Here is a 64368-nt window from a genome sequence, read left to right as displayed (position 1 = left end):
AAATTTGGGAAATATCTTTCACAACTAGAATCGAAATAACGCTACGAAAAACTGGAAAATTCTAAGAACAGAAAGCTGCTGAGGAATGTAGGAACTGGCGCTGAGAAAATAGTGCCCGTCGTAGTGCGATGGCATTGTCGTTGTGCGACAGAAATGTCGCGTGGCGATAGGGTCATCGTCTCGCGACGATCCCTGTTTTCTCGCGTCATGTTCTTGCAATACCGAGCCAGAAATCTACCTTTTTACTTTGACCAGTTCTGGTACTGTTTGCTCGATTGTACATCCTGATTGAGTTTTTCCTACTTTTCTGAACCCATATGTGTTCTACATATGGCCATAACCCTCTGGGAATTCACGCTCCATCTACCCAATCGAACGCTCATTGCAACGACGGGTACATCAGAGTTTGTGAATTCACCAAACCATGGAAACAAGTTTAACTTGTGGGGTCCCATCCATATGCGCCAACCCTTCCAAAGGTAAGGCTTCCGCGCGATGCATCCGGAATCATAACCGTGGACCCTCTTTGACTAACCATAATCCTTGAATTTTAGAGAACTAGAGCTATGGTTAGGTTGCAAACTCATTGCATCATATGATGCTTATTTGACTACTTGTGCATTATTTGCTTATGCATACTTACATGTGATTAAACTAACCGTTTGATTTGACTTGTAATTATTAATATGCTTAAAAAAACTAACCAATGACTAAAAGACTTTGCTTAATTAATTGATTAATCAATTTGAACCAATAAATATGTCTAAAATCGAGTCATAGTTCCTTTGAGTCAACCCAGATTTTTATTCCCGTATACTGCACAAGTGTCAATTTATTTTGGTTATAGCCAAAAGGAAGAATTACTAATCGTAAAACCTATGGATCTGTAGCCCCGAGTTTTACCTTTCATTTGGAGTTAGTTTCGTCCAATTAGGAGTCACATATCAAAAGTTATGACTAAAATACTACAGCCTATCCAGTTTAGTGCACATACGTGAAGTGTTAACTTAGTCTTTGTTTGAGTCTAGTTACATAGTCTAGTCCCATGGTCATGACACGAGTCTTGAACATATCACTTACACTCACAAATATTCACACACTTTGTACATACTCTTTTCACACCATGACCATGTATTAGGTTCATGATGAGTTGCTCTTTCCGTCATTTGAGTTAGGGGTCCACTCTATTCCTAGATTCTTCCACATCTCTCCATCTACATCATTTTCCACTCTCTACATGCTTTATACATACATGTAATTCCCCCAATTCTTCCATGATCTCTTCCCATCTATGAATGTTGAATTAAGTTTGAGTCAAATAATTAATAATAAACATCCATGACATTCCTTTCCACAGCACTTGGTCAAGGAGGGAAGGGCGTTTAATCAAGGACATTACTTTCATTCAAGTACTACTCTTTGATAAACCGATTCGACAAAAGATAAAAGCTAAGAAGAAAATGGCAGCTCAGGAAGAAGTCAATGAGCTTAGGCAAAACCATGCTAGTTTAAGTGAGATGATGAAGACTATTGCTCTTCAAGTCAATGACCCTGCGAAACAACAACGAATGGAGTGAATGGAGGAAAGCTTGAGCAAGCTCTCCAATGACTACAAGTTCCAGAGGATTAGCTCACAAAAGGTCTCGGTGGACAAGGAACTTCTTCCGCAGAAGTTCAATGCCAATGACATCCCTACATTCAAGCCAACTGACAATCCATACTTACACTTAAGAGCTTTTGAAACAATAATGAATATTAAAGGGATTGATAGGAAGGTTTTCCATTCACTGTTTTCATTATCTTTAGAAACTGTTTGTCAACAATGGTTCTCTTCCCTTGAAAAAGAGAAGACCTCTTCTTGGAATGCCATAATAAACTCTTTCATAGATAGATACAAGTGCAACGTTCAGGTTGAAACTGATCATAGAGAACTTGAAATGTTGAAGCAAAAGGAGAACGAAGGATTTGCTTATTTCTTCAACAAGTGGAGGGAGACTTCCGCTAAGATGGTTGAAGTCCCTACTGAAAAATAGTCTGTAAGGATGTTCATCAAGAACTTCCAAGAAAAGTATTTGAAGCATTTGAAATACCAACACAACTTGAATACTTTCAAGGATGTCTATGACATAGGTATTGAAATCGAGGACGACCTTACAAAACAAAAAGCTACTAAAAATAGTAACAACAGTGGCTGGAAAGGAAAGAAGAACGACAATCCTTCTTCTTTCGAAAACACCTACTCTAGTTACAATGTTAGTACCTTTGACCTCAATGAAGTCTTAGCCATGGATAATCAAGGACCAAAAAAGGAACTAAGGAAAAAGTTCACTCTTATTGGGATGAGCTATGATACTGCCTTCGACCGACTCCGTTCCAAAGGACTCATTACTCCCATTAGACCTATTCAAGATCCCGCACCTGAAAAGAGGTTACCTAGTTGGAACCTAAATGCACACTGCAAGTACCATCAAGGTAGGGGTCATCCTACTAAGAGCTGTTGGAAGCTAAAAGAAGCCATCCAATATCTGATTGATAATAACAAGCTTCACATACCTCCAGCTGGTAAGAAGACCGAGTGATGATAAATCACAAGACACAAGGTGGGCTTCAACGACAAAATTTCGTGACCTCTTTTTCTATTTTTTCCTCCTTTCCCCAATAAGTCTAGCATATGCACCTTTATATTTTCCTTAGATTTATTTTATAGGATTTTTTCTTTTTTTCCTTTTAATAAAATGAGCATTTCTTTTCTTGCATATGATCATTGCATTGCATTCATAAAAAAAAATAAAAAATAAATAAATAAAAAATCCATGCCGAACTAAGCACAAGGTATACTACTTATTTGAGGCACCCCTTGTAGCCATATCATATCATCTTCACCCTTCACATATAAATCCTTTCTTGATAAAACACTTTGAGCCTCGTCTCACGATAAACCTTTCTTTCTTCAACCCACATCTACCTAACCTTGGGATGGGATGGTGTGTAATTTATGCAATTTTAAAAGCTTGAGTGATTTCAAAAGATTAAAATAAAAAAAAAGCAATAAAAGTGTGCAAAAGGTAAAGTGTTCCAATGTCTTTGATACGAACACATCCTTGATAAGAACACGTCTTAGATTGCGTCTCTTATCGAGTGCTCAGTACCGTGCCTGAGAAACATGAATACCAAGTGAGTGATAGACCGCATGATCGGGATTACCCACACTTCTCAAAATAAAAAAAAATGATGAAGCAAAAAAAAAAAAGAAAGAAAAAATTATAAACAAAAGAGAGTTCAAAAGTGAGAAACCTCAAGCATACAAATACAAAGGTTCAAATGCAAGGTTGCACACCTTGGGGCTTATCTAGGGTTTTGAGCCTTTATCCCCTTCTTCTTCTTCAACCTTTAGCCCAACCACATTACAACCCTTCAAAGACCTCTTTGAGGTATACACACACTTGTGTGAGATTTGACTAGAGCTACGTTCGGCCTGATTCCTAACGGATACGTAGGCAACCTCACATTGGGGTGCGACCATAATAAAAATGCATTCACATTCATCATGATCATATCAAGAGATCTCCAATGCTCATCCCTATCCATTTAGAGCTAGACTTGGGGGCTTTATCCTTACATCATTAGCCTAACCAGCCTAAGAGTCGCCATTATTTGACTCTTTTCAATATATTTCCACACCCTTAGCCCTTGCGGCCAAACTTTAGTGTCACTTTCACATACATCACAGATACATGACCAAAAAATCTTTCCCATAGGAACCATTTGTCATGAAATCTTAACACAACATTGAAGCATGCCTTGTCATATCAAGATCACTCACTATCACAAAACATTATTGCATCACAAAGTATAAAGTGCTTCGCCTCCGTGCCTAAGTTACCTAAATACTTTCATCATTGAGTCAACAACCAGGATAACCTAGGATGCTACAATCCTTGCACTATGAGACATAATATCAGCACATACACTTGATTAAGCTCATTCAACATGAACTGCAAACAATCAAACACTTTACTTCTTCCTTTTCACGTCTTTCTTTTTCGGGAGAAAGTCGGTACCCTCCACAAAAATGACAATTTTTTTTTGCTTTTTTGCATTTTGAGTCAAGCACATCACAATACAATGCACACACGAGTCATGAGTCATGTCGTGTCATCACATCAAGCTAAGTTTACAAACACGAGTCATGTACACTTGGAGTCATGTCAGATTATCACATCAAGTCGATTTGAGTACGTCGAGTTACACATCGAGTCGAGCAAAAAACACTAAGTATTACACAATGAGATGAATAACGCCAAGCCTTGGGTCAACCCTTAGATAATTATAAACATGAACAAAGTCCTATAGCCTAAAATATAGCTACAAGTACACTAAGAGGCAATTTGATTAAGCGTAAATGAACAAGCAGAAAAAAGCTCTGACTTGGATTCAAGCACAACGCAACACGATGCACCCTGACGCAACGCAATACACTCTGATGCGGCGCGACAGACCTGTCATTGCGCGATAGACCTGTCGCTGCGCGATGGCTTTGATTCGCCCACGTCAGCCTTCGATGGTTTCACAATTTTGATTGGTTGGTCCGCGACTAACCCATTTAAGTCTCTTGATGAACATTCGATCCTTTGATCGGTAATCGGGGGTCCGATTACAGATTTGATTGATGATCGGCTTGATGACGATCATATTTTGATGAACACCTTTGAAAAATAGTCAGCCTGATTTGAAAATTGATTAAGAACATTTGAGTAGTGATGAATCATAATCACAAAGAATTCCTAGGATGGAAGATTTCTACCGAAATGGACTTGAAGATCGAAGAATCTTAAGATAAGGTTCTTCCCAAAGCTAGAAAGGTCAATTACTCCTAAGAATAAGGATAAGAAAATTTGAAGACTCAAGATGAAGAAGTCTTTGACAAGGGGGCTCTAAGATTAAAGAGTCTCTCGCTTGGATTTGAGAAAGACGTTTCAAGATGATGCGGTCTTCTATAGCTTTTGCTATGATTGAGGAGGTTATCATTTGATTTGAGAAGATGGCACGAGATGGGCGATCTTCGATGACTTTCGCTAAGATTGTGGAGGTTTTCATTTGATTTGAGAAGATGGCACGAGATGGGCGATCTTCGATGGCTTTTGCTAAGATTGTGGAGGTTGTCAATTGTTTTGAGAAGATAGCACGAGATGGGCGATCTTCGATAACTTTCGCTAAGGTTGTGGAAGTTGTCACCTAGATTTGAGAAAAACGGTTCGTGATGAGGCGGTCTTCGACGACATTCGCTATGATTGTGAAGGTTGTCACCATGATTCAAGAAAGTAGCTCGTGATGTAGCAGCAATAATAGACGATGTTCCCTAGGATGTGGAAGATTGTCATAAAAAAACCGAGGATCGTTACAAGAAGAATGGTCTTCGACGACGTTCCCTAGGATTTGGAGAGTTGTCACAAAAAACTGAAGATGGCTACAAGCAGAGTTATCTTCGACGATGTTCTCTAGGATGCGGAAGATTGTCAGAAAACAGGAGATGACTACAAGCAGAGTTATCTTCGATAGTATTCCCTAGGATGTGGAAGATGGTCACAAAACGGCAGAAGATTGCTACAAGCGGAGCAATCGTCGATAGTGTTCCCTAAGATGTGAAGGACTGTCACAGCGGAAATTGAAGGCAGCTACAAGCGGAGCATTCTTCAGGCGATGTCCCCTAGCTTGTGGAGGTCGTCAAACAAAACGGTTACCCAGAGACGTGTACTCGACGGTGCAAGATATGCGTTTCTTAACTCTTTTATCTGTTTAACTAACGCTAGCTTGCAGGTATCGGCGTTACAAGAATGATTTAGGATCACAGAACGTTCTGAATCATTCTCCGTCCCTATTGCTACTTTGACTTTCGTTTTTGAAACATTCGTTTCTCCAAACTCAGTCAAAGTGGGGGCTTCTGTAGACACCTAATTGTGTCTCCCCAAAACAAAACCCAGTGACAGTATCAAAAGACAGCTCAAACAGAGCCAGTTAAGCGGCCGTATACCTAGTGTTGGTTTGGCGATTCACCTAACCCAAAGGCAATCATTACTATGATTTGATTAACTTACTAGTCGTCATACCCTTCTAGGTATAAAAACTACTAAGTTAATTAAGTCACCTAGAATATGGATTAGGCGAACGCCGAATAAAGGGACATACCCCCAATGTTCGTACGAAAGCAATAAAAAGCATAATAAAGTGTGCACAATTTGCTAAGTATGGAAATTCATAAAAACCGCTCAAAAGGCGGTAAAATTAAAATAAATAAAAACCGCTCAGAAGACGACAAAATATCTTACAAAACCGCTCAAAACAGGCGGCAAATTAAGAATTGTTTAACAAAAAGGAAAAAAAAATCTAAGTAACTGAAAGCTTTAAAATTTTGCTGCTGGAGGACCTGAGCTTTTTACTCAGCCGGCTTGTCACCTTTGACAGGCTCCTCTAACGCCGACTCCTTCTCGGCCACAGCATCAGCGGGCTTCTCCTCGGCTGCCTCCCCTTAATTGATGGGTTTGGCTGAAGCGTCCATTAGCTCCCCTTTGGCTGCCTTCCCCTCCTCAGTTGGCTCAGCCTCGTCCTCCTCCTCCTCCTCCTCATCATCATCATCGTCTTCCTCGTCTTCAGAGTCGGACGAGGTAACTTCAAGTTCTAGGGGAGATTGGCCGGCCTTCTGAGCTTCCTCCTTGAGGCAGACATACTCCAAGCGCTTGGTAAAGCGCTCCTGATGGTAGGCAGCCGTGCCTTCCTTGCTCATCAACTGGAAGGCCTCGAAGAAATGACTCTAGAGTTTCTCCGCGGCCTTGTGCTTACTTCGGACGATTTCCGTTGCACTAAGCGGCCGAGGACCCTTCGTCTTCTCAGTCAAGTCAGGCACGAACTTCTTTAGCTCATCTACCCGGAGCTTGAGGGAGGCCGCCTCGTCTTGGGAGGACTCGAGGGTCGACTGGGACGAGAATAAATCGGCCTTCAATTTCTCGGAGGCTTCGAAGCCCTCCTTCCACTGAGACGCATTAAGAACCGCCTCATCCCGCGCTTGTTGGAGCGCCTGCCTCGCCAGCTCTTCCCTCTCAAAGGCCTTCCCTATTTTGACGATATCCTCCGTTTGGCGAGCTGCCTTGTCGGACAAAGCGTTGAGGGTCGTCTCGTAGTGAAGCTTCAGGAGGGCGACGTTGCCAGTGTTCGCATCCTCAGCCTTCCTGATTTGGGCCCAGGCTTTCTTGAACTTTTCATTCTCTTTGTCCTTCCACTCCCGAAAGGCGCAGATACGAAGGAAAATCTACATGCGGACGAGTGAAAGTCGGCAAGTATGAAAAGTGATCTCATTCTAAGTAAAAATAAGAAGCGGACACGAGAATGAAAGATTAGGTTACCTCAACAGTGCAGTTGACCATGGGGCCAAGGAAGCCCTCGTTTATTCTGCGGAATTTTTCTAGCTGCTCTTGAAGGACGACCCGTAGCATAGCCTCCCTCATAGCTTTCCGGTCTGCGCCCGTAAACGACTGGCCGAGTGGTTTCATGTTCATCTCCTCGGCAATATCTGCACACGGCCAAGAAAAAGGTCAGAATAAGTAAAATGAGTTCAAATAGACAAGTTAATAACCATGACAAGAATCTTACCGTCCGAGAAAGATGGTGGGGTGGGAAGGTTGAAAGCAGGAGGAGGAATGGGTTCGGCCCCCTCTCCGTCCTGGCGACCGAGATGATCCTCGGCCGGCTGAGAGGCAGCCGACTTCCAATCAAACTTTTTAACTAACTCGACATGCGGAGTCGAGATGGGGCCGGTCGGTTTTGCCGCGGTCGACTTACTCCCGTCGTCCGTTCAGACGTACTTTTCGTAGATCGACTCAGTGGTCTAATCTACGAGCTTGGAGCCCCCACTAGGTGACAGCTGGGGTGGCTCTCCTTCGGACTGCTTTGGAGAAGTCCGCGACTTCATCTTCGCCGCCTGAACGAGAGGCGTCCCTTTAGAGGCAATGCTTTTTCGGGACTTGGACGCCTTCCCTTCCTTCGAAGCAAAGGTCGGCTGCTTCATCTTCGACCTAGGGGTAAGAGTGACCAACTGAAAGAAAACAATATGAAATTAGGAGAAGTCAAGATGAAGCGTCCGAGCAAGGATGTAAAGGAAGCCCTTTCCTGATTCCCAAGACGGACGAAGAGCCAAAATGGGAATGTCTGTGTTAAGTCCTGAAGGACTTCTCTTCCAACATACCAGCTCGGCATGCAAAAAAAAAAATTATGAAAAACAAGCAGACAGCCAGTACCTCCTTGGTCTGCTTGTACAACTGTTGACGGACCTTGTATCGAGCCAAGTCCAGCTCGGACATGTTTACCTCCTCCTTTTGCTCTAGGTCCAGCATAGCTAGAGCTTCGTCTATGCCAAAATAAGGAAAAAAATAATTAGAAAAATTTTTGATATGATTTACTCATAAGTGGTTAAGGTACGAATTTCCACCTTAGGGGATGTTGCGGTACAGGCCGCATGCCGACATAAAAAACCGGGTCCCTGAGCCAGCTGGACAAGGGAATCCGGTTTTTAGGCACGGCCACCGACTTGCCGCCCGTAGTTACCCTCTTGACTCTAAAGTAGTCAAGTTGGTACGCATAGTCTAGATGGACGGGTGGCTTGTACGGATGGTTCATCCCACGGCCAAGCTGAATGGGGGAAGGGTTGAACCTATTCATCCACAAGTTGAACTCCGTGTCCTTTATCTTAATGCGATAGAATCGGTTCTTCTAGTCGCACCACTTGGACACCCAGCCCATCACCACCAGATAATCCTTAGTGGTGCACAAAATAAACCAGCCGTCCGTCCCCTTGTCCAGGCGGACCATGGAGTGCATCTCGCAAAATAATGGGATGTCCGGCTTAAAGCCTTGCCTAATGCACGTCACCAAGTATCCAAAGATGTTCAACCAGCTGTTCGGCATCAGTTGGAAGAGGGCAATGTTGTACTCGTCCAGGAGCTCTTGGACGAACGGATGAAGGGGGAAGCAGAGTCCCACTTCGAGAGCAGCGCGGTATACACTGAATAAGCGTCTGCGTGGCCGCTCATCCTCCCAGGCGGCCACTGAATGGGAGCGCTTAGGAGCCTTGAGCTTGTATCCTTCTCCCGACATGAGGAAGCTCTTGAACTCCTCCAGCCTATCATTGAGAAATCCTAGGGCCGTGTCGTACGGATCTTTAAAATTGTCCGCATTGGCCTCTTCACCGGCTTCCTCGGCCCCTGGGTTCTCCGCCTCCCCTTCATCAGGGTGGGGGGCGGCCCCAAATTCTGAGGACAACAAGGTGTCTAGTTCAGCAGCTTCGGCCGAGCTCCTAGTTTTAGAATCCCGACCGCCTTCGGAGATAGAAACTCCCTCCTGAACTAAGGGCCCTTTGCCCTTATCCTTCCTCCTGGTGTCCGCTTGATTTCCAGGAGGAGTAGCGCTGCGAGATGGTAGGTCGGCCGTTTCAGCGATTACTATGCCTGTCGACCTAGTAGTTTGTAGAAGGGGTTGCTCAGGAATTCGATCGGACGCCCCAACGTCTGCCTGAGAAGAGGAAGGAGGTTCTTTCAAAGACTGCAACTCAGCCGGATCTATGACCGAGTTGGCAAATTGGGGAAAGCAAAGGCCAGGAGCCTGTTCGGACGCTTCCTTGCCTAAAGAGACGCCCTGCCTTTGGCGTTTTTCGAATGAGGTGGTCACTTCGACCACCGAGCATTCGCTGCCACTAATTATGGCAGTGTTCGTGTTGGTGTTTGTGTTGGTGGCCGTCTCCCCATCCGTGTTATTCGAATTTTGGGGGACTCTTGAGTTTACCAGACTGTCGTCTGGATTTCTAGTGGCGTATTTGTCGTACGTCTGCATTGTCTGGGCCATTTGCGACTGCAGGGACAGAGAAGAGTAGGTGGATGAGAGTCGGTACACACTAGTAATGGACCCACTCCATGAAGGAGACAGCTCATCTCCGTCCACTCTAAACTCCTCAGTCTTAGGCGAACGACGGCCTCATGAGGAGAAACGGACAAAGCCGAGTGTTGAGCCAGGTTTAAACAAAAAGAATACTAAGGCAAGTAAAAAATAGAAGTAAGGAGAGCAGGCGGCTTACCTTTGTACGTGTAAAAAACTTTGGAAATCCTTGAAAGTCCTGAAGGTTGACCGGAAAACTCAAAATATGTGACCAGAAAATTCAATCACACGGCGGAGCTCTTGAAGATTAAGGGAAAAAATCACTTTCGCTCTCTAAAAAAAACTCTGAATTCTCTCTAGAATTCTCAAAGTTCCAAAGTAAGAAAATGAAGTCAAATATCTCATATTTATAGGCAAATTTATGGGGGCAAAATGGTAAATCCACCTTTCCTGCTTAAAAATTCGAACGGATACTTTTTGAAAAAGTTAACCTAAAATTCGAATGGCCAAATCCCTCTTCCGTCACTTTAAACAGAAGAGAATATGGACGGTCTGATGGCACGTCAATATAGACGGTCAGGTCAGCCGAATCAAAACTGTTGTCCCAAAATCCCAGGTAACAGGTGTCCTTTCTGAAAAAGATAGTCGGCCTGTTGCATCTGACTAACCTCAGGACAAGAAGTGCCTAAATAGAGGAATTACAGGCGGACAGGACCTAACGTTTGGCCCAAGGGAGGAATCCCCCAATAAGATGGACGGTACTGTCCGCATACCAAAGCAATGCTTAAAATTCAACAAATACTCGGACACTTTTGGACGAGTAGAAAATCAGAGGAGGCGGCCCATAGAGCACGAGCCACCCCCTCTGAGGGACAAATGTTTGGGGCAAAAATTACCCCAAAGCGTGGACTAATCTCTAGTGACACGTGGCCCAATCACAGGGTGACACGTGTCACTATAGGAAGATACCACGTATGCAAGCCCTTTTAAGAGAACCTGAATCAGAGAGAAAAGGGTCTCCTTACATCAGGAGGCCCAAATCCCGAGAAAGTCGTAAAATGGCGCTTCCCAAGGACACGTGTCCCGATCTGATTGCGCCGCCAATCAGAAAACGTCATTCTAGGATGCAAGACCCTAAAAAGCTCAGATCCCCACCCCTATGAATACCCCAATCATTATGATGGGAGGGGTGGATTAAGACATATCATTTAATAGAGCATAACACAGCTCCAACTTCTCTTACTTTCTCTCTCTAGCTTTTCCGATTTCGGGTTACTAACTTAACCGTCGGAGGCGAATATTCCGTTGCCAAAATATTCGTGTTTTGCAGGTGTCCGAGTCTACTTGTCAGAAGAACGCGACCAAAGTCCAAGGAGAAATCACAAAATCACCCGAAACAACTAGAGGTATCAATTCGGATGATTGAATTGGGTATGATGAGGTTGGGTCGAGTTGGATTAATTTTTAAAGTTAGTCATGCTAAATTATTATGTATACGCAAGTCCAACGCAGTAGTCAGCGCCCTATAAATATATTAAAGCATGATATTAATTACTATTGATAGAAAGCTTAGCTTTTTATCCATTATAATTTTGAAATATAAATGTAGTTCATTGAAAAGTAGTTAATTCGGTTTAAAATTAAAATAAGTAAAAAATGAAGTAATACATGAAAATAGAATTTATTTTATTGGACTAAAATTATTTTTATTGATTCTAAATTATATTTTTTCTTTAGTGTTATTGATTTTTACTAAACTAATATTATTTTTACTAAAATAAAATTGATTTTACTAAATTGAAATTCATTAACTGAATATTGAGACGGAAGTAATTAAGTAGAGGGTGTTGGCGTTGACCAACCCCTCGAACAACAATGAAACTTTTATGTCGGAACTGTCGGGGAGCTGGAAACCCCCGTACAGTTCGTGCACTCCGATTTTGGAGTCGCACTTTATGCCCCGACATTGTCTTCTTATCGGAGACAATGATTGATAGTAAGCGTTTGGAGAACTTGAAGAGGCAATTTGGTTTTCCTATGGCTATGGGTGTTGACAGCAAGGGCAAGTTAGGAGGCTTGTGTATCTTCTGGAGAGAAGGAGTGGACTTTAATGTGATTTCATTTTCGGACCATCATATTTGTGGGGACGTCACTGAGATTGGAGGTCAAAAATAGAGATTTATTGGAATTTATGGGTGGGTGGATAAGTCTCTTAAAGGTAATACTTGGGCCCTTATTCGCAATATTTTCCTCAATTCACCTCATCCTATTGTTTTTGGTGGAGACTTTAATGAAATTACTAGTGGGAACGAGAAATCAGGTGGGGTGATAAGGGAACAAAGAGTTATGGATGCTGTCCGTGGTGTGCTTGATGAGTGTGGTCTTCGGGATTTGGGGCATGACGGTTCTTGGGTGACGTGGGAGAGATTAGACCGTTATGTTGCTTGTGCTAGCTGGTCAGCGTGGTTCAAGGACGCAAATGTGTAACACCTGACAAAGTATAAATCGGATCACCTCGCCATTCTCTTGAATACCGAAGCTTAGATCAAAGCAAAGAAGACAAAGAAAAACCGCAGGTTCTTTTTTGAGACTTGTTGGCTGCTCAAAGAGGGGGTAGAAGAAGTTCTTCGGGACTCTTGGCATGATTCTAGCCACCTAAGTATGCTGCATAAAATTAATATGGTGGCAAAAAACCTCATCAAATGGAGCAAGTCTGCGTTTGACAACCTGGGTAAGCAAATAGCTGATGTTGAATGGGCTCTCAAGTGTTCACAAAACAACCAGGGAACTCACCCAAATTTCTCAGAATGTAAACGACTTGAGGCTATTCATGAGAAAAATAAGGCGTATTGGTATCTACGCTCACGGGTCTCAGAAATTAAAGATGGTGATCGAACACAAAGTACTTTCATCATAAAGCGTCACACCGGAAGAAAAAGAATTACATCAAGGGATTGATCGATGGTGAGGGCAATTGGAGGATCCGAGAGAAGGAGATTGAGAGCATAATTATGAAATTTTAAGGCTCTCTTTTTGCAGCAGGTGAACTTGATGATCAATTGGTGTAGGAGGTTCTATCTAGTGTACCGGATCTGATTTTGGAAGGTATGAATATCTCTCTTTGCCTTTCTTACTCAAAAGATGGAATTTTTGCTGCTCTATCTCAAATGATCCCTATAAGGCCCCTGGACCGGATGGATTACATGCTATTTTTTATCAGAAATACTGGCATATTGTTGGAGATGATGTGACAAATTTTTTGAACAATATTATTTCTGGTAGAATTCCCGTTAGTGATATTAACAGGACCAATGTGGCTCTTATCCCGAAAGTGCAAGACCCTACTTGCATATCCTAGTTCCGTCCCATTGCCTTGTGTAATGTGCTTTATAAGCTTGCTTCCAAGTCTGTTGCAAATCGGCTCAAACCCCTCTTACAGGAAATTGTTACTTAAAATCAAAGTGCGTTTGTTCCGAAACGTTTAATTACAAATAATGATTTGATTGCTCTTGAGCTCTTCCACACCATGAAAACGAGGGCTAAGGGTCGCAGGGGTTCTATTGCGATGAAGCTTGATATGAGTAAAGCCTATAATCGGGTAAAATGGGAATTTCTCCGACGACTGCTTACTAAATTAGGCTATACAGAGCTTGGGTGGACACAATCATGATTTTTGTATCTACGGTCCAGTATTCTTTTATAATAAATGGCGAACCCTCGGGTGTCCTTGTTCCATCGAGGGTTCTTCGTCAAGGTGACCCTATTTCTCCGTATCTCTTCATTCTAGTTGCGGATATTTTGTCTAGAATTCTTAAGCTTGCTGCGGAAAAAAACCAAATCCATGGTGTTTGTGCTAGTAGGAAAGGCCCCGAGATCTCTCATTTGTTTTTTTTATAGATGATAGTCTTCTTTTCACAAGAGCCGCCCGATAGGAATGTTTAATCATTGTTGATATTCTCAACAAATATGAAGCAACTTTCGAGCAAAAAATCAATTTAGATAAGTCGGAGGTTTCCTTTAGTAAGGGGGTTGATCTTGCTACCAGAGTTACTCTTAGCTCGATTCTTGGCATGGAGATGGTTGATAATCATGTGAAGTATTTGGGGTTACCAATAGAGGTGGGGAGGGCAAAGAAAGCCGTATTCGCTTTTGTAAAAGACCGTATTTGGAAGAAATTTCAAGGGTGGAAGGAGAAGTTACTCTATAGAGCGGGAAAAGAGGTCCTTTTGAAAGCCGTCATTCAAGCCATCCCAACATATCTAATGGGAGTTTATAAATTCCCGTCATCTCTGATTCATGAAATACACTCTCTTATGGCTCGTTTTTAGCGGGGTTCAAATGTAAAAGAGAGGAAAATTCATTGGAAGAGTTGGGCGTTTTTATGTCAACCCAAGTGGCTAGGAGGCATGGGCTTTGGGGACATGGGAGTATTTAATGATGCCTTGTTGGGTAAACAGCTTTGGAGATTAGCAACTCAGGAGGATTCTCTTCTCTGTCGAGTTTTTAAAGCTAAATACTACCCAAACTGCACAGTCTTTGAAGCGGCTCTGGGTACTTGTTCAAGCTATTCTTGGCGTAGTTTGTGGAGTTCAAAAGCTCTTGTCCTTGAGGGTATGCTTTGGAAAGTTGGCAATGTCAGGAAAATGAGGACCCGTGGCTGCCTGATAACGAGGGAAGATTTGCTGCTAGTGAGAACAGGGCAGGGGTATGCACATATGTGGCTGACTTGTTTAACATGGACGAGAAAAATTGGGACCTGGGTATGGTGGAAAACGTCTTCAATGATCGTGACCAGCAACTCATTCATGCTATCCCCATCAGAGAAAGACTCCCCGAGGACTCTTTAATGTGGGCATGGTCGAAAGACGGGAATTACGAAGTCAAATCAGCCTACATTCTGGGTATGTCTTTTATGCTTGAGAATTTTGAGAATTATTGGTCTGAAATCTGGAAATTGAAGGTTACTCCAAAGGTCCGTCACTTCATATGGAAGTGTTGTTCTAATTCGCTTCCAACTCGTGGAGTTCTTGAGCATAGACATCTCCTTGAGAATCCTTCTTGTCTGTGGTGTGGCTATGAGAAAGAGTCTATTATTCATGCCACAATCTCCTGTCCTAGTGTTACTGTACTTTTGCATCAAAGTGGCTGCTCTGAAGCTCTTGAACTCGTGTCTGCTGAGAATTTTGGTGAAATTATGCTCTTATGGGCAGATAAATTGAGTGAAGAGATTTATAAAAGGAGCTTATTCCTCACTTGGTTTATTTGGTGAGGCAGAATAAGTGGGTTTTTTAGAACACCTGCGAGCCGGATAGCATTATTCTGGAAAGACATAGCAGGTTGGTGGTGGATTTCAGCAAATACACGGAGAAAATATACAGGAAAAGAATGCAATCTCATGTCCAAGATAGAGTGGTATGGTCTCCTCCCCCACCTTATGTGATCAAAATCAATGTAGATGCTTCTACAAAGAATGAGGGTTGGATTGGTTTAGGGGCTATTGCCCGTGACTGCTCTGGCCGAGTTCTTTTTGTTGGTGTAAGACGAGTAAGAGCGAGATGGGACCCGCTTGTTGCTGAGGGGAAGGCTGCGCTATTTGGCTTGAGGAAGGCGAAGGAGTATGGCTTTAAGGACATAACCATTGAGTCTGACTCTGAGATTCTGATTGCAAAGCTGAAGAAGAATTCTTTTACCCTCTCTACCATTGACAGCATTGCAGAGGACATTGTTTTTTGTAGTTCAATTTTTTCTTTCATGTTTTGGTCTCATGTCAAGCGTGATGGGAATTTTGTAGCCCACCCCTTAGCTAGGTTAGTGTCGTTTTGGTTGTGAACAAGTCTGGGAAAACCACGCTCCTAGTGAGGTTTCGTCGTATGTACTTGTAGATTTACTTTCTATGATAAAATATGCACTAACCGGTTTTCAAAAAGGTTTAAAAAATTTAGACAACAAACTCATTCAACACACCAAAAATGTATGCTGGTAAAGAAAGAGGAGTACACAATTACTATGAATGATCGTGTTGGGTATGAAAATTAAGAAACAAATTGATAGTCACTCGTTAGATAAACTATATTAAGAATGAAACAAATGAATGAGTTAATTTTTACAAAAACTTATACTCACTCGTTAAAAAAACCTTCAAAGTTGCATACTTCGTACTACGGAGTAGTATTATGTAAAGATAAGTAGATTTAGCTTAATATAGACAAATAATATGGCATACAGTATCATACTTCAATTCGTATAAGGTAGAGATTGATTTGCTTTACGTTATTTGCCTTTATTTTGCTAATTACAATTAAGGATAAATAGTGGAAGTAGAAAAAGTATATTGGTTTACCGTACCCAACAATAAAGGCATGCAACACGCCATCACTTAGAGCAACTCCAATGATTGTAGTCAGGAACTTGTTTTGTAATATTAAATAATTCCTAGCTATTAGCTTAACCATTGAAGCTAAAAAATGCAATTTGCTTGGAAAAAAAACTTGCTAAAACAAAACAAATTAAAATAAATAAAATAAAATTTATCAACGTAAATTAAAGAGATATGGTCCATTAAAATAGTAAGCTATTAGCTAGCCATTGGAGCTAAAATGACAATTAGCTTAAAAGTTTAGGTGGCATATCAAGCTAATTTGACAATTAGTTTGTCATTGGAGTTACTCTTATGGTGGGCAACTTGTTAATTATGATTTGTATGTGGACGAATTGATTAGCATAATCAATATTTTAATTTTATAACTAATGAGTGAAAGATTTCCCTAAAAATTGCTTAAACGTAAATTAATTCCCTATTTTCGTCGGTTTAAAAATTTATTCCCACCATATTGTCCACGTATGATGGTTAGAGCTTCATTAATTTTTTATTTAGTTCTGGTTCAGCATAGAACTGCTAATGGTGATAGCGGTTTTATACATTAAAATCGCTATCACCGTTAGTGGTTCTTATATAACCTCCCTTCATTAAGCATTCTTGTAAATTTTACATTTATGTATAAGAACCGCTAACAGTTTTAGCAGTTTTAATGTATAGAACCGCTATCACTATTAGCGAAAAAACTAACGAAGCTTCCCATCAATCCTACGTGGACCATATGGTGGGAATAAATTTTAAACCGACACAAATAGGAAAATAATTTATATTTAAGCGGTTTTTGGGGAAATCGTTCCTAATGAGTATCTCGGGCAATGCATTGAGATTTTACTTTTTTTATTTCTAGTCTAATAATCAAATATTGACATCACTATGTGTTTAGAAATTACTTGATATTTCTAAACACATAGAAATTACTTGATATTTGTGCTTAAAAAAAAAATACTTAATATTTGAATTTTGAAGCAAAAACACTTACAAGTTTTGGAATTAAAAATATTACTCCATAGTTTATATTAATATTATTTCTGCAATGAATTGAGGTAGTCCCTCCGTCCCTTAATTAGATGTCTACTTCTCTATTATGTGAGAAATAAATGATAGAAATAGGCATCTAATAAAGGGATGGAGGGAGTATAATATTATTTGTACAAAACAATTTGTATTACAATAAGACATCGAAGATATACATGACTAACACTTATACATTTGTAAGACTTTATTAGCTACAAAGTATTATATTGAAACATTAATGGTGGTTAATTTTATTTTATTTATTTTTTTTTCATTTGAATTGCTACTAGTTCAATTCGTAGAAACAACCATGTTTACTTTTATATTGAAGGATTGGCATGTAACATGAGTATAAAACATTTGTTTAAAAGGAGGGTATCATGTGGCACATAAACTCTCTTAGATATATATTAGATATATAGGAACGCCTAATAGTATAGATTGTTAATAACGTTAATGCATATGGCTAAGCACATGGATTAGGCTAAGTCAATCAAGTCCATCAATGCTTAGACTAATCTAAATTTTGTTAATGCACATGGGTTTCTACGTATGTGAGTGGAAAAGCGAAATGCATTACACTTGACTATAAATTTGTTTTACTAGGGATAGTTTCTCTATGCACGCACTAATTCCTAATAAGTACAAAAAAAATAAAGTAATAATATATGGGCGTTTCCCGTCAAAAAAATAAAGGAAACTCCGATCCATTTTATACAATCATACTGTCCTTCCATAAAAAAAGCTTGTAAGATTCAATATTTCAATGAGCAACCAAGGTAACATGAATGAAACACAAAGTATTTATGATCGAACTAATGATCTCAAGGCGTTTGATGAAGAAAAAACCGGGGTAAAGGGGGTGGTAGATGGAGGAATAGAAAAAGTTCCTAGCATGTTTGTTAGACCACTTGAGGATCGCTCTAAGGATTTGGGTATAAACGCTGAAAATATAGGTATACCTGTTATAGATCTTGCTCAAGTTGGTGAAAGTGCTTATCAAACTGCAATGATTGTAAAGGAAATCATTTCAGCATCTCATAAATGGGGATTTTTTCAAGTGGTAAATCATGGAATTCCTTTGAAATTGTTGGAAAAGATGATCGAAGGAGTTCGAATGTTTCATGAGCAAGATGCGGAGGCTAAGAAGCAAATCTATAGCCGTGATTTTTTCACAAAGAATGTTACTTTTCTTTCTAACCATGACTTGTATCAATCAAAAGCTGCTAATTGGAGGGATACTTTCTATTTCAATGCTCTAACGGGTGAAGTTGATCCTCAAGAGCTACCTCAAATATGCAAGTGAGTTACTTAGTCTTTTGAATTCTTATTAATATATATATATATATATATATATATATATATATATATATATATATATATATATATATATATATATATATATATATATATATATATATATATATATATATATAGTATCTACTCTATCTAGTACTAATTCATGTTGCTATTTGTATTTAAAGTTTAACTTAATATACTACCTCCGTTTTTTTTAGTTGACACGTTTTGACTTTAGCATTATTCACACACTTTCCTTTGATCGTGTTTTGTGATTTATACGTAATGAAAAGTATAATTATGTGGAGTTGTGTTAGATTCGTCACGATATATATTTTCAAAATATTAATTTTTAATAATTTTTGCTTTTTAATAATTACTAGGGTTGCCTACGCGCGCGATGCGCGCAAAGGGCTAGCTCTTGCAGAGAAGTTGTATTGGCGTATATTTACACCCCCTGATAGTTTTAATACGTACTATTTGATTTATGTGTCTATGTGGTGGCTATGTAGAAATATAAGAAAGCTACCAAAATCTTTTATCACAATTATTTTTTAAAACCCTCAAAAGTTTGATAGTGTTATTTCAAAAATTATTATTAAAAAATATTTAATTGATTTGCATCCGACCCCTTCATAATTTAAGCGGCAATAGTCAGTTTAGAACTCTTAATTGATTTGCATGTTTCAATAATACCTAGTGTATTTTTCTTCAAATGAATTTTTTGTGAGCTTTGGTCATACGAAGTTTTTAATTGTGAAACTAGTGTGTACCCCGGGCGATGCGCCGGATTTTATTTGAATATTAACAATATTATTTGACCTATAATATATAAACTATATAAATAAGTGAACAATAATAGCTACGTAACTAAATTAGTTCTCTCAAATTGGTGTTTAATACAAAGTATTTAGTATATTTTAATTGAATATGAAACATAATTAAAATATAGCAAAGATGGTTAGAACATTGGATTATTTCTTATTGGTCTTGTGTTCAAACCTTGTAATAAACATTTTTATTGCATTAAAACATGTTTATAGTACGATGGATGATGTGGCATATAATACTTGTGAAAGGTGATGTGGCATATATCTAATACATGTGAAAGGTGTCACGTGACACATATTTTGTTCTAGGAACGTTTTTTAATATATAAGATTTGAGATTTGAGTTTTGGGGATTTGAAGGGATGTGGTGAATTGACTCTACAATTATATATAAGATAACTAATGTGTGGCTCAGGCAATGCCCCGCGTTGCTAGTTTGTACTTGTTTAATTTGCTAATCAAATTCGACTGTTTAGATAGTAAGACTTGTTGGTTTCGAGTTTAAGTCTTGCTATAAACATTTTTTATTTGTCAAACTCAATCATTACATAATGGAAACAAATAGTATAATAAGACACAAATTAACTTATGTAAAATAACTATAATTTTGTTGGATAAAAAAACACATTTAATAAGTGGCTAAGATGGTAAGACTCTTAACTTAAGACTTGTTGGTCTTGAGTTCAAGTCTTGTTATAAGCATTTTTTAGATGCAAACCTAATACATGTGAAAGTGACATGTCATGTTTATAATGACATGTGGCGCATATTGCTGACATGTCGAACTTGAAAAAGGTGACACGTGGAACATATTCTATTTTAGGAACGCTTTTTAATATAGAAGTATAGATGTTTGTTGTAGCTAAAAACTTAATAATGTAGTTCTTCACTTAGGTATACTTTTCCTCTTAAATTCTCTTCACAATTAATTAATACCAATTTTTTTCGTATAATTGATTTCCCTTGATTTTAGGATTTTTAAGGTTCTTTATACCTCTTGATAACATCTGCTCAAATATCACTTTTTAATATGAATCCCAATGTTGTTTATGTGCCATCAAACAATGTAAATTTCAAAACTAATAACCTTAACAATAGTTGCAATTAAATGACGACAAGGTTGTAAATAAGAAGAGTAACCACGAAGGGGTGAAAATAGACAGTCTCTTGGTAATAAATTGTTTCTTCGTACATACAGTTTTTTTTTTCTTTTTAAAAAAAATAGTAATAACATATGAAGTATAAAGCATTAAAAAAAATTTATTAAAAAAAAAAAAAGCATTACAAGTTTTTGTTAAAAAAAAAAACTTTAAATTAATTGATGATAGCTTTAATTAAAAATAAAAAAAATAATAAAAAAATACATTAAATATATTAATGAAAGTAAACATATTAATGAGGGTAAAAAAGTAAATACACATTTTTATACATATTTTTTAGGATATAGTTGGTAGAACACTATTCCTAAAAGTTATCTTCTACTTTTTATAATGTAGGGATAGATATTAACGGCTGAATATGTAAATTGACAAACATGACTAAAGAAACGTGTCAACTTACTAAAAAGATTCAGAGGAAGTATAATAAAGAAATTATTTTTGCAGGGATGTGACACTAGAGTATGTCGACCATATGGTTAAGTTAGTCAACAACATACTTATGTTGTTATCAATGGGTCGTGGACTCAGACCAAAACATCTTGAAGAACTCGATATTAGCAAAGGGTGGTCCTTAGCTTGCCACTACTACCCGACTTGTCCAGAGCCACAACTGACCCTAGGAACTGGTGGACATGCTGATATTACATTCATCACGGTACTTTTACAAGATCAAGTTGGGGGTCTCCAAGTTCTTCATGAAAACCAATGGGTTAATGTTGAACCTATCACTGGTGCCTTGATTGTTAACATTGGAGATGCACTTCAGGTATCATTCCTATTTTTCAATTTTAATTATAAGCTCTAAGTTTGGAATACATGGGTGAATAATTTTTAGCTTGTTCGACATCATTATAATATAGTACATGAATCTAAACTAGTTCTAATACTTGATTATTATATCAATTTGTTTTCAGATTGTATCGAATGGCCTATTGAAAAGCGTCTACCATAGATCAACCGTGAACAATGTTGTACCTAGGATTTCCGTTCCATTTTTTGTTCAGGGTCTTTTCTCATCTAAGAAGCTATATGGTCCAATCAAAGAGTTAACATCAGAAGAAAATCCGCCTCTTTATCGTGAATTCTCAAGTGAAGAGAACCTCACTCGCCTTTTCTCCAACTCCCTAGATGATATTGGAATTCATCATTTCAAGCTACATTCATAGTCTTGAAGATGAAAGTTAAACTTGATTAAAGATGGTATTACAAGTTACAACCACAACTTACAACAATATTCTTTGGAGTATCATCATAATTGGTACTAGTCAAACCGGTAAAGATGATCTATATGGAGCATTCAAGATCCGGATTGTAAGCAGTATTTTATGTTGTGATTTCTATGGGCTATTATAATAAATTTTTACGGAGTAGTTTTTACAGCTTTCCATTGTATGAAAATTCAAAATGTTATTTATGTATCATTTTTTTTTCTTCCTCTTTACTTTTCAAATATATTGAACTAAGAAAAGTCGTTATTAGAATATTATTTTTTACATAATCTATGTTACATAATACGAAGTACTAATTAACATGAGTTTCATGAATGATAAATGTCCTGACCTTGTTTAAGTTTTGAATCTCACCAAGTTGGGGGATGGAGGGGGAGGGTTCAATCATTGAGACTTGCACACCTGAGATGAGATAGGTGGTCAGGTTGGATATAATGCAATTTTATGTATAATTAAACTACGAATAGCAATTAATTGATAGGTCAACTTTTCACCCAATTCAATATAATGTGTTAGGTCAACTCTTCACCCAATTCAATAATAATCTAAGAAGGCCAATCATGTGACCAAAATTATATCAAAGTTCATCCTTACAAAAACACAAATATAAATATGTAGGAAATCATGTAAGTTAACTCTATACTCTCTCTTTCATTCTCTTTCTTAATTGTTTTTTTTTTTTTTTTTTTTTTTTTTCTAAAGAAAGAAATACGAGTTAAAACTTTGTAACATATCAAAATAAAAATCATCAAAAGCTAATATACCTAACTATTTTTTTAGCCATTACCATTTTATTTTATTTTATTTTTGAGTCTATTTTTTCCTTTTACCTTAATAAAGATAAAGTCATGAAGCCCTTTCAATTCATAGACATTTGAAGTGGCCTACAAGTAGATTTAGCACTAGATATATGGGTGGAAATAACTATTAAACACTTTAATTACCTCTTTAAATAAAAAGGAAAAAAAGAGTAAAAATACTTTAATTATTTTACATTTGCACGCTTGAAGTAACATTAGTTCAATCATAGAGTTCACATCGGAAGAGTCTAATCTAATCTAATATATATAAAGGGGAGTTTTTTCCCGAATTTTTAGAGAGCCACGTAGGATTTAATTTTCTTAGCGCGCCAGATTATAAATTTTAGTTTTAGCCAACTAAATAAGAGATTATTGATTTCTTTTAGAATTAAATAATTCAAATGTCACGTAAGCAAAATTGACGAATGAGATTTTTAAGTTTAAATTAATTATATATAAAATATTATCTTTTGATATTAGGAATTTTATTTAAATATGTAACAAATTTTAGCACATAAATACAAAAAAAAAAAAATTAAAATTTAAACAAAGCGTACGTCGCACGGGCTTCATCTAGTATATACCAATTTACAAGGAATTCACAATTCTTCACATTAACTTGACAGATTTATGCGTAACAGGGCATTTTGGAGATCCACTAAGGCCTGACGTTAGGAATAGCCCACAAAATTACAGTATGTTAGTCCATAATGTCATATTTGAGTATTGGACAAGGCCCATCCATTTTTAATCTTCCGTGGTGTATTTTCTACGGAGTAATTCAATAATTACATAAATACTGCCAATAGATAGCGTGTATTCCGTAATAACTTATGTGGTTAAACTCTCCTGGTCCCAGAAGATTCTGAGATCGGTTTTCATCACTCGTCCTTGTGACTCTTTAACCTTCGATAGTATAATTATGTCATTCCACACTTTGGTTACTACTCTTAATGAAAGATCGACATAAACTTAGCACGCTACAACTTTTTTTTTTTTTTTGTCCATTTTCCGGTATATCATACTTTAAGCACGATAGAAGTGAGGGACAACTTAAGCGGTTACAATTTTCCCGATTCCAGGAGACTGGGATTGATTCTCACCCCCGCCCTTTGTGGCTCTATAAACACCAAAAAAAAAAAAAAAAAAAAAAAAAAAAAAAAAAAAAAAAATTAAGCACCATACAACACATGGACTTGCCCGGCCCGGCCCAGCTCTATTGGCCCCTGATTTCTGCGCGTTAGCCAACAAATCCTCATCTTCGTAGACGTAGTATAATGATTAATGATGGCTTTGACTCTTGATTTTCATTTTCAGCCAAGATTGAGTAACTCACAAAATACCCTTTGTCAAATTTACTTGTCTTACACCCCTAATCAATTGGATTGATCATTATTACCTCTTTCCATTTCACAATTCTTTTATTTAATTTCTTCCATCAAATCCCTAATTCTCAATATTCTCACATCAATTCTTCAAATTCTGCAATCTGGGTTGTTAAATTTTGACACCCCTCTGTTTTTGTTATCTGACCCCTCAAATTTGCTGAATTTTCTCCATTTCCATTTTATTTTTTCTGGATTGATGATTGAAATTGTATTAAGATGTAATTAATTTTAGTGGGTATTTGAGAAATTGTTTGATTTTGATTGGAAAAGAAAGAAAAATGAAGGATTTTGCAGGAACACCAGGAACTATAACTGGGCTTTTTTTAAGGGTTGCTCAATTTATGTTTGCTGCAGGTGCCGTTGCTTCTATGGCATCCACTTCTAGCTTCTTCAATTTCACTGCTTTCTGGTATTTTATTCACTTCTTATTTTTCCCTTTTGTTTGGATATAATTGTCACGTTATTATATTATTTCAAATAACACTATCGACATGACTATTAATTCTACACGGAACGAGTATAATATTACGTGTTTTGTTCAAAATTTTTAAAATTTGATGTTGGATTGGCATATCTTGTGTGTTTGTGCTCATTGTGAAAAAGAAAAATAGCTTTACATATGATTTTGTCATTAATATTGTCTTTGAGTTTTTTGTCCACTACTTTTTTTTTTAAATTTGTTGTTTGATTAGCATTTATTTATTCTATCCTGACTTATCCAAAATGGGTTTTTACTTTCTGTATATAATGTAAATTATATGCTTGTCCTGCATAATTTTTTTAGATGACTGAAAAGATTTTATACAATACAAGAAACATGTCATGTGTCATGTTTATGAATGATGCTCATGTATGAAGTCGCTAGCTAGTTGGTTTGTGAAATTCGCAAATTTGATAACATAGTATCTGTTCCTTGGCTGTGATTTCGATTTATTTAAAGCATTGGCACATCTAATCCCTTGCTTTAGTTGCTTATTTCAATGGTCATGAAACTTTGTTCTTCAATCTTTACTTAGCAGAACTTCCTGTCCAATGATTTCCATGCCTTTTCCTCTATTTGACATTGACTGATTCCTTGTAACCCTTTTGATTCAAGACAGGAGTCTCTCTTGGCCATCTATGTCAATTTCACAAAGGTCTTAGACTGATTTTTGAAGATTCCATTTGTTTCTGAAAACCAAAACTAGTGGGACTAAAAACTAAGAACAAAGTATGATTCTTCATAGTCGAGAACATATTAAGTATTATGTCTCGAGAGGAGAAGATCTAGTTGTTGTAACAAAATATTTTGAGGATTCGAGCGCAAAGTTGCAAATTGTAAACCTGTGTAGCACTTCATTTGTAGGACTAGATTCACCTGGAGCGTTAATTCATATTTTGTACATTACAAAATATAACAGGTGCAAACAGAAACTCAAAGACTCTGATCATTAGCTGAAAAAGCATTTTTAGGAATTTCTGGTAATCTGCCAGTTAACCTGTAAGGCTGTAAGTCCAAGGAAGAATACGAAAACTTGAACAAGTAGATTTGTATTCACTATTAAGCTTTCTGCTGTTTAATGTCTTACTCTTTGTGCTTTAGATGGTTCCTCCAAAGCTCTAAAAATGTACAGTTGCCTTTCATTCCCATAATATCCATTTTATAAGAACTTATATGCTTAATTTCTTCAGATAACATCTTTCAGAGAGTGTTTTTGGTGATTATTGAATTTCTGTAAGTTCAAAAATTGTCTTTGGGAAATAAAATAGAACTAATTATAATGTCTCATCCATGTGTTTGAAGGGTCTGGGATGAATGACTGAAACACGTATTGCCTTTGCAGCTATCTCATAGCTTCTATGGGTTTGCAAGTAATCTGGAGCTTAAGCCTCGCGTTGATGGATGCCTATGCCCTTGCAAAGAAAATAGTGATTCATAATCATATTCTTGTCAGCCTTTTTGTAATCGGAGATTGGGTAGGCCTTCCTCTACTCGTTACTTTGTGAATTTTACTCCAACTCCTCGTTTCTAATCCTGAACCTGTGTGCTGTGTCAGATTCTTGAAACTCTTTATTTTAGACCAAAATGTTGGATATTTGTTTTTATAAATCTAGCCGAGTTTAACATTTAGACACAAATTTAAGACTATTATGAGTATGAGAGCCCAAATTATATATTCAGGGCCTTGTTGGAAAAACATGAATGCAAATATATTAGTTTTTTAGAGTCCTTTTTTTTGCATTAGTAAATAAAAGGCTAAAAGCAAAGGTGCTAGCAAAAAAACACAGAAAACAAGCATATTGTTTTTTTCAGGTCCTTTTATTTGAAGCTGTTAGTAATTATTTCTCCCCTTAACCTTCACCCTCCTTTGCTAACAGATAGGATTTGTTATATTGAACGATGAACATTCAAATTGAAAGATAGTTATTTAGGAATAGAGGGGTCAACATAAGTTGCATACACCCAAAATCTGGGTTTTATAAGACGCAACTTTGACAAAGGGTGGTGTATTGTTAACAGGTAACAGCTACACTATCTCTTGCAGCAGCTTCTGCATCTGCAGGAATTACAGTCCTGTACTTCCATGACATCGGAGGTTGTACCATTGTGGCAGAATGCTTCAAATACCAGATAGCAGTTGCTTTTGCCTTTCTAAGTTGGCTTACAGTGTTCATCTCGTCTCTCATCATGTTCTGGCTTCTAGCAGCAAGCTAGAAAATCTTCTTGCTTCGGAATTATTACCATGAAATGGAGCATAGCTTACAATGTATATAGAAAAAAGATGAGATCTAAGTATAGAGAGGTTATTGGTTCTCATATTGTTTTTTTTCCCCTTATCAGATCATTTTTGTATATTTGTGAAGTGTGTATAGCTCGTCAATTGATCACATCTGTAATCTAGAATGATGTACCCAATTTTGAGAAGTTGAATGTAACTTTCGCTTCAAACTTGTTCATATCTAAACCCAAAAAACCGATGAGATCAATTTTGCAGAATTTTTTTTTTTCATACAGTAGTTAAAATACTAAACTTAGAATACTACATTTACATAGATTAATACCTTACTTTTCAGCCTAATCTAACAAAGCTAACTCATATCCAATCTCTTAATTGGTTTGAATTACACGACTAAACTTGCACACAAGATTAACTATTATGCAAAATCACAAATGTCCTTTTGATATAAACGTATGTGATGGCCAATCTTTCAATTACCCTATATTCTTGAATTGATAAAAGAATTTTTTTTTTTTAAAAAAAAAAAAAAAAAAAAAAAAAAAAAAAAAAAACAATGGTTTAAACATCGTTAACCACACAAAAAAAGTCAAATTTTCTCATTATTTAGTGACAGATGGAGAATTTCCCTATACAATGATGAGAATATGATAAGATATGCTATACGATCTCTCTAGGGGAACCAAAATTCATATGGATAAAATCCGAGAATTTTAAAAAGAATGGCTTACACATAACTTCTGAACATTGCTAAGATAGCCTATTACAAGTCTAATGCAATCCTTCTCTAACATATTCTCCAGAATGATTCCTAAACACAAACTATTGTAGCTATGATGCATAGCTTATCACAGGATGCTGCACACGAAAACTCGTTGTCATGACTCTTTTGACATAGATGACCTGGAACAGGATGCTAACAATGAAATGACATTCAATGAGGAATCATATGAGACTAATCCGCCCTTTTACTGCATATAAAGGAGCATGCAGTTCAACCTTCAGGCTTAACTCGAAACTCAACGAAAAACAGAAGTTAAGCAATGGCTATGAGTAATTGTAACATTTGGAGCTTTTACTTCAGGTTTAAGCCGCACATGTTTATGATCCTATCACAGATAGGCTGGACTATACTGTATTTCATCACTGAAGCATCCTTCAATAATGGAATGAATCCTTATGTTTACATTACATATCGCCATGTTGTTGCTGGGGTGGTGATGTTCCCCTTTGCTTATTTTCTTGAAAGGTTTTTTTTTCCCTTTTCACATACATGTTCATGATATTGCATCTATGTCGATTTCATAATTACATGCCTATGAAATTTAATTTCTTTATATCATGCAGACAAGCAAGGCCAAAGTTGACAGTAGCTCTGATGGCAGAAATATTTGTGCTCTCCCTCTTCGGGTAAGCCTACAAGAGTAATGGTATAAAACCGGAAAACATTGTAAGATATAATTTGTTGTAGTTGTAGCTAGCATGTCATGTGTATGAAATCCTAAAAGGGAACATTCAGAGTAACGAGATTTATAAGTGCACAACAATTATCGGACTTTGAATCCAACAGCACAATCCAAAACAACCTCCAAATATTTCCAAAATTCCCCTGCTTTTTCAAGGTAATCTCATTAGGTGCAAGTGACAATTTCTCACATTTGCATTTTACAAGAATGCATTCAGCCACTAGTTCTTCATAATTAATATACATGAGACACATTCATACATATCATACACTTAGGATATATCACAGTATAATACAAGTTACTACACATCACCTTCAAATGGAAGCAAATGATAAATTTTGCTAATTTTGGCAGGGTGGGATTGACACTTAACATGTATTTTGCAAGCTTAAAGTATACTTCACCGACATTTGTTGCATCAATGATCAACACAATAGCTTCCTTAACTTTTGTGATTGCAGTTGCACTCAAGTGAGTAAAACCCTTTCTTTCTCCTTTTAACATTCGAAGAATTGTTCTAGCAAAATGGATTTGTTAAACTATACACTATGACTATTTAGGATGGAGGTTCTTGATATATGGAACCCTCGAGGAGCTGCAAAGGTTCTCGGTACCTTAATTTCCCTAGGAGGTGTAATGGCCATGACATTGTACAAGGGATCTGTCATTAAAAACATCTGGAATCCTCTGCTGCATATCCAAGGAAGTACAGCAACTAACGAAAAAAGGTTGATAGGTTCCATTCTAACTGCAGCTAGTTGCCTATCATGGTCCATATGGTACATCATGCAGGTTTGAGTTATATTCTAGGAACGAGTCTTTCAGTTTGGTTTTGGGCTAGTATGGATTTGGTTACATTATGAGTCAATTTCGACAGTCCTAAAAAAACAAATAATTGCTCACATAATTAACACTCATATGAAATTTGATAATTTCATTTGCTAGTCAATTCTCAAATCAGCTGATGCTGCCATTCTTTATCTGCTAATTACTAAATGCCTAATAAAAGCCTAGGACACACGACACAGATTGTCCATAATGAATCACAGAAGAGTTTTCCTTCAATTAGATATGAATATATGATGTATCCTTATGAGTCTATATGCTTACTGATAACTATAGGCCTTTACTCTGAAACGATATCCTGCACGTCTGTCACTGACAACATGGATGAGTTTCATTGGTGCTGCACAGTCAGCCATTTTTACTGCATGTGTTCAGCGTAAGCCAGCAGCTTGGGCAATCGGTTTCAACATTGACCTCTTGTCCACCATTTATGCTGTAAGAACTGTTGTTGATAAAACCTTAGACTATCTCAAGTAGGATCTTATTATAACATATACTCGATATATGGCATGCAGGGAGTGGTTTGTTCAGGCTTAATAGTCTTCCTTCAGTTGTGGTGCACAGAAGAAAAAGGACCTGTTTTTGTGACCATGTTCAACCCTCTTTCGACAATACTTGTTGCCTTACTAGCATATTTTGTCCTTGGAGAAAAGCTTTACATTGGCAGGTAAACTAACTTGATATTTTCTCCAAGAAACTGATTTTGATACAACATTAAGGCTTACTTTGACTGATCAAACCTGACTTTGCTGATTCACAACTGTTTTGTTATATGAACTTCGTGATTTTTAGTAAACAAACTGATGTTTTTCTCATGAGAACTGATTTTACAAATTAAAACTGGTTTATACTAAATTAAACTGATTAAATGAGTTTAAAAGAGCAGGGTCTAGTTAATTCAGAACAAATGATATAAGGAGAAGACTAATATTTTCTCAATCACATGTTCAGCATAATGGGGGCAGCTATTGTCATCTTTGGTATGTACCTCTTAATTTGGGGCAAAGAAGAAGCACAGACAAACATAGCCGGGATCTACCTAAACTATAAAGACTCGAAAAGTTTAAAACCAGAGGCATTCAACACAGAAAATGGCGAAGAGGTGACAATAGAGCCATAGACACTAGAGAAGATGGCTGTGGTGCAATTACAAAGGCACATAAAAGCTGGGAGTAAAGAAATCCATCAGTCATCTTCAAACTCGCCAAGAATAAGCAACTATATAAACTGTCAATAGTATAAAGATGCCTATTATGCTTGCATGAATTACGAAAGATAGGATCGGTGCTCCCAGGTTAAGCTGAGTCAGTATCTGATTCTCTTCTCCAGGTTAATTAACATTAGTCCTCTGTTGGACTAATCCTAAAGAAACATGCCTGTAATATTCTGTAAAGTACTTCATATTAGTTTTGGATGCTGTTTGACTTGAAAAGTTTACTATGTAAAAAGGATATCATCTCAACCTATCAGTCTGCTTGCATCTATATAAGCTTGACAGGATTGTAAATCATGTTAACCAGTGTAATCATCCACAGTCCATTTTCCTCTAATTTTTGCGATCAGTAGTCACACAACTACACAAGAGTTCAATTTCAATGGTATGATGATTTTGTGGAATTTACTACCAAAATCAAGTTTAATGGAAATTTGTCGATCAAACAACATAACATTCCCAACTTCCAGTACGCAAAAAAGTCCCATGTCATCTAATCTTTTCAAACAAATCAAAATTTTCGAAAATTTTACTTCATAGGCAGGTGTCTGGCTTCATTGCACAAGGGATTTGTCATAGATAAATCTTACATCCCTGTCTATAGATAATATATATAGAACAATTAAGATCTGGATATTTAAAAAATGAACAACTGGTTGAATGATTCAGAAATATCATCGAAATTTTATATTATAATCATAAGTTCATGAATCATGCATATAACAATAACAATTAATTCTGTTTGCCTTCAACAGATTAGACGTAATGATAAAAGCCAACTTTAGCGGATAGCTACAGGCTTTGACAATTAAATTTTATATACAATTCTTGCCGACCAATCCGTATGTCAGAGTTCTTGACAGTTGACATCAAATGATACAAAAATAATACACTTGGGTACACCTACCTTTAAGTAAACTCGTATGCAACTAATAAGAATTCGTGATCTTCCCTCCCCCAAACAAAAAATTTTCTAAAATATGACTTACATCACATATGTAGCAGGGAATGTGGAAGGAATTATTGTTTCAGGTCAATCAAGCTGATTCAGTCTAAGCAAAGGGGAAAAAATGAACAGGTTTATGACCATATTTGATCCCGCTGCAAAAGCATTTCCTGGTTTATCAGGAGGTGAAATCTCGATGATAAGAATCTAGACAGCAAAACAAGCAGAAAGAAAACAGCAGGATTACATTCATACGAAATAAAAAAAACACACAGGAAATAAACAATAGGAGTCTTAATTAGTGTACTTACATAGTCTAGCAACACTCTATGGCGTTTAAGCCATGAGCCTCTGGCTATTCGAATCTAAATTAAGGAAGAAACAAGTTCACCAACATTATATACATTCAAATAAAGAAAGACAAAACTTGAGACAAATGTCGCAGAATTCCTGTTGAGAAGAAATCTTGCACATCCACTTAAGCAGCAGGAGGCCTGAGTTCATGGTCACGAGAAGTATCACGAGTAGCTGGTGGTAGATAATGCCACATAGGGTACATACCATAACCAGGGTAAACAGCCATCTTATTTGGTCCAGCTTGATAGGCCGGTGGATAAGGAGGAATCATTCCAGGACCAGGCATGCCAGACATTGCTTTCATATGCAGCTCCATCTTTTCTTTTTCTGCCCTCAATGTCGATTTCTCATCACGAAGTTCATTCTTTTCAGCCTATAGTAGGAAGCTAAGTTTAAGAACAGCAAAGGAGCTACTAAAAAGTAAAGATAAAAACATATGGTAATATGATGATTGAATGAAGTCACAAAAACTCTAGTAAAACATGGGTTATACAAGACTTTTGTAACCTTTTATTGCAACTTCATCTTCAATTATAAACTTATAGATGACTGAAGAAATAAGCTATCATGCAATGCTCCAAGCATATATAATATGTGAGTAGGGAAAATTAAAGTTAGATAAGCTTCAAAGTCTTGAATCTCAGAAGATAAAGGATTTAACTAGAGAAGATCCACAAATGGAATTCCATCAAAAATGTTCCGATATTCAAACAAAATGTGTCCAGAACTAGCTTAGAACAAAGTTGACAAGAAGCAAGTAATAGGGCAAAAGAAGTATTCACCTTTAAACTTTCAATTTCCTCTTGCAGCTTTTTATTCTCATCTTTAACCTCCTGATTTTCAATCCTTAATTGCTTCACAATTCTTATGGCATCAGATAATAAAGCCAATTTGTCAGCTTTGGCAGCCCTTCCAGGTTCCAAAACAGAGCTCAGGTTTAGAAAGCTGCAGCAGGAAGTAAAATGAAACTCAATATGGTTACCACCAAAATATATATCCCTAATATGTCCAATTGAGGTGGTGTTGATTCGAGGGGTTAGTAATAAATCTTTTGTGTAATTTGGTGAAACAAATCCTACTTAGATGTCTAAGGTAATATGAAATACTGTGTAATGAAGATGTTATCAAGCGCGCTGTAAAAGCTTAGTACAAAAAGATGAAAAAAAACATCTTCAATACCATGCATCACTTGTTGAATGTTCAATTGTTGAATACAAATGCTAAACTTAAAAAACATTATGCAGAAGAAGCAGATTGCATGCCTGTCATTCAACTTTTCCCGTCTTTCTCTCTCACGGCATGCTTTAGTCTTTGTATTGCTGTGGACAGCAGAACGTCCCCTGCAAATCAAGAAGAAGATATTAGAGTTAAGTGATACTACAGTCCAAGCAATCTGTTGATCTGAGCAAATTTTACGTCGTAACAACATGAAGCAATAGCAGTTGTCACTAATAGCACATTCTACCTTTTCTTAGGGCATTCCAATTCAGATTCTTGTTCTTGGAAAGCACTACTTGTCTGTGAAAAGTCGATTTCTATGCAAGAACTGCAAGGAAATTTCTTCAAAGTAAGATCATATGACTGTGAACTGAGTTCAGAAATTAATCTAAACCATCTATTAATACATGATAAACTAGATCTTATGCAGTAAAGGCAAAGTAACACCTTTTCTTGGGTCGTTGCCTCTCAGATTCTTGTTCTTGTATCATACTTCCTGTCCTTGAAAAGTCAATTTCGATGCTGGAACTGCAAGAAAGATCTCTCTTAGTTAAGATTGAATCACCATGATTTGATCATAAGAACATCATCTAATCAAAACTTAAACCAAATCCAAATACAGCTAGAAGCTTAAAAATAATCAAATTTCTTGTGCAAAATCAAGATTTTTGGTTAGCATTATCCATCTTCAAACACCTTTACTGCTTTACTTTACTACCAAATTCTTAATTATAGTTAATTAATCAAAGAATTATCAATCATAAAGCTAAGTCAAATATTCCTATATACCTAGAATCATCAAGCTGCAATTTTTCCTATTCTTAAGCTAAATCACATTTTAAATAAAAGTAGATGTCCCCTATAAATCAATGGTACATGTTCTAATATGTTCACCAAACTCACAAAGAGCATGATTAATAATCTCAATAGTCATTTTATCTAGCTAATAGAGAGCATAAAGGCAATTATAGACAAGATTTGATCTCGGATTTTACGTTTTGACACCCACCCCCTCCACCCATGCGCACACAAAGATTTTAGCCAACTAAACTAGTTCGCAACCACATAATCATCAAAATACTTACTCCCAATAGTTATAATGAGAAGAAAGCGTAAATTTCATCATGTACAAGAAGCAAAGGTTACTTGGAAGGAAGGAAAATTGAAACTTTATCATAAACCAAGTATCCCTCAATTAATCAAATACAACCTTTTCTACTTCAATCTTCTCCAACTATGTCGATTAAGCAAAAAAAATGAAAAATAATTATTTCCTACCTAGTTCTTAGCATGAAGAACTAATTTAACTAAAATTTAATTAAATCACAAAATGAGTTAAAATTCAATGAGAAATTAAGAAAATAAAGGGTAATTCATAAAAATTGAAATTACCTGGGATCAACCCAAGAAAAATTAGGGGAAGCAACATCATCAATGAAATAATCAAGGGGTAGATCCCAAGCAGTATCATCAAAAGAACCCATCTTTTTGAATTGGGGTTAAAGCAGAAAAATCAAATTAATCACTGAAAAAAATCCAGAATATTTTACTGAAGATTAAGTATTTATTTGTTCCCAATCATAAGAAAAGCAGAGAAAAATCACAGACAGAAGAAAAAGGGGGGCAGGAAGATGAATCAGAGATATGAGGGAAGAGATGGGAGGCCAGTTAGAATCTAACACGTGGTAGGATTTTGATTGGTGGGTGTTTTCAACGACAAGTGGAGTAAGCACTTCATTTTAGGGCCATAAAACAAAGTTAATTAAAATGTTTAATAAAAATTTAAATAGTTACAAGTTTGTCATTAGTGACATGAGTGATATAATGAGTTAATGACAGATAGAAATTCTTAGATATAATTTCATTCTTTTCATTTGTTAGGTTTTGTGGTATATTACCTATGATCATCTTGATGCCTGTTATCTTGTTGAACTAATTTAGTTTTTTCGTTAATTTTTATTTCATATCAAGTGTATGTTTTAATGTATCGAGTTAATTGTCTATGCTTATGAGAAGTTTCATTTATCAAAAGAGGGCAATTATTGTGTCTGGTCAAAGTTTTGCATTAACGTTGTCTAATCAAACTGTTAATTAAAACAAAGAGTAATAAAATGAGTTTAAGAATTGAAAGATATTCAACCTAATAATGTATACCTTCAAATGTTTTATTGTTGGTTTAAACAGAATACTTCTATTACATAAGACTTGTATATCATGTGTATGATTAAATTTGTCTATAAATAAGTGTTTTAATTTGTGATTTGAAGTTTCTTCATTATTTGGTTTGTTCAAAACCTTACAAAAATAATCTAGTATTTCGCTTTTTATGTTTTTGTTAAGTGTAATTATTTAGCTAATGTCCCTAATGGGCCAATATATACTTAGGCCCTTTAATTTGTCACTGCGTTGTATATAAACCGTGGCTAATAAGAATGAAGGCAAAGAAATAAAGTTTCTAACATGTTATCAGAGCCAAGCCCACGATATGGAACCCTAAATGGCTAAAGTTCACTGGGCTAGCAGTAGGTCAATGTGGGGGGGAGGGGTAGAGAAAAAGTATTCTAGCCTGAAAAATCACATGAGACAAAGTTAAAAGGAATCTTACATGTGAGGGGGAGTGTTGAAGAATAGACCTTCCAAGTATTACCACATGTAAGTGTCTCACAATGGTTGAAAAATAGACGGTTAATCACTTTATAAGGTTAAGGGACTACTCTTCTTATAACCATTGGTTTTGGGATAGAAACTCCTTTGACTTGTGAAGTGAACTCTCTCTCTCTCTTGATTTGCGGGTGCGGCCCTGACTTTTGTTTAACATGGTATCAGAGCATACAAAGCCGATAGGTTGTCATACACTTGTTAAAAATAAATTCCTAGCAAACCAACAAACAATTTTGCAGGGTAAGTAGGGCCTAATCCACAGAGAGATGACTATTCAATCTAACTTCTAAGAAATTGGAGAAACTAAATTATGTCATGAATTGGGATAGAAATGTAGTTTAAATTAAAATAGAAATAAAATAATTAATAAAAAGACCTAGGGTTATGGTTCACCATGTTTATACTTCTAAATTCATCAAATATCAATAGCATTTTAATCAATCAATTATCTAGAGCAATTGTTAAGCCTACGGTCGGGTCTTAAAGCTCTCAATTCAACATATGTATGGTAGTTTGTTCACTAACATATGTCATCAGAATTGCTAATTATAGGTAAGATTCTAAAAGTAAGATCTTTCGATTGAAACTCTTATTAACAATAATTAATCAAACAATTGACCAGGTTGCAAGATTAACAGTAAAACACTATCAACTAGAGAAATCAATAATATCAATTAAGATTCATTATATAAACATGGATTCCCAAACCTTAGAAGTAAACTAATCTAGCATGAAATAAATAATTAAAACTAAATCTAATGGATAAAACATATTTAAAAGCAAAAAATAGAAATAAATTACCTCAATGAATTGAAAATTAAACCCAAGAATCATCCATGGAAAAATCCATGGAGATGCCATGAGAAATTAGGGTTTAAGAGAAAAGGGAAAATAATAATCCCTTAGAGTATTTATAGACTTCCTAAATTCTAATCTCAAAATAAATAAAGAAAATAAAGAAGAGTACATAAGCATAATAATAGGTTGAACGCTGATGACGAGGCGATGATAATGAGCTACCACGAATATATGGGCGTCTCATGGGCCTTGGGCGCAGCTCGGGCTACGGAGGAAGCAGATTCGAAGCTTGGGTGTTGTTCGCGGAAGCTGCGGGCGCAGCTCGCCACTGGATAACTTTGAACAGGCCATATTTCTTATTCTGACGGCCTATAAATCCTATATAAATTTGATTCATCAAAATCATATTGAGATTGATTGTCATTATGTACGTGATGCTATTCAAGATGGTATTATTTGTACTTCACATGTGAGAACGGTTGAGCAACTTGCAGATATCTTCACGTACGAAATCTCTAGGCAAGTGAAAATTTTTGTACTTACTTGACAAGTTGAGCATTTGTGATATGCATGCTCCAACTTGAGAGGGGTGTTAAGAATAATTATTTAACAAATGTCCCTAATGAATCAATTTATACTTAGGTCCTTTAGTTTGTCACTACGTTGTATATAAACCGTGACTAATAAGAATGAAGGCAAGGAAATAGAGCTCCTAACAGTTTCTAATTCTTTTTATATAATAATAAAAATGATGTAGATGCTCTTATAGTCTCACTCCTATAGTTTTGATTAATCCATCACAAATTCAACTCAACTTTTGCATTTCTAATTTTGGCAATCCAAACATTCAAGAATGCTCCCCAAATAAATACATACTCCGATGCATAAAATAGTACACTAACTAAGTAACTAGCTTAGTTTAGGACCTGTGCCATTTAAAGATGGCTCTGGGTCGTGCCGGATCGTGCCTCGTGTCAGATTCTCGTATTTTGGGGTTAGTTAGGCTCGGCCCATGGCTTGACCCATGATTTTCGTGTCGAGCCGAAGTTTTCAAAAGGTTAGCCTATACACGGCTCAGGCTCACATGCCATCGTGTCGGGTCGTGTTGGGCTTATGTGCCTAAGAAAAATTGCATTGATTTTAGCATGCTTTTGCCGTGCTATGCTTTATCATGCTTCTCCCAAATAAAGGTGCCCCACAACCCGCATGCATAGTAACGTCTCGTGCCAGGCCTACATTGTGCTTGTGCCGTGCTTTTTCCGTACTGGGCCATGCCAGGCCTCGGGTCGGCCCGACCCAGTGCAACAATGTCATCTTTAGTGTCATGCGCGATAAGTCCAAAGCAAATTACACAACTATATAAAAAAACAAAATAGGTCGAAAAAAATATCAGAGATATGCAATGAATATCGGAGACCTAAATAAATTATGAATAATACAAAACGTAAACATAAACTGATTAAAAAAGTAAAATATAAATAAAGTAGAATGGTGAACTAAAGGTAGTTGATCATCAATCTTATGGTTGTTATTTTTAAGGTAGAAAAAACATAGAATTATATAAAAATTACCTTTGTGTCGTATAACACCATTTCTAAAGAAGTTGTTTCATTAAAACAAGCTTTTGAAGGTACAATCCATAACCTAATTACTCTAGCCTGTATAACTACATGCTCATTGGAGCACCAATATCGTTGATTGAACTCTGATTATTTTCATGATAAAAAGATGTTTTTGGCTCCTAAACACATTTATTAATAGATTTATTTATATAGTATAAATTATTCAAACTTAACAAATTAGTAGTATGAAAAATTATTAGAAGAATTTAATTACTTATGAAACTTATATTATAAGATTGTTATTTTGTGAAGATATTGTGCATGTATAGAAAAGATGTTGTGATATTAAGATAATGTATGTGTCCCATCTAATAGTAATGATTCATCAAATAAAATAAATATCTAATAGTAATCATATTGTAATAAATTTTAGAAAGTGTGATTATATACACGTCTATATTAAAAAAAAAAATTATTATAAAGAATCAATTTATTATAATTTCAAATCAAATATATTCATTGCTATATAATGTTTCCTATTATGATACTTATATGTTTAAAATATTTTAATCAAAATATATTCAAATTATATACTTGATATATATAATTAAAAAAAAAATTATGGTGAAATATATTATACCACCTCCGTTAAATGTTATGTGCAACTTTTGCCAAAAACAGATGATCAAGATTATGTGCAACTTTCCATTTTGTTTCCTATATATTTTAATAAACAAAAAAGCTTAAAATGTTGTGAAATAAAGGGAAACATGAGAGTTCCTTCACAAAAAAAAAAAAAAAAAAAAAAAAAAAAAAAAAAGGGGAATATGAGAGTTTTGAGAGAGAATTAATATGTGTATGTTTATTCCATAGAGTAGGGGATATATATACATATACATATACAATGCTAGGGTTTGCTTTGAGAATAATAACCCTAGATCTAGAATGTTCCGGAGAGTACAAGAGTATATGGACATCCACAAATATTTCATAACACTCCCCCTTGGATGTCCATTATTGAAAAGTGTGCCTCGTTAAAACCTTAATAGGAAAAACCCTATGGGATAAAAACCTAATTAAGGAAAAAGAGTACAACATTTTTCGAAATACGCTCGGGATGCTGCCTCATTAAAAACCTTACCAAGAAAACCCAATATGGGACAAAATCATGGTTAAGGAAAAAAAGAGTGCAGCGCGTATTTTCTCCCCCTGATGAATATATAACTTGAGATTATCTAGTGCTGCAATGAATCCAATATGGCTAGGTCTCATATGTAGTAGAATATCATTCCTTGCTCTTCGACCCTCCTAATTTGAATTTGCATCTTCAAGTCTTTACATGAACATATGAAGTGTCTTCATTTCACCATGTATGGATTTATCTCTATATCATTCCAGACCTCTATTTGAATAAAGTTACTTTGATAGTTAAACTTATGCGGTTACACTTTCTTTTGGAGGTGAATAATAGAAATTGATGATCATTATTTGATCAAACATTCATTAATAATTTGATGACAAAACTTGATATTATAAATGTCGTTCTTCAATCTCATATATATGAATTATAATATAACACATGTAATTATATATGCTAATCATGGTTCTTCTGGACCATAAGAAAACATTCTCACGCATAAGTATTCCATTAATATTCTTTAGACGTTTCATAATTGACACGATAGCTCTCTTGCAAGTACAAATAGTAAATCTCACTAACTCTCATATGCTCAAACTTTGAGATGTCAGTAGTCACATAGACTTATCAAGAGTTTGATAATAATTGAATTGCAATATTCAAGATATAAACTTTGTAGGGCTGGATATTTAAATAAGTCGTACTTAAGTTCTTCAGGAACTCTTCTTACATGATTCATAACATGTCTTACTATAAAATCGACATCATCAATAATTTCATCACTAGTATAATCCCATTGAAATATAAATATGTCTTTGTAATTTTCCATCAAAGTTGTAAATATGTCTTACTATACTTTGAATGAACATTGACATACACCAAAATTATTATATAGAAACTAATGTATGCAATATGAGATATAAAAATATGATAACATAATAAACAAATTATACAATGAGTAATGTATCTAACAACTTCGAACATATGCAATGAATAATACATTAACCTATGACTCACACATGCATATGAACATACATAGGACTCAAAATAATGTAAGACATTGTACAGTGTGGATTTTAAAAATTCATATTTCTTTGGACTTCTGGTCCATGATAAACTTTAATTATTATCATTATGTCGACATTAAAATGGACATATATATTTTAAAGTCCTTATTCACTGTCCATTCTATCATGCATTATTTATCGGTTCCATCATATGCCAGTATCATATAATTTCTCAAGATACAATTTTAATTTGCATGCTATTTTGACAATGATATCTGAATACATTTTTCATTGGTACCGTCATAAATTTTCTTACATCATAGGCCATCTATTGTAATAATTCAGATATCTATACCACTTTTGGGGTATTTATACACTATGGTATTTATATACTATTACACTATTAAAAGTGTTAACTGCACTATCTTGCCACATATTAGTGTTATTCCTGGTGTCTATTGTAGTATAATGTTATTGAAATTTTTTTGTACAATATCTTAAATTAATTTGAATGTTTATACTCTTATACTTTCCAAATCACATGAAAAAATTCAATTGTATTACAATACTGATTTTGTAAATTAGTGTTACAATGATAAAGGAGTACTTTATATCTTTAGTACTTCGTATTTATTAGCTGGAACAACCATTAAAATAGTCAATTTAACAAACTCGAATGAAATGAAGCTCCACATAAACGAGCCTTGTGATAATCATGTTTGTACACACTTGCCTCCAATGTCAAAATCGATTTTACATCTGCCACCTTCACAGCAGGGGTTGAAAACGTCGCAGTAATCCCCCACCTGCCTGCAAGGACGGATTTGCTCGAGGTCTACAAATAAAATTTTACGAAGCATATTACATAATGAGTAAAAGTGTCAAAATCTGACTCGACTCAAAACAATTTGATCTGAACCAAATTATCACAATTCAATTATACCATAAGAAAATAATGACATACCTTGCCACTTACCTTCTACACATGTGTGACCAGCACCTTTGCTACACCTATATCTAGGACAACAATTTATATATAAAAATAAGAATTTTTTACATTTTGCTCCGGCATTACCGCAACTTTTAGATTTATCAACCATGATTTGCACTGCAAAAGTTTCACATATAGCATCAATTTGTAGGGTTAATAATCTTATGATCTATTTGGTATATGTATTTGCAGTAATAAATCAAGGTAATGAACACGAATTTGTGTTGTAAATTTATAAGAGATTAAATTCAGACACTAAGGTCCATGGTACATGTTGTCAATTGACCTTAATATATGATAAAAACCAAATTCATTATGATGCTACTTTTTTTCTTGTCAAATTACACTTAAATTCATTCTCATTACCGCCATTAATTATCAACTACTGTATCAAATAGACTATTAGTACTTATGATGATAAAGTTTATCTAATAATGATCAAAACACCTATTAAATTTAATGGACTAATTAATTGCATCATATTTGATTACAAAGAAATTACTTGCCTAGAGTCAGGATGAAAAAAATGGCTACTATATTCTTCTTGGATTTGTAGAAAACCAATTTTCCCTCCATTTCGAGTGATAAATTTGGAAGACTATTAGTATATATTAATTTATAAAAAAATCATTTAAAAATGTTTGTCTTATATATTAGGGATTCTCCCTATTTATATGCAGTATTAACTGGTTTGATATCTTTTCCTATGTACCTATATATAATTAATACTACAATCTAACAACCAACATAGTAGATATTGTTTAAATTTGGAAGAAAATAAAAGTACTTTGGAAGAAAATAAAAGTACTTGTATATCTGTTGCAACAAATGTTTTTAGAAAGCGCACCTATATCTAATCACAGAAGTTTAACCCCACTTACATCCGATTAATCTCATGCCACATATTAAGCTTATGGTGGTTGAGTATGTATCATTAGTATACTATATAGCTTACAAATTCGTAACTTTTGAATTTTTTTTTTTTTTAAACTTACCATCCTATTTTTTTTAGCTTTTTGATTGTTCAAATATCAAATTATATTCAACTAAAAAACAAGTTTTTAACCCCAAATCATTTGGATCCTTGAGTTATCATAGTACTAGTGACCATTACATTGTGACCTTTATGTGTTAATTCTGGACTATTTAGAGTTTTTTTATTTTTTAATTTTTTAAAATCAGTTTAGAGTTTTTTTAAGTTCTTACTAAAATTGGAATTTAATTTATAATTAGATCTCCTCATCAACCACAACATTATTTAATCTATATTTGAGGGATTTGACAAGTGATAATTCATTACTACATACAACTTCGTATTTATCTTCCATTTGTTATAGATGTTACACTTTCCATAAACAAGAATGTCACGATACACGCTTATGATAAGTGTGTATGCTATACTCTTTATTTTGTTTAAGATTCGCCACTATTTGACACTATTATCATTCATCAAGTTATTCAAAGCTCTTGGAGCCAAAAAGAAGAAAAGAGATGAGTATTACATCATAGCTAGGATAATAATTAAGCAATAATTAGAGTGCCTTCAATCAAGGTCAACCCCCGAGGAGCACATATTTTAATTCAAGATATGTTTTCTAGTTTGCTAAGCAATAATAACAATTTAAAACATTATTCTTTGTAGAAATTGTTATATATACATGGGTGCACCATACACCCAATTAACCCAAGGTTAGTTTTTCCTCTTTATTTGATGATTAAATGAAAAACAATCATCAAAATGAGTACAAAATACTCATGGGTGTACGATATATTCGGGTGTATATAATAATCTCTCTATTCCTTATCCAAGTATCAAATGATAGATGATGACTTTATGACCAATATTGAAAGAAGTTCATAAACTAAGAAGGCAAAAATTAATGTGCAACTTTTTTTTTTCACCGTATATTAACGTAGGATAAATTTGCAACGACTATAATAATTTTGTAGCCATTGTAATTTTTTAATCTGAGTCGTTGATATGATATATGTTATTAAAACTTGACCATTAAATTTAGGAAAAATTGTAAAAACCACCCCTCAAATCACCCAAAATTGATTTTAATACCCCCTTTTTTCTTTATTTTAAATAACCACCTCTAAAAGTGAAAAACATTAGAAATCAACACCTTATAGCATTAGTCCGATCATGTTTTTGACTATATATAAGCTAATTTTTGAAGGTTCTTCTTCCTTCTTTAGTGTACTTTCTTCACCTTTTGTCCTAATTGAATAAAAAATTGGCTATAAGTGACGATTTTTAATATTTTTCATTTTTAGAGGTGTTATTTAAAAAAAAAAGAAAAAAAACAAGGGTGGTAGAATCAATTTTGGGTGATTTAAGGCAGAGGCGGATTACAGTTAGGGCACATTGGGGCTTGGCCCCTGGTGCTTTTGGGGAAAAAATTGTAGTACATGTAGAATAGTAAAAGACTAAAGTAAGCTTAATTAGTCCACTAAGTAAAATAAAAAATAAAAAATAAAACAAAAATTGTATAATCCCAATAAATTACAAATATCTGAATTCTTTTTTATTTACTAACTAGAAAACTCAATTCCAATTCCCAATTATAGCCTGACACTCTTCCCTCTGTACTTCTTACTATGCTCACAAGTCACAGAATATTTTTGTCCACTTATCCCAAATTTCCATTCAAGTGATTTAATTATCAATTATCAACAAATCAATTCTTATAGTTTAATCAATTCGGTTTAATGTTTTTTTTTTTGGAAAATTTGTCAAAGAAAACCTTTTAAAAGCACCATTTTGCGAAAAAAAAAACCTTTAAAAAGCTTTTTGGTTAAAAAAAACCACCACGTTCATTATTTTTGCAAGAGGAAACCCATTTCCTTAATTATTCTCTAATTAACTTAATTAGCCTCTAATTTTCTTCTATTTCTTCTAATTAGCCTCTAACCCACCCAATTACTTAATAATTAGATTACTTAAAAAAAAAACCACCACCCCAACCACCAACCAACCACCCCTTCCCTTTCCCCCTCACCCACCGGACCGCCGCCCAAATCCCGGTATCTCCGGCGACCTACCTCCATCGCCGGTTGACCCTCCCTTTCCCCCTAATCCCTGTTGGCGACCACTACCCCTTTCGAATTTTTTGCTCTTATTTACTCAAACATACTCAAATCAAGTCCAAATTGATTGCAATTTGATTCTAAATCACCCTACCATCACATACATACACATAATCAAACCCAAAACAAGCATCAATTGCAAGCAAGATGCACAAAATTAAAAACCCCCAAATCAATTTTCTAGGGTTTTCAAAATCAAGGAGGTGGTTGTCGAACGGTGATTAGGGGGAAAGGGAGGGTTGTCTGGTGGTGGAGGAGGTCGCCGAAAGTGGGAGATTTGGACAGCGGGTCCAGTGGGGGAGGAGGGTTGATGCCATGGGAGGAAGAAGGAGGAAGGAGGAAGAAGGGGAGGAGGAAAGGGAGGAGGAGGGGAGGGGTGGTGGTTTTTTTATATATATTAATTAAATTTAATTATTTAGTAATTTGGTGGGTTATAGGTTAATTAGAAGAAATTAGAGTCTAATTAAGTTAATTAGAGGGTAATTAGGGAAATAGGTTTCCTCTTGCAAAAAAAATGAACGTGGTTGTTTTTTTTAACCAAAAAGCTTTAAAAAGGTTTTTTTTCGCAAAATGGTGCTTTTAAAAGGTTTTTTTTGACAAATTTTCTTTTTTTTTCAACATTGTTTCAATTCATGCTCATTTTTTATTGTATGAAATTGCAACGAGATTGGTATACTAGTTTAGTAATTTGCACACTTAAAAAGTTAAAAAGAAATTTGATAATTGTACGTCATAAGATGTTATCAATATTAATCACTATCTAACATAAAGGTATATAGTTTTGTGTTTTTTTTTTTTTTTAAATATATATTAATTGACAAGTTCTTTTTAACTCTTTCATTACTTATGAATCGTGACACATTGATGGTAAATAAATAAAGTTACTAATGATTAATAAATGTATGAACCTACGACAAATTCACTGGAATTTTTATTTTAATTTTTTTATTTTATTTTATTTTTTATGTTAAAAATTACTGGCCCTCAAAAGAAAAACTTTCAAGATCCGCCACTGATTTGGGGTAGTTATTTACAATAATTCCTTAAATTTACCAATGAAAATTAGTAAAATTCATTTAAAAAAAAAAAAAACTACATATTATGGTGACAAAAGACAATAAGGTCAATAACTTTCCCATTAATTTTTAATTTAGAGAATATGCTTGTTGATTCTTTTATGTGACGCAAGCATAGATTAAAAAATCTAAAAGATGATGATCGAAAGATATGTGCATCTTGCACTAAATAAACACTTGGTATTAACAAATACAGTATTTAATTTATTATCTTATCCTTTGAATTAATGCGTACTCCATTTTATAATCACGATGGATCTGTCATGCTGAAAAATATTACAACTTGGATCAACTTTAACTTACTCCAAAAGATTCCTTTTTTCTTGTATTCTTGTATAATCACAACTTAGACTTGGATTTTATGTCTGGAGAAGTGATTACGTGAAGTAACTATCGCAAAACTGCCAAAAAAAAAAAAAAAAAAAAAAAAAAAAAAAAAAAAAAAAGCAAAATTATTAATAAAAAAAGTAATTTGTATTTACTTGAATTTGTGACTTTGTAGCTACATACTACATTGTTGGTTTATTTTTCATCATTTCTTTTTTTATTAAAAAAAAAAAAAAATCCAAAACAACTCCATAAGCATTATTGTACGAGTGCTTATTACCTAATTATATACAAGTATAGCATGTACGTACTTATATATTTTTATCATATCATGCGTGCTTATTACGGAGTACTAATAATTAATAGGCTTATGTTATGGCTGTAAAAACTTATCCCGTAATTATTTTTATAAACTTTATAATTAAGCACGCATTCATCATAGATGAGAGAGAATTACACCTTGTTAGTTACAATTCATTTATTAGTTAGAATTACACCTTGTTACAATTCATTTATTAGGTAGAAAGAAGCTTCTTAATTGTAATTAATAGGCAATCTAATTATAGAAACTCAAATTGTGATAATCAATATTTAGGAGGTCTACAATGGCCTCCCACAATGCGGTTTCCACACTTGCTTCTTCCACAGCATGACAAATACGTTAAACCACACACTTCCCCCACCGGCGTGCAGCTTAATGTAGAGGCTACCAAAAAAAAAAAAAAACAAAAAAAAAAAAAAAACACTTTGAATCAAACCTTTGTAATTATCAAGGATTCAAGGAAATGAAGCATATATATTACATTACATCACTTATCCAATATAAGTTATGAACGGAAGTTTAATTATAATTCCTTTGTTTCATAATTCTAGTCTCATTTACTTATATCAGTGTAAATCTTTAGTCGCAAATATCTTTAATCTCACATAAGCAAAAATTATAAAAATTGGATATTAATGTATTCGTCAAGACAAATAAATAAAACTAAATCTCATATGACTATGTTTCTTCATATATATATTTTTTATAGTCAAAAGATTCTAAATGAAATTAAACTAACATTATGAAATAGAGAGAGTTTTATATTTTTACTAAGATATTTATCAATTCACCTGATTTTTAATGATCTAATTATTTGAACATTTTGATAACTTTTAACAGAGCTTTTATTTTCGAAACTATATTAAATTTTGAAATTATTTTCTTGATATTGTAAAGTTGCATTACACGGTAATCATTAATTAAGTACTTAAATTATTAAATTATTTATATTGTGATGAGCTAACAGTCTCCTTTTTTAAAAGCCTAATTTTATAAATTTCAAATTAACTTCAAATAATGTATAATAATAATAATAATAATAATAATAATAATGCCAAAGTTTTGCCACTTACTTTCTACACATCTTTGACCAGCACCACGACTACACCTATATCCCGGACAACAACTATCTAATTGAAAGAATACATAATATGAACATTTTTCTCCGGCAAGACCACAACCTTTAGATCTACCGATCATGATTTGCGCTGCACTGTCCAAGTTTCAAATACATCATTAACATATTAAACATAGAGTAGTATATTTAATTAGTATGACAATAAAAATGAGAATGAATTTGTGTTGTAACTACGTAACAAAAGTTATATGCACTACAACTCATGGTAATGCTATTAATTTACTTCAAATTATTTTATTAGTTTTCTTTTTCAATTTGTTTTGATTGAAATTTAATTTTCTTCATGGATCTTAATCTTCAAATAACTATCTATTAATATTATAATTTAGGATGTTGAAAGAAAATGTTAAAAAATAAACTATTACTCGAATCATTTGGGAAGTGATAATGGGTGAGAATTGAATGAAAACTCATGTAAAAGTTATGGATTTGATGACATTACCATAGTCATTATGAACTTATGATGCTACTATTATTGTTGCCAAATTACACTTATAATCGTCATTCTTGATACCATCATAATTTGATAATCACCCGAATTGAACAAAACGTTAATACTTAAATGAATTGAAGTTCGAGTAGGTCTAACTATCAAACCTCTACAAAAATAATATTGATCGACTAAATGATTAATAATTGACTAATATATATTCAATTAATTACGAATTGAAGTAGATAATTAATTACCTATAGCTAGGATGAAAAGTATGGCAATTACATTCTTCTTGGATTTGTAGAAAGCCGTTTTCTCCTCCATTTTGAGTGATATAATTGGAAGACAAGACAAATTAAGTATTTTGATTAATTTTAATTAAAGATATAAGTCTCTCTTATAAACTTGGTATAAAACTCAAGGATTCTCCCTATTTATGTACAATTCTAATTGGCTTAACAACTGGCATCGTTTAGAGCTAGATTGTATATTTGAATAAGTTTTTTTTTTTTTTTTTTTTTTTTTTTTTTTTTTTTTTATTTTTTTTTTTAAAGTTATTCATTTTAAAATATCAAGCATGAATGCATGATCTAGCTAGTATCTGTAATTGTGTTTTGGAAGTAGTAATAATTTCGTTGGAAGAAATTAAAATATAAGTCCATCATATATTTATATCCTTGGCTTGCTGCTATATATTGTTAGTTAAAACATGCTATGATAAGTGAGTTTTATGATGATTTAGGATAAGATTTCATGTAACCTAGTTTAGGGCATGTTAGTTGCACATTTACACATTTTTTTTTTATAAAGACAACAGCTTCAGGAGTATGGGAGGTGTTGGAGTGTAAACTTTCCAAACCACACATGTAAGTAACCCCCATTGAAAAAAAAAGAGAGAGAGAGTTAAACACTTTATAAGACTAAGGGGCTATTTCTCCAATTTTCATATGGTTTTGGGATAGAACATCCTTACGTCGATCTTTTAAAGTGGACTATCTGTGACCCATTTCACCAACATAACTTATGACCCATTTCATTGACTTAAGTTCACTACGAGACTATATGTGATAGAATAATGGGCGTATATAAGTTCAAACAACCTTAAATGATTTCGAGATGCGTCCCTAACGATCCCATGAATTTTGGACACCAGATCCTCAAATCTATGAGATTAGTCCGATTTCGTGTATTTTTTACCTTCAAATTTGGCATATGGGGAACACTTTTGGACTTGACAATGCAAGATTATTCATCGAGGTTATTCTTAGGGTTTAACGTTGTATATGTTATGCTGTAGAATCTGTTGATGTAAATTTGTCATTAGCTAGAATAGACCTTGATTCTGCTATAGACCTTGATTCTGCTAGCCCCTTCAATCAACCATTTAATATGTAGACTACGAAATTCTTTATTTGGGTCTAATTTCGGTCTATTTTAATTTGTTTTATATTTATATAAAATTCTCCTTTTGTCTGTCTGTGGATGTAGCTAACTCATCTGTAAAATCTTTGTTCTATTTTTATTATTATTTTATTTTGTTAGTCTTTTTCGCATCTGTTATAACACTAGTATTTCATTATTTTACGTCTCTAATAATCCTTTTTTTATAATATGTGTATTGTTAGTGGCACTAGTGAATCAGTGATGGATATATAAGCACGTTGATATATAATTAGGTTAGCATCCATACAATGCACAAATAACTATTCATTTGTGTCAAAACAATAATTAACAAAATCAATATTCTAATGAAATATTAATTTTTTTGAAGGAAGTATTCTAATGATATAAGATAAACTTGAATATTGTCATGTGTAAAGAGAAAAATGAATAAAGAAAATACAAAATTTTATCAAAAATATAAATTTTATTAGCTTGCATTATACATTCCATTTGGAAAAGAATTACACCGAGTTTATAATGATTAGTTAGGAAGAAGCATCTTAATAGCCGATGTATCAAACTCAAAGAACCTTCCTTGTGATATTTTAAATCAATACTTTGGTGGTACACAACGACCTGTAAAGAGTTGAGATGGTCTTTGTGGTGTACACTGGTTTTTTCCACAGCAACTGGAAAATACATGACACTTTCTCCCCTCGTCTAAGCAGTGTTGACTCGGGTCTACAAACAAAGATTCATTCAAAATTAAACATTAATGTAATTATCTAGGATATTATATATATATATATATATATATATATATATATATATATATATATATATATATATATATATATATATATATATATATATCTAGGATATATATACACACACTTCCTCCATTCCACAAATAATGTTGCAACGAACAAATATCATTTGAGTAAAAAGTTTCACAAATATTGTAATATTTTCCTGATTGCAAATGGTATTTTATTTTATTTTTTTTATTTTTTTTTATCTTTCTTAAATTCATGTCTCATCTCTATGTTACAATATTTATGGAGCGGATGAAATATTAATTTGATATAACACTTTCACCAACATGCTATTTTGACCATTACTATACTTAATTATGCTTTAGTGAAAGAAAAAGGGTTATATTTATATATATACTTCGACATTATGCCAGCAACATCTAAAATAATGAAATTATTTTTATAAGTACGGGTTAAGTTATAAATTTTTACTAAGACATATACTATGTACTTATAAAGTACAGAGCTAATGTGTGTCTTTTTTTTTCGTTCAAAAAAAAAAAAAAAAAGTTTATGTTTTTTTTTTTTGGCTAGGCTATTTAGTCTTTTAATTTATTAAAAGAAATTTTTTTATTAAATTTTATGTATAATTTAACTATGTCATTAGAAAATATTGTCAAAGTTTTGCCACTTACCTCGTACACATTTGTAACCAGCACCTTTGCTACACCTGTATCCCACACAACAATCAGTAATTCCTAAAAAATGTGCACAAGGTTCACCGTTATCGGCACAATCAGCTTCAATTTTATCAACCATGATTTGCACTGTCAACGTTTCAAACATAGCATTAACATGTTAACGAACTTTGTAATTAAATGAATTAGAGTTCAAATTTGTCTAATAATTAAACTTTGATCTAAAAAACAAATATGGTATAATTAATCGACTAGTAGCTAATTTACAATGTAATTAACTGATTACCTAAAACTAGGATGAAAAGAATGGCTACTACATTTTTCTTGGATTTGTAAAAAGCCATTTTTCCCTCCAACTTGAGGGATATTATGGAAGAATATTAGCGATATGTTTATGTCTTATATATATATAAAAGCTAAAATCTTTCCTATTTATAAGCAATTTTTATTGGTTTATCATCTAATTTCTAATATCACTACATATTTAGTACTACTATCTGGCAACCAACATGGTATAGCTAGATTGTTTAAATATGGAATTATTATTTTTAATTTATCAATTTGTTGAAAGTCAAGCATGAATGCAAAATTCACCTACAATTATTTGTTGGAATTTGACACGATTTTTTGAAAGAAAAGAAAAGTTCATGTATATCACTTGCGGCTATAATTAGTATGTTAATTAGCTTATGTATTAGTGGCTTTTATCATCTTGTAGATAACACACAATACAAGTAAATAGAAGATTAGTTCTAAGAATTACTGTAAGCAATTATAGTAGCTAGTTCTCATCTATTCAAATATATATGTAAATAATTATTCAATTAAAATGAAACTAAAAACATGCATTTAACATTTTTAACAATCATTGTGACCTTATTATTCCAAAGTCCAAATTATTACGTACTTCTTCAATATTTTTAATTATGTATTAACAAACTGATTTTAGACAAGGTAGGAAACATTTAATTTTTAATTTTTTTTAACCTAGGTTTACCCAAAGCTTGAAAGCTATGTTTTAGTTTCATTTGCTCAACTTTAGAGCTAAAAATTGATGATCTTAGCCACTGCAGTGCGAACAATTTTCGACATAAACTCAATACTTTGTTGTATACTAACAAAATACTGCTGCTTAAACTAGATTCAGTTCTTTCAATGACTATGATCATCAAACTATCAAAGGCCAATATGAAAATTTATTAAGAAGACATACATACAGGAATTATGGGAGTGTGGCACATATATTTTCTGGTTTAATAATTATGATTTAATAATGCAATAATAATAAAGATAAAAGCTTTAAGATTGATTGATGATGGTGCACGGGTTACGAAAGATAAGTTAATGGCTTAAGGTTGTTACTCTCAAATAGTGAGTTAAGCTCACAACTCTCCAAAACGGCTCAAAATTTTCATTTGTGATTGGGAGATGAAGCGTATGCTTAAGAGATTTAAACACACACAAGGATAATTCAAGCCTAATTCTCTATAAGATTCGTCCACCAAGAATTAACCAATAAGACAAGTAGATTAAGTAAGTTATAGGTCACGCCACCCCTTAATTAATCAACTTAAATAAAACTTAAAGAACTTGATCACCAGCTTTAAGAAACGAATATTTTGATTGCAAAACAAACAAATACTTTGATTTAATAATCTTAAAATTCTATGTCTCAAAAGTCATGAAATTACAACTATTTATAGACTAAAAACTAAATAATTATAAGTCTAATAGGACTAGGACAAGCCCCCCTAACCTTTAGCCCCATGTAACCCAAATAGAATAGGAAAACTAATTCTACTTAGATTAGGAAACTAATTCTAATTCTACTTAGTCTATAATTCCTAAAATAAAATAAAATTAATCCTAAGTGCTTAAACTAAGAAAAGTCTTTTCAAGTGAAAGGTAAAAACTTGCAAGTAGAAACTAATTAAACTACACTAAGTAGAGTAAGTAGAGTGATCTGGAACTTGAGCTTGTACTAGACACCAAGTTCCTTTGCTTGAACCGTCCAAGAACCGCCAATTTGTAGCTTCTAATGAGTTAGTGTTCAAGTTTAGGTTTTCCTTGTAAAGATTTAACAAATTAAACTCTCGAAATTCTCATCAATAACCGGATCAGGAGATCTCTCCTTTTGGATTGGAGTTCTAATTGGGAGATGTCTCCTTTTAAGTATATATATTCAAATTATGTACTTGATATATATACTTGTAAAAATTATAGTGAAATATTTTATATGAGGAATGAGATAGTTTAATTAGAAGAAGAAGAAGAAGAAAAAAAAAAAAGAGAAAAAGGGATTTTGGAGGGAAAATGACATCACTAGGAAGTGACACATGTCATTTTTGGTGTTTGTTTTAGTATTATATATAGGTTAGATTCCTTGCCATGCACGGTGATTTATAGCTATATATACTTATAGATTATTGATTGATAAGTATTATAATAAATTAGTCAAGGAATAAAAATATTATGTGATAGGTTGATTTGGTATTTACATTTTTTGAATATAGATTCTAATATACAACTAAAACAAAAGTAGGTAAAAATTTGAGCATGCAATCTTTTTACTTATTATAAAACAGGTTACGAGTTATTTTAACAATATAATTTTTGTTTATAGTTGCCCAAAATTTTTTTAGAAAGATTTGTGAAATCATTTTAGTTTAAATACAATAATTACTACATTAATATGGAATGTGTATAAAGAAATAATATTATTTTTGTAAATGACTTGTTTCCTTAATTAATATATTCTATTAATAAAAAATAAAATAAAATAACCAAGGACACACCAGGAGATGACACATGTCAAAGCTGGTGTGTCTTTTAGTACATAATATAGTTTAGGTCCCGTGCCACGCACGGTAATTTTTAAAAAGTAATACTCCGTATCAACTTTTAAATATAATTGGTTATTTGACAAAAAAAAAAAAAAAATAAAATCTAAAAAAAATTAATAAATATACACATATTAGGGAATAATATATGAATAGTTCCTTGAAGTAGATTAAAATTTGTCACAAATAATGTTAATATTTTCTACTATAATGATAAATGTTTGTGTGAAAAGATATATCAAATCTTTTTTTTTAAAGTAATTATCTTGGTTAACTTATATAAGAAATTATTTTTTTATAAGATTTTATACTATAATTAATTTTTTTTTAAAAAAAAAAACTAAGGACACACTAGGAGATGACACGTGTCATTGCTGGTATGTCTTTTAGTATATAGTTATTGATTGATTGATTGATTTATTATTATTATTATTATTGATTAAATTTGAACAATATCTTACATTAATTCAAATGTTTATATTCTTATATTTTCCAAATCACACATGAAAAATTTCAAGTGTATTACAATACTGATTTTGTAAATTAGTGTTACAATGATAAATGAGTACTTTATATTTTTAGTACTTCGTATTTATTTGCTAGAACAACCATTAAAATAGCCAATCTAACAAACTCAAATGAAATAAAGCTCCACATAAGCGAGCCTTGTGATAATCATGGTTGTTTACAATGGCTTGAAGAGAGAAGAGCATTTGGACATCTGATTTTTCCACAACAGCGCTTGAAATCGCTACAGAATCCCCCCGCAGGCGCACAATGTTGCTTGGGATCTATAAACAAAGTTTTACGAAGCATATTACATAAGGAGTAAAGTGTCAAAATTTGACTCGACTAAGAGAACAATTTGATCTGAACCAAATTATCACAATTCAATTATATCATAAGAAAATAATGACATAGTTTGCCACTTACCTTCTACACATTTGTGACCAGCACCTCTGCTGCACCTATATCCCGGACAACAATTATCAAAAAATAAGAAAAATGAACATTTTTCTCCGGTAGTACCACAACTTTCAGATTTATCAACCATGATTTGCACTGCAAAAATTTCACATATAGCATCAATCTACAATGTAATAATCTTGCGATCTATTTCGTATATGTAGTATGCAGTAATAAATCAAGGTAATGAACATAAATGTGTGTTGTAAGTTTATAAGAGATTCAATTCAGACACTATGGTCCATGGTACGTAATGCTAATTGACCATGGTACGTAATGCTAATTGACCTTGATTTATGATAAAAACCATATTCATTATGATGCTACTTTGTTTCTCGTTAAATTACACTCAAATTCATTCTCATTACCACCATCAATAATTATCAACCACTGTATCGAATAGACCATTAGTACTTAGATGATATAGTTTATATAATAATGATCAAAACACGTATAAATATATAATGGACTTATTAATTGCATCATATGTGATTATAAAGAAATTATTTATATTACCTAGAGCCAGGATGAAAAGAATGGCTACTAAATTCTTCTTCGATTTGTAGAAAACCATTTTTCCCTCCATTTCGAGTGATATATTTGGAAGACTATTAGTAAATTTATTAATTAAATTAATCATTTAGAAACATCTCCCCCTATTTATATACTATTTTAACTGGTTTAATTTGAGATCATTCTCCTATGTACCTATATAATTATTACTACAACCTAGCAACCAACTTTGGTGGTAGATATTGTTTAAATTTGGATTTTTTAATTTATCCATCCATCAAAATACAAGCATTAATGCATATGTTATTAAGCAATTTAATTAACGACTTCTTGGAATTTACCATGAATTTGATGGAAGAAAATAAAAGTACTTGTATATCTCTTGCAACAAATTTTTTTAAGAAGCGCATTTGATTCACAGAAGCTTAATCCCACTTACATACAAATTAATCTCATATCACATACCAAGCTTATGATGGGTGAATATCACTTGCATTTATAGTAACTATATTAAATTATTTAGCTTTTAAATTCGTAGCTTTTCAAACTTTTTTAACTTACCACACCTATTCATTCACTTATGTTCAAATATCAAATTATTATTCAACTAGAAACAAGTTTTTAAGCCCAAATCATTTCTATCCTCAAGTTATCACAGTACTAATAACCATTGCATTGAAACCGTTAGTCCTCGGCAACAGCGCCAAAATTTGGTAGGCGGTCGCACACCTAACGAAAATAATACCTAATTAAACCTCCTAATTATGTAGTAGGATAAGTCAGGGTCGATCCCTCAAAGAAGGTAATATCAATATTGGGTTGATATAAATAATAATAGTTAATCCAATCAAATATAGGGTTGGAATTATTATACGTACTACTACTAACAAAAGAAAATCAAATAATAAAAACATCTAGAATTAAGTATCACCACCAACATAATCAATACAAGTCAAATTCTTACCCCAATTAATCAATTATATGTTCACAAGGAAAAGTACTCACTAGAAGTACCAAAGGTCTCTCTCGAGTTATTAATAGCTTCCCTAATCACAATCAAGCCTACTCTTGTGGAATCATGTAAATTAGAGACATTAAGCACATTATTCTAACTTCCTAATCATCCATCCAACTACTCTCATGATGAACTTCAAACCCTTAATTGATCAATTCAAATCCATTAAAATCCAACTCTCATTGCGATTAAAACAAAGGAATAATAATAATACCAATTATCTCTAATCTAGTATTGGCATAATCACAATCAATTAAGCATGAAAAAAATATAACAATTAATTGAGAATTTAAAAGAATAGTTCAAGTATTAATGATGGCTAGAGTTCAACTTAACCGTAGAATAATAATCTACTCACAAAACAAAAACATATGAATCAAATTGAATAATGAGTGAAATATAAAACTAACTAGCAATATATTAAAGCAATAATGAAACAAAATAAGGAAATCTTCACTAACTATTCAATGTTGGTTGCTTCTACCTCATGATCCTTTAATATTGAAAGCGTTTTGTGTGAGACTGGACTCACGTGAGACTGGGCTCTTAATCAAAAAGGCGCAGGCCTGATAAACCCGACCAAAGCCTGCGCCCCATTTTATAAAATGTGTGAATTTTTTTGTCATTTATCATTTTCCTCGAATTTCGAGCGCCATCATTTACTCAAAATTTTGAACGCCTTCATTTCGTCAAACTAGGAACGCCTTCATTTACTCAAATTTCAGAGCATTCAAATCTTCAAATTTCAGAAAATTCAAATCAGAAAAATGGAGAAATCAAACAACAGAATGATAATTGAAGAAGAATCTGATTCACCTATAGAATCAATTTCGAGCTCAATTACAACTAAAAAAGGTACAATTTAGTTCATAATTTCATATCGTATTTAATTTCAAATCGTATTTAATTTCAGATCATATTTAGTTCATAATCAATTTCGAGTTTATAAATTTTCGCAAAGCATTAATTCAATTTTGTATGCAATTTAAATTTGCATACAATCAATTTCGACTTTATAATTTGCATGCAAGGTTAATTTAATTTCATATCGTATTTAATTTCGAGTTAATTTCGACTTATAATTTGCAAGCAATACTAATTTAATTTCAGATCGTTGTTAATTTCGACTTATAATTTGCAAGCAATACCAATTTAATTTCAGATCGTAGTTAATTTCTACTTATAATTTGCATGCAAAGCTATTTTAGTTTCAGATTGTATACATAAGGTGTTGCAGATAATTTTAACCATTGAAATTCAAATATACTAATACTAATAATGAATGCAGCAGATAAAGTATTTATAGAAGACAACACCAATCAAGAAAGAGATGATGAAGAAAGAGACGAAGATGCTGCAAATATAATAGAATTATATACTGATAAAATAATCTAATTCCTGTGTAAAGCATACCAATTAATGAGTAATATTATCTTAAACCTTACTAAAAATAATTAGATTCCTGAGTAAAATATTCTAATAACTGACAAAAATAGACCAATACCTAACATAAATTATCTAATTCCTTATTAAAACATGCTAATTCCTGAGACTTACAACTTTCAAAAAACAGTTTAATTCCTGAGTAAAATATTTTAATGCCTTACAAAAATAGACTAATACCTGACATATATAATGTAATTCCTCACTAAAACATGGTAATTCCTCATAAAAATTAATTTCTAATTCAATTCCTGACTATATAAATCTTATTCCTGAATTAAATGAGTTTCAAAAGAAGTTTAATTTCTGACTAAAAAATTGTAATTCCTGACTAGTATTATCTAATTCCTGACTAATATTATATAATTCCTAACTTATATTATCTTAAACCTGACTAAAAACTATTAAAATCCTGACTAAAATATTGTAATACCTGACATAAATTATCTATAGTTCCTGACTGTATAACTATAATTCCTGATATATATAATCTAATTTCTGACTGTATATCTCTAATTCTTTACAAGCTAAAATAATCTAATTCCTGTGTGTAATAATCTAATGCCTGACATAAATAATGTAATACATGACATAAAATTTCTAGTGCCTGACATAAATAATAGAGTTGTTGATAAAATACGTAATTGTTGTCTGAATTGATATATTTTCTGACCTAAATAATTCCTGACTGAAATAATATAATTTCTTACACCAAAAATTATTTAATTCCTGACTTAAATAATTTTGATAGTATAATTTATATTTACTTTTGTTGCAGATTATTACAAATATGACAAGGATGAAAACATAAGTCGTTGTCTTGCAGGTTATACAGTATCAAACTATAATGATGGATATTTTTTATACAAAGCTCATTCAAGATCTGTTGGTTTCAGCATCAGAAAATCAACAAAGATAAGAGATTACAATGATATACTGTATGAGTTTTATTTTAGATGTTCTAAGGAAGGACATACAAAGGGTAAATGAAGATTTCATGTGAACAAACTTCAGTCGTAATACCCATATTGGGTAAAACTGATGAAAAAAAGAGAAAAGAAAGGGAAGTAAATTAGACAAGAACTGGATGAAAAGCTCAAATTCGTTTCAAGAAAAATGCAGAAGGTAAATTTGTTGTTCTTACACATGAGTTGGAACATAATCATGAATTGGTAATAACAATTCAACGACATCATCTAAGATCAGAAAAGCAAATATCAGATCCAATGGGTGAGCTAATTGAGAGCATGCTTGAGAATGGTATTAAACCAATGGATGCTTATAATTATATAAGCAATGAAGCTGGAGGAGAAGAATGTGTAGGTCATACTAAGAGGGACCACCTTAACTATGTATCAAGGGTGAAAATGAGTATGGTTGAAGGTGGAGACATGCAGAATGTATTAGACACCCTTCAAGAAAGAGCGGATCAAGATCCTTCATTCTTTTATAAACTGAAATTTAGAGAAGAAAATAATGTGGTGAGCTATTTTTGGCGTGACTCTCAAATGCTTGAAGATTTCAAAGCTTATGGTGATGTTTTAATCTTTGATACAACATACAGAACAAACAAATATGGGTTGATATGTGCACCATTTGTGGGTATAAACAATCACTGGAGAACAACAATGTTTGGATGTGCATTCATAACTGATGAAAAGACTGAAACATTTGTTTGGCTGCTTTCAATTTTCAAAAAGTCAATGTGTGGAATAGAACCAAAATCAATCTTCACTGATCAAGATCTTGCAATGAGCAACGCCATACCAAAGGTAAGCAGTTTTAGCTTCATAATATATGTATTGTATAATTTAATATGTGATTTGTATTTTATAATTTAATATAGTCTAAGTAATTTAATGTAGGTTAATTCCTGACAAAAATAATATAAATCCTGAGGAAAATAATGCAATATCTGACTAAGATATATTAATGACTTCAAACTGAACAGAATCTTATTCCTGATAGCAACGTTTTTAATCCTGACAAAAGTTATCTAATACTTAAATGAAACTATCTCATTCCTAATTAAAAATGTATTTACTTACAAAAATAAGTCAATTTCTGACCAAAATGCTTTAATTCCTGAGTAAACTAATTTACTTCCTGACAAATATAATTTAACTCCTGCCCTAAATAACCTAATACCTGACTAAAATGTTAATAATCCTTAAAGAAATAATATTATTCCTGATTAAAAATATATTTAGTTACAAAAATAAGTTAATTTCTAATTAAAATGGTATAATTCCTAACTAAAATATTCTTATTCCTGATTATATTAATCAAATTTCTGACTGAAACAATTTTATTCCTGATTGAGATAATTTATTTCCTGAGAAAAATAATTAATACCTGACTAAAATGTGATTATACCTGATATATTTAATCTAATTTCTGATTGAAACAATCTTATTGCTTAATGATATAATTTAACTATGTTATTCTTGATATATTCAATCTAAAATGAATTCCTCAGTATAATTTCTTATTGTTTAGTTAACCAGTTTTCAATGCCCCTTGGAGTCCTAAACACACTTCCAGCATCACTTTCATCAGCCTCATGCTCTGTGTACAAATCAAGTATTTTAACAAGTGTCTTAATAGGATCACAATAATGTATCTTTATCATATCATCATATCCTAAGCTAGAAATGACCCTTTTCAACCCAGCCACATTAAAGTCAGAAGGAAGTTCATCAAATATTCTAATTTTACCATCAACATAGTCCAAATCAGGGGTGTTTTTCCATTCACCACCATAATGCACAATTAAAGACATAGGAAGGTCTTCTATCTACAAATAATGTAATAAAGGAAAATAAATAAGAATAAACAATAACAAGATACAGATTATAAACCAACACAAAAAATTCAGTCCAAATAAGTACTTCAATTTCTTCATTTCATTAATAATTGTCAATTAAGTACATCAATACCTTTGTCATAGTTGTGACATTGCCTTACAAAAGAAAAAGGACACTATCACACTAAACTATGACAAGAGAAAAAAATTCCATACATTAATTAGTTAAAGTCAGTTGCTACCAAAAAGATTGCCCTCTAGTTACCCAAAAAACAACTCACAAGGCAATTCACCTACCCCTACCTACATCACTATTCTAGCCGAATCTTCTTTTGCTGCCCACCAGGTTGAATAGCTTCCTCCCTCTTCCTTTTCTTGCTCCACATGTCTTCCTCATCCCTAAATAGCCATCGCAAATCATCCAGAAACTCAGCCCAATCCTGAACCATCGAATTATGAAAGCCATACCCATTATGCCTCATAATATCAGTGCAATCCACCACCTTTCACTAGCCTGTCTAGCTCTAATAACATCAGGAATCCAGGCTTTCCAAAACCACAAATCATTCCAATGCTTACACACGCAATTGCACATAGCTTGGGCTCGAGGGGTGCACTTAGGAAAGATATACATGCATAAGATTTCAGGAATAGATAAAGCATGTAGGGCATCCTCTAGAGCATCCATATAGTGAGGGTCGTCTACTGGATCCATTTACCCTAACAAAACACCCAATAATCATGGTGTTAACACAACCACAATTTAAAATAATTCAAACCAAAAAATACTCTGTTTTCAAAAATACTAACAATGAACACCATCCAATTCTAAGCATCAAATTACTTGAGTAACAAAGCCGAAAATTTGTCAGAATCAACAAAATACATAAATTCCACACATTATAACACTTTTTGTATGACTACACAAAAAAACTGATGATCATCATAGCACTCTAAACCCTACAATACAAATAATAATTTCAACACAATTTCAATAATAAAACAATAAAAATAACAGAGAAAGCAATGTACCTTGCAATTAGTTGAATTCGAATAGAAATTGAATAAGAAACTACTGAATCACCTTTGTTGAAGCTCTGGAAATGGATGGTTTCCTTAAAGTAGAGAAGAGAAATATGAAAGGGTGGCTAGATTTTTTGGGAAAAATGATTTTTTTAATACTCACTTAACTTAAATCAGTCATTTTTACGCGCTTTCCCAAGCAATTTTATTCTCAATCAATCAATTCATCATTTCCTAGCTTTTAATTTGTCCACGTATTATACTAATTCCTGACTAAAATATACTAATTCCTGACGAAAAACTATTTAAGCTTGACTATCATAATTTAATTCCTGAAAAAAAAATACATGACTAAAATAATATAATTCATGAATCAAACATACCAATTTAAACTAAAAAAGATGTAAACCAACAAAACAAAATAAAATTAAAGTACGATACTAAATAAATACTAAGTAATATATAGGCTACAGATTTCATATATTTGATAATCACATCAGCAAAATGAAGAAATATATCATAAAATATAATATATTTGGAAATTTTAATTATTACATATCATTTTTTTCATATATTTTAATGATATTGATTGAGCTTAGAAGTTAAGAGGGGAAAAAAAACCTAGAATCTTAATCTTCTTCTTGTTCTTCTTGAGATTTTAAACTTGTTTTTTCTTTTGGTCTTCTTTTTCTTCTTTCTGTTCCTTCTTTTGTTGATCTTCCTCTTTCTTTTTTTTTGTTTTGTGCTTCCTGGAATTTCTTCTGTGCCCTCTTTCTTTTCCTCAGTTCTTCGATTTCATTCTTTTCCACTTTTTCATAGAGCTTCATCAGTCCATCCTTCACACTATCTCTTCTTTCGAATAGATCATTTAATCTTTTTTCAAAGTTGTCAATAACATTTTCCCCTGGATTGTTTGATGAAGTAGAAGATTGAGAACTGTTTTCCATATTTGAGCAATAAAGAAAAAAAGTTTATTTTAGGAGAGAGAATATACAAGAACATAAACATGCAAAATGTGTGAGAAAATAATGGTTTTATACACAAATAAAAAATATTAAAAAAAATACTTTTTAAATATTTTTCTATTTCTTATTATTACATATTTGTTGTCTTTATCCAAAACTCTAAGTGAATATCTTTATATTATTACAATTTTGTTATCTTTATCCAAAACTCTAAGTAAATATCTTCATTCTAAATATCTTTATCCAAAACACTAAGTAATCACAACCACTAAGTAAACTCTAAGACTATTTAATTCCTGGCTAAAATACTTTTATGCCTGATAAACATAGACCAATACCTGACATAAATAATCTAAGATTGTTATGCCTGACTAAAATAGACCAATACCTTACATGAATCATCTAATATCTGAATAAAGCATGCTAATTCCTGACTAATACTATCTAATTCCTGATTATAATAATCTTATTTCTGACTTAAAAATGTTAAATCCAAAACTCTAAGTATTCACAACCACTCTAAGTAAACTCTAAGACTATTTAATTCCTAACTAAAATATTGTTATACCTGACAAAAATAGATCAATACCTGACATGAATTATCTAATATCTGACTATAAAATGCTAATATCTGACTTAAATGTTATAATCCTTAACAAAAATACAACACCTGACTTAGATCGTCAAATTCATGACTAAAATATGCTAATTCCTGACCTATATAACTTAATTCCTGATTATAATAATCATATTTCTGACTTAAAAATGTTAAATCCTGAATAAAATAATCTAATTGTTCTTATCATTGTTGCAGGTGTATCCAAATTCAAGACATAGACTATGTCTATGGCATTTGCAAAAGAATTTTGTGTCACACTTTGGAACTCTAAAAAACAATCCTGAATTCAAGAATATGTTTCACAAATGCTTAAGTGGCTGTGATTCAGAATCTGAAATTTGAAGATTGCTGGAACAAGATGGTTCAAAAGCACGGATTAGAAAAAAAAGAATGGTTTGATAGGTCTTTCGGGCTACGAGAAAAATGGTGCACAACATTGAGCAAGGACATTTTCTCTGCTGGAATTTTTTCATCTCAAAGAGTAAAAGTAATAAACAGAAAGTTTCATTTAAGGCCAACAGAACCACTAAGCTTTTGAAGTTCTTTCACATATTTGAAGCTATTGTGAGAAGATGGAGAAGCACTGAAAAGAGTGACAACTTCAGATGTACTACTAAGAAACCAAAAACAACAACAAAAATATTAAAACATGCAGCTGAAGTTTATACTCTAAACTTATACAAGGATTTTAAGTTGGAATTTGATACAAGTCTAGGAGAATATGCAAGAGAAAAGCCCACTTCAATGCAATATGTCAAATTCTTTGATGTTTCTCTTGATGAAGATTATAAGCACACCTATCAAGTCATATATCATAGTCAAAACCATGAGTTTGTTTGTTCTTGTATGTGCTTCACAGAGACCGGATTGCTGTGCTTTCACATCCTCAAGATAATGCAAATGTACAGCATACATGCTATACTAGAGAGATACGTTCTGAAACGTTGGACAAAGCTTGCTAAATCAATGATATGGGATGATAATGAATCAGGTACGTACATACTTTGTTATTTTAAAATTTATTATTTGTTAATTAAATATAAAATAAAAGTATTATTATTCCTGATAATAAGAACTTATTCTTGACAAATATAATATTATTCCTGACATATATAGTCTTTTTCCTGATACAGATATTGTTACTTCCGATACAACAATTTAATTAAGACAAACATAATCTTATACCTGATACAAATATTATTATTTTTGATAAAAAAAACTTATTTATTACAACATAATCTTAACAAATAAACTTATACATTAATACAATTTTCTGCTTCAGTAGGAAGCCTCTCATTACCATCAGCATTAAAAACTCTAATGTAAAAATTTGAATCATTATCATGATAAATATCCAGTCTTTCTCCATCAACAATATTATTGGATGATACAAAACTTGTCCATGCATCATCAATAAAACAACCACCACAACTTCCTGTATTTTGTGGTACGCTTATCACTCTAACCTCCCAAAATCTGCCATTATTCCCACGATAGACTCTAACTAGACCTGTGAATTTTAAAAGAAAACCTTTCCAATCCGTAGGAAGCGGCTGAAATAAAAAAAAAACACAAAAAAGAATGAAAACATTAAATATTTACTAAAACACAAAACAAATGTATAAGTATAAAGCTTAATGTATTTACCAAACTAAGCCGATAAATTGATCTGAACTTAACAGAACATTTTGCCAAATTTGCGTAGAAATCAGCCATTGTCTTCAAGATTGTATAGAAGAAGAAAAATATAAGTAAATGCAAAGTTAATAATATAAGACTCAACCTTATATAGAAACTATAGAGGTTGTTAATTTAAGTCTTTTTATAGAAAAAACTTGATTTAAAACAGCCTTTAAATAGAGAACAGTTATGTATGAATAACAATAATTAACATGTAATTTAACAGAAGAAATTATGACTTTAGTCAGATTTTTAAAAATTTTTGATGATGCAATAAATTTTTTTAGATTTGTATGACTTTTTGATAATGCAATTAATTACTTTTTCAGTTTTATATGA

General features: G+C 33.3%; 4 protein-coding genes across 4 annotated transcripts; 3 read left to right on the top strand and 1 right to left on the bottom strand.

Annotated features, from left to right (window-relative positions):
* Window positions 1-17953: 17953 nt before the first annotated feature.
* On the top strand, window positions 17954-21959 carry LOC145564185 (1-aminocyclopropane-1-carboxylate oxidase homolog 3-like). The gene is made up of 3 exons (XM_081624515.1): window positions 17954-18610; window positions 21042-21363; window positions 21512-21959. Exons 1-3 carry the CDS (start codon window positions 18075-18077, stop codon window positions 21761-21763), a joined length of 1110 nt encoding a protein of 369 aa, XP_081480641.1. The 5' UTR covers window positions 17954-18074; the 3' UTR covers window positions 21764-21959.
* Window positions 21960-23895: 1936 nt separating this feature from the next.
* On the top strand, window positions 23896-27003 carry LOC145564184 (CASP-like protein 5B3). Its single transcript, XM_081624514.1, has 3 exons — window positions 23896-24423; window positions 25838-25970; window positions 26515-27003. Exons 1-3 carry the CDS (start codon window positions 24293-24295, stop codon window positions 26707-26709), a joined length of 459 nt encoding a protein of 152 aa, XP_081480640.1. The 5' UTR covers window positions 23896-24292; the 3' UTR covers window positions 26710-27003.
* Window positions 27004-27754: 751 nt separating this feature from the next.
* Window positions 27755-30505, top strand: LOC145564183 (WAT1-related protein At5g07050-like). The gene is made up of 7 exons (XM_081624513.1): window positions 27755-27980; window positions 28079-28141; window positions 28552-28668; window positions 28758-28989; window positions 29320-29478; window positions 29559-29710; window positions 29995-30505. The coding sequence occupies exons 1-7, from the start codon at window positions 27775-27777 to the stop codon at window positions 30161-30163; spliced, it is 1098 nt and encodes a 365-aa protein (XP_081480639.1). The 5' UTR covers window positions 27755-27774; the 3' UTR covers window positions 30164-30505.
* A 925-nt stretch (window positions 30506-31430) lies between these two features.
* Window positions 31431-34443, bottom strand: LOC145562581 (transcription factor bHLH104-like). The gene is made up of 6 exons (XM_081622898.1): window positions 34170-34443; window positions 33225-33305; window positions 33025-33105; window positions 32822-32899; window positions 32342-32504; window positions 31431-31932 (listed from the first exon to the last, which is right to left on the bottom strand). The coding sequence occupies exons 1-6, from the start codon at window positions 34259-34261 to the stop codon at window positions 31681-31683; spliced, it is 747 nt and encodes a 248-aa protein (XP_081479024.1). The 5' UTR covers window positions 34262-34443; the 3' UTR covers window positions 31431-31680.
* Window positions 34444-64368: the final 29925 nt, after the last annotated feature.

This window comes from Chenopodium album, chromosome 10, assembly GCF_948465745.1.
Source record: "Chenopodium album chromosome 10, dcCheAlbu1.1, whole genome shotgun sequence".
Classification (NCBI taxonomy): domain Eukaryota; kingdom Viridiplantae; phylum Streptophyta; class Magnoliopsida; order Caryophyllales; family Amaranthaceae; genus Chenopodium; species Chenopodium album.
The sequence above is the reverse complement of the archived record's forward strand: the minus strand, read 5'-3'. Positions and strand labels throughout refer to the sequence as shown.

Coding starts and splice junctions, on each gene's coding strand:
- LOC145564185 (XM_081624515.1), top strand. CDS start 18,075: ATGAGCAACCAAGGTAACATGAATGAAACACAAAGTATTTATGATCGA. Junction 18,611..21,041: donor GAGCTACCTCAAATATGCAA/GTGAGTTACTTA, acceptor TTATTTTTGCAG/GGATGTGACACTAGAGTATG. Junction 21,364..21,511: donor ACATTGGAGATGCACTTCAG/GTATCATTCCTA, acceptor ATTTGTTTTCAG/ATTGTATCGAATGGCCTATT.
- LOC145564184 (XM_081624514.1), top strand. CDS start 24,293: ATGAAGGATTTTGCAGGAACACCAGGAACTATAACTGGGCTTTTTTTA. Junction 24,424..25,837: donor TTCAATTTCACTGCTTTCTG/GTATTTTATTCA, acceptor TTGCCTTTGCAG/CTATCTCATAGCTTCTATGG. Junction 25,971..26,514: donor TTTTTGTAATCGGAGATTGG/GTAGGCCTTCCT, acceptor TATTGTTAACAG/GTAACAGCTACACTATCTCT.
- LOC145564183 (XM_081624513.1), top strand. CDS start 27,775: ATGGCTATGAGTAATTGTAACATTTGGAGCTTTTACTTCAGGTTTAAG. Junction 28,142..28,551: donor TTTGTGCTCTCCCTCTTCGG/GTAAGCCTACAA, acceptor TAATTTTGGCAG/GGTGGGATTGACACTTAACA. Junction 28,669..28,757: donor GTGATTGCAGTTGCACTCAA/GTGAGTAAAACC, acceptor ATGACTATTTAG/GATGGAGGTTCTTGATATAT.
- LOC145562581 (XM_081622898.1), bottom strand. CDS start 34,261: ATGGGTTCTTTTGATGATACTGCTTGGGATCTACCCCTTGATTATTTC. Junction 33,306..34,169: donor TTTTCTTGGGTTGATCCCAG/GTAATTTCAATT, acceptor TCTTTCTTGCAG/TTCCAGCATCGAAATTGACT. Junction 32,900..33,024: donor TTGGAATGCCCTAAGAAAAG/GTAGAATGTGCT, acceptor CTTGATTTGCAG/GGGACGTTCTGCTGTCCACA.